This window comes from Puma concolor, chromosome D4 (assembly GCF_028749965.1).
Source record: "Puma concolor isolate L17-30 chromosome D4, mPumCon1.1.hap2, whole genome shotgun sequence".
In the NCBI taxonomy this organism is placed as follows: Eukaryota; Metazoa; Chordata; class Mammalia; order Carnivora; family Felidae; genus Puma; species Puma concolor.
In genome coordinates, this window is record NC_141679.1 from 22,101,272 (window position 1) to 22,173,360 (window position 72,089).

Consider the following 72,089-nt stretch of genomic DNA (forward strand, 5'->3'; position numbering starts at 1 on the left):
CAGTAAGGGTGTCAGAAGGATTGGCTTCCTAAATATAAAGCTGGGTGTCTGTATGCTATATTCAAAGATATACTCGAGGAGGATTAATGACCTATTGTGAAAGACAAAAAAAAAAAAAAAAGAGTTAATATGTAAATGTTGAATGACTTTATAAACCTGGGATAGGAAAACCTTTAAACAAGACCCCACAGGGATGCCTGGGTGGCTCAGCTGGTTAAGCGTCCAACTTTGGCTCAGGTCATGATCTCATGGTTCATGGTTTCTAGCCTTGCATCAGGCTCTGTGCTGACAGCTCAGAGCCTGAAGCTTGCTTTGGATTTTGTATCTCCCTCTCTCTCTCTGTCCCTCCACCATGTGCTGTTTCTCTCTTTCTCAAAAATAAATTAAAAAAAAAAAAACCCACAAACTGTCAATCGTTAATCAAAACATTGACAGATTTGATTTAATCAAAATTAATGTTTATTTCTCAAAGGACAGATACACAAAATTAATAGATAACAGAGTGACAGAAAATATTTGTAATGTCTTATAATTGACAAATAAAGCCCTATGGTATATATAAAAACTCCTATAACCAAAGCAAGAAAGCATTGGGAAACCGAATAGAAAAATGTACAAATAATTTGGGCAAATCAGAGAAAAGGAAGCCAAAAAGTCTAATGTGATAATTCATACACATAAGAATGGTAACAATTTTTAGAGTAAGTAATAAAAAATGTTGGCTAAGATGTGGGGAGAATGTCTATTAACTTTTGGTGGAAGTGTAAATTGGTGAAACCATTCAGAAAAGCAAATGGCAGTATTTAGCCAAATGTAAGATGTACATGTTTTCTGACTTAAAGAATCTACTCTTGGGTATATATCATGAGAAATATTTACATAGCTCCAAAAGAGGTCATGAATAAGTTTGTTTACTACAGTAACAATAATATTTTGCCTCCAAATTACTATTTCCACAAACACAGCATGGGAGTAAAAAGCAGGAATGCCTCTGAAGCAGTTTGAACCAACTAGATGTATAGATAGTGTCATAAAAGGACCTTGAGGGCACTGTACTGAGTATAAAGGAAAGAAATAGAATACAATTCATAGAGAAACACCATTAATGTAAGTTAAAAGCACACACACACACACAGGAAAGCATGTAATTTTAGAAGGATGCATGCATAAATAGATGCATAGTAAAGATTTTTAGAGTGGAAGCTTACAGTAGGGAGGGAAAGAGAGTAGGGATCAGCATGACAGGAGAAAAGCATCATAAAAGGGAGGGTTCTTGCAAAGACAGATGATAATGTGCTCTGAACTGGATAGTATTTTTAACTCAATCCTCTAAGTTTGACATCACCAGAAGGAAGGAGAAGAAGGATTCATTATCCCCTAGATGATCCAGTGGCTTAAATCTGTGAGTAGGACATATACTTCATTTCTCATGTCTGATTTTTTTGGTATTGACTACTTTCGTGGCAGTTTCTTTTCCTGTGATCCCATGCTGCCTACTAGGGGCTCTTGGGCTGCATGTTTCTCCTTTATATTCAGCAAAGGAGAATATTTTTTTATGCCTGAACCATCAAAGAAATTCCTTGTCTTCTGTATGGTTGGGTACTTCTTGTCTGAACCTTTGCTCTTCCATAGAGAGTGGTGTTCAGCTTTTTGCCCCATATTGATGGAGATTGATTCTCCTCCAAATTCCTAGTTAAGAAGGCCTAAATCTGTTTCATTTCTCCAGTGAACAATTCTGTTTCCTCATTGCTCCAATTTTGACATCACTCTTCCTATTCTGGAATATATGGATATCAATTTTGAGATTTCTGGGGTTTTTGTTGTTTTGTGTATGTAATATTGCATGCAGAGTTCCTATGTGTTTGTCTGGGAGTATTTTTCCCCCTGCATTAATGTATTATAATTAATTTCCTCCTTTTGATGGGAAGTTACCCTGGCTTTCAGAGCCAGCCTACAAACAAAATTTGGCATATGGGTTGTTAATGAATTGAAAACTAAAGGTATATTTAAAAAATTCAACAATGTGGTCTAATAGCTTCTGAAATATTTCTAACACCTGAAAACAAAATGTTAAAATTTCAAAAGTTTTTAAAATTCCAAGAAACCAACCTACAAAATAATTATGAATAATTATTGTTTAGGATGAAAATGCAAACTTTCTTGGAAAAGTGGCTCACAGTAGAATGTAGAAGAATGTGCCTAGAAGTGTGATCTTTCTGTATTTGGCAAGACTATTTACCTCTTTTGAGTGATTCTTGAACCAAACTTGTAAAAAATTACTGAAAGAGTGTGAGTTGCTAATATAGCCAAACATATTTATTGTCCAAAAATAAGATTTACTTTGGGAAAAATTAATCTATGCTCATAGCTTTCCTTCTTAACATTTCTAAGTTACTTCCAAATGTGATTGACAACCCCTACAGGGCAATTGATGAATTTTAGGATTAATATCTGCATTTTGTACATGATAGACCTTGTGATTGACAACCCCTAGAGGGCAGTTGATGAATTTTAGGATTAATATCTGCATTTTGTACATGATAGAGCTTAAGTGACTTGGCCAAATAGTCAAGTCAACTTTTGACCATCCATGAAGGCAATAGCCAATTTCTTGTTATTATCTATTTCATCTTCTTCCTACTACCTACATTATTAAGCCAGAAACACTAAGAACATATGCGATTGGAAATATGAGTGCTCACACATGACCGTAGCAATCACTACTCAAAGTCATATTTAACAGAAAAGGCTATTAGTATCTCTATAGACAGGAAAGGACATTTGATTTGTAAGCTGGTTTCCTAGAATAGTAGGGAATTTCAGATTTAAGGATGAATCTAGCTCAGTATATCATTTCTTTATTCATTTCCTCATTGTACTAAATGATGAGACTTATCTCTAGGTTATTTCATAAGGTGAATGGAAAAATAGTCTTCTCGTTTCAGTGTATTACTCTGAACAAAACAAAATTCACATACAATTCCTCAGGAAACCACATACACAGCTGCTTTGGGGGAAACTGCTTAAGGAGCTTTTTCAAAGGATATTTCTGGTTTATGTATTTTACCAGTTTTTAAAATTATTGTTATATTATTCACTCATAAGTCCTAATATCACTTCCTATTTTACCCTCAATTGTATTTTAACATTTCTATTTAAATTTGTTCTTCCTACTAGAGAGGATATTGGATTTTAACAAAATTCAACAGAACACTTGATATTATTAAATGACTAATGTGCATATTTCAGTGAAACTCATCGCACTTCCCAAGAAAGTAGAAACAAAAGATTCATCATGGCATCAAAAAAAATTACAAAAAGAAGGGCTAAATTTGCCTAATTCTTGATAAACGACTGAAATATTTACCAAATAGTAGACAAACAATCCAATGAGTTAATGCAGATTTGAGGCTCTTAATTTGTTCTCAAAAAAAAAAAAAAAAAGAGTTGTGTGTTGTTGTTGTTGTTTTTAAAGAGTTTTATTCTAGGAAAAATCTGGCCCAATTCATCCCATTTTCCATTTGTTCACGATGTATAGAATCACTGAAAACTACAGTGAAAGTGTAGTTATTGTTTGATATTTATTTACTTGTCTCCCATAGTGTGGTGTTCTAACTAACTAAAATAGCATCGGTCCTCATGTCTACTTTCAAACCGACAAGAGCAAATGTAATGATACAGATTCAAATAGCAAATCTCAAAACAAAGGCATTTGGTTATTTCATATATGCCAAGTAAATTGAAAATGGGACTCTGTTAGATTTTAGGAAGTGCAATTCAGCACAATGGAAACAGAAATTGGAAATGACATTATCCTACAGACTGAGCATTATTTGATCTTACATAGATGTATAGCACAGTAAATAGCTTTAGAACAGGAGTGTAAAATCTGGGATTAATGAAGGGGCTTCAAGGAGTGTTAATAAATTTCTGAAACAGTATGGAAAATTATATGCATTTTCTTTTAAGAAAAACATTCAAAGCTTTCATTGGATTCTCCAGGGTGTATACATAGCTGGAGAAAGTCAAGAACCACTAGCTTAGAAAAGAATTACAATTAATTTCCTAAGTGAAAATAAAGGGTTGTCAAGTTTATTTGTTTGTTTGTTTTCTGTGACTAATGCAAATAATTCCATTGATCCATTGTCAGGGGGCTTGATTTTTTACATTTCCTCTTTGCTTAAAAACTTTAACCCCTTTGAGCCTCACTATTGCTACTTCTACTCATAGAAACTCCAGCCTAAATGATTACTCCCTTTATCACTCTGATAGTTCATCTAGAGGTTTCTTGGAACACTATAGAGAAATGAGGACAAACTTTAGCAGGTTTTTGTTTTGTTTTGTTCTTTGAGTAGCAGAAATGTGTACAGTAAAGGACAAAGTTTTCAGTCTATAGCTATAATCTAAGATTTGTCAGGAATGATCTGCTTTTTTTTTAAGTAATTTTTTAAATTTTAAAGTAGTTTCAGATTTACAGAAAAGGTATGATGACAGTACAAAAATTTCTCATATCCTCTGCACCCAGTTTTCTGTATTGTTAACAGCTTACAGTAGTATAACAATAACCTGTATATAGTATATTGTCACAATTAACCAATATTGATACACTATTACTGACTAAAATCAATACTTTCTTCAGACATCCTTAGTTTTGATCTAATGCTCTTTTTCTTTTTTCTTTATTTTTAATTTATTTTTATTTTTTTAATTTATATCCAAGTTAGTTAGCATATTGTGCAATAATGATTTCAGGAGTAGAATCCAGTGATTCATCCCCTACATATAAAACCCAGTTCTCATCCCAACAAGTGTCTTCCCTAATTCCCCTTGCCCATTTAGCCCATCCCCCACCCACAACACCTCCAGCAGCCCTCAGTTTGTTCTCTATATTTAAGAGTTTTTTATGTTTTGTCCCCCTCCCAGTTTTTTATATTATTTTTGCTTCTCTTCCCTTATGTTCATCTGTTTTGTATCTTAAATTCCACATATGAGTGATATCATATGACCTTTGTCTTTCTATGACTGACTAATTTCACTTAACATAATACCTCCTAGTTCCATCCACGTAGTTGCAAATGGCAAGATTTCATTCTTTTTCATTGCCGAGTAATACTCCAGTGTGTGTGTGTGTGTGTGTGTGTGTGTGTGTGTGTGTGCGCGCGCGCGCGCATGTGTGTGTGTGTGTATATATACACCACATCTTCTTCATCCATTCATCTGTTGATGAACATTTGGGCTCTTTCCATACTTCGGGTCTTGTCGGTAGCCCTGCTATAAACATTGGGGTGCATGTGTCTCTTTGGAACAGCACACCTGTATCCTTTGGATAAATACCTAGTAGTGCAATTGCTGGGTCATAGGGTAGTTCTATTTTTAATTTTTTGAGGAACCTCCATACTGTTTTCCAGAGTGGCTGCACCAGTTTGCATTCCCACCAGCAGTGCAAAAGTGTTCTTCTTTCTCTGCATCCTTGACAAAATCTGTCCTTGCCTGTGTTGTTACTTTTAGCCATTCTGACTCCTGTGAGGTGGTGTCTCATTTTGGTTTTGATTTGTATTTCCCTGATGATGAGTAATGTCGAACATTTTTTCATGTGTCTATCAGCCATCTGGATGTCTTTTTTTGAAAAATGTTTATCTTTCTTCACTGAATTATTTGTTTTTTGAGTGTTGAGTTTGAGTTTGGTAAATTCTTTGTAGATCTTGGATACTAACCCTTTATCTGACATGTCATTTGCAAATATCTTCTCCCATTCCGTTAGTTGCCTTTTAGTTTTGCTGATTGTTTCCTTCACTGTACAGAAGCTCTTTGCCTTGATGAGGTCCCAAGAGTTCATTTTGTTTTTGTTTCCCTTGGCTTCAGAGACATGTTATGTAAGAAGTTGCTGAGGCAGAGGTCAAAGAGGTTTTTGCCTGCTTTCTCCTCTAGGATTTTGATGGCTTCCTGTCTTACGTTTAGATCTTTCATCCATTTTGGGTTTATTTTTGTGTAAGGTGTAAGAAAGTGGTCCAGGTTCATTCTTTTGCATGTTGCTGTCCAGTTTTCCCAATACCATTTACTGAAGAGACTGTCTTTATTCCATTGGATATTCTTCCCTGCTTTGTCAAAGATTAGTTGGCCATACGTTTGTGGGTCTAATGCTCTTTTTCTATTCCAGGATCCCATCCAGGAAACCATATTGTATTTAATTGCCATGTTTTCTTAGACTCTTCCGTGCTGTGACAGTTTCCCAGGCTTTCTTTGTTTTCCATGACCTCTATGTTTTTAAAGATTACTGGTTAAGTATTTTGTAGTAAGTCCCTCAGCTGAGACTTCTCTGACATTTTTCTCATGATTAAAGAGGGATTATAGGTTTGGGGGAGGAAAAGCACAGAAGCAAAGTGCCATTCTCATGATTTCATGTCAAAGCTGCATGATATCAAAATAGGTTTATTATTATTGATGTTAATATTGATGAACTGGCTGAAATAGTGTTTGCCAGATTTTTTCACTGTAAAGTTACTCTTTATTACTTTCTTTTATTACTGTACACTTTGGAAGGAAGTTATGGTGCCTAGCTCACACCTCAGGAGTATGGAGTTATGTTCCATTTCTTTTTGGGCAGAATATCTATGTAATTTATTTGTACATTCTTGCATGGGAGATTGATCTGTATTTTCATATTTATTATATATCAATATATATTTAAATATAATTATACAACTTATGAATATTTAAACTTTGGGTTATAATTCAATACAATCTTTCTCTTGTTGCTGTTCAGACTGTTCTAGCTTTGGCCGTGGGTAACTATTTTGTTGACTCTGGTGTCCTTTTGACTTATCTCATTATTGTGGATATTTTTTGAGCATCTTCTTACTTTTTAACAATATATAATGTTTCAGGCTCATTCTCTTCTTTTTTTTCTAATGTAGATCTGAGTTTCTTAACTGTATCATTTTCTTTCCCCTTGAAGACTTCCTTTGAACATTTCTTGTGGGGCATGTAGGCTAGCAATGAATTTACTGTTTTTGTCTGAGAAAGTCTTTAATCTTCCTTCATTTTTGAAAGATAATTTCACTTAATTTTGAATTCTAGATTGGTGTTTGTTTGTCTCTCTTTAAACACCTTAAATATTTCATTCTACTTTCTTCTTCATTGCATAATTTCTGGGAAGAAGTCTGCTGTAACTGTCATCCTGTTCTTCTCTGGCAAGTTTTTTATTTTAGGTTTTTTTGGTTTTGTTTTATTTTGTTTTGTTTTTTTCCTGTGACTTCTTTTAGGATTTTCTGTCTTTGGTTTTTGTTCAATTTGAATATGATATGCCTATGTATAGTTTTGTTGTTGCTCTCATTCTGGTTTTTTGGTGTTTTTTTGAGGGGGGTTGTTTTGTTTTATTGTTTTTGTTTGATTTGGTTTGGTTTGGTATTTATCCTGCTTAGTGTTCTCTGAATTTCTTAGATTTGTGATTTGGTGTCATTAATTTTGGAATGTTCTTAGCCATTATGAAAATATTTCTTCTCTGTTTTCTCTTCCTGCAATGCTACTCCAATTACTAATATCTCACATATTTTGAAATTGTCCCATAGTTTTTGAAAGTTCTGTTCTGTTTTATTTATTCATTTTTCTCTGTGCATTTCAGTTGGAGAAGTTTTTATTAACCTACATTTAGATTCACTAAATTTTTCCTCCATTGTGTCCAATTACGGATGAGCCCATAAAAATCATTATTCACTTCTGTTACTGTGCTTTTTAAATTTCTAGTATTTCCTTTTGATTATTTCCTAAAGTTTCCCTCTCACTGCTTCCATTACCCATCTTTTCTTTCATGTTTTGTAATTCTCAATTAGAGTCCTTAACATATTAATTATAAACTTCAAATTCTCTGATAATTTAACATCTGTGAAATATTTGAATCATATTAATGCCTGATCTAAAGACTGTATTTCTTCTTGCCTTTTTGCATGCTTTGTAAATTTGTGTGCATGTGTGTGTGTGTGTGTGTGGAAAGTTGGGCATGATATATCAGGTAATAGTAACTGAGGCAGATAAGACTTTAGTGTAAGATTATATTTCATATGGCTAGGAGTTGAACTGTACTTAATGTTTGCTATAGCTACCAGAAGCTCAAATATCTCTACTGTCCTTTAAAAAAAATTAATGCTTATTTATTTTTGAGAGAGAGTGTGTGAATGGGGGAAGGGACAGAGAGAGGGAGACACAGAATCTGAAACAGGCTCCAGCCTCTGAGCTGTCAGGACAGTGACTGATGTGGTACTCAAAACCACCAACTGTGGGATCATGACCTGAGCCAAAGTCAGATGCTTAGCCAACTGAGCCACCCAGGTGTCCCAACTACTGCCCTTGTTTTGTCTCCCCTATTGACTTTGGGGTTCCCTAAGTTCTCTCCCTAAGACTAAGTTCACCTCATGGAGCTCTTTCAGCTGTAACCTACTGCATTATACTGGAGAACTGTTGGTATTGTAGTAATCTGTGGGGCAGGAGAATTATCTGTGCCAATTTACATTCCCACCAACAATGCACAAGGATTCCCCTTTCTCTACATCGTCACTAACAATTGTTATTTCTTGTCTTTTTGATGATAGCCATTCGAACAAGTGTGAGGTGACTGTTTATTTTGGCTTTGGTTTGTATTTCCTTGATGATTAATGATATTAAGCATTTTTTCGTATACCTGTTATTCAGTTGTATATCATCTTTGGAAAAATGTCTATTCAGATCTTCTGCCCATTTTTAAAATTGGATTGCCTGGGGTTTTGTTTGTTTGTTTGCTATTGAGTTGTATCAGTTCTTTGTAAATTTTGGATAGTAACCTCTTATAAGATATATGATTTGCAATTACTCTCTCTCACTCAGGAGGTTGCCTTTTCACTTTGTTGATGGCTTACTTTGCTATACGGAAGTATAGCTTGCTTTTGTTTCTTTTGCTTTTGGTGTCAGATTCAAAAAAATCATCACCAAGACCTATGTCAAGGAGCTTACTACCTATTTTTTTTCCTAAGATTTTTATGGTTTCAGGTCTTTATTCAAGTCTTTAATCCATTTTGAATTAACTTTTGTATATGATGTAAGATAGTTTCATTCTTTTGCATGTTGCTGTCCAGTTTTCCCAACATCGTTTATAGAAGGGACTGTCCTTTCCCCATTATATATTCTTGGCTCCTTTGTCACTGTTATTGACCATATACACATGAGTTTATTTCTGGGCTCACTATTTTATTTCATTGATTTACCTTTCTGTTCTTATGCCAATATTATATTGTTTTAACTACTATGTTTTCATAATATAGTTTGAAATTAGATACTGTGATGCCTCCAGCTTTTTTCATTCTCAAAATTACTTTGGCTATTCAGGATCTTTTATGGTACCATATAAATTTTAAGATTATATGTTTTATTTCTGTGAAGAATGCCTTTGGAATTTTGATAGGGGTTACACTTAATGTGTAGATTGCTTTGTGTAGCATGGACATTTTAACAGTACCAATTTTTCCAATATATGAATAGAATACCTTTCCATTTATTTGTGTCTTCTTCAATTTCTTTCATTAAAGTTTTGTAGTTTTCAAAATATAGTCCTTTTACCTCCTTGGTTAAATTTATTTACAGTTATTTTATTCTTTTTGATGCAGTTGTAAATGGGATTTTTGTTCTTAATTTCTTTTTCTGATAGTTCATTCTTAGTATAAAGAAATGCAGCACATTTTTTATGTATTGATTTTGTATGCTACAACTTTACTTAATTTTTTTATTAATTCTAACAGTTTTTCAATGGAATCTTTAGGGCTTTTTTTCTATATAATATGTCATCTGCAAATAGTGACAGATTTCCTTCTTCCTTCCCAATTTGAATGCCTTTTATTTATTTTTCTTGCCTAATTGCTCTGGCAGAGACTTCCAAAACTATATTGAATAAAAGTGGAGAGAGTGAGAATCCTTGTCTTGTTCCTGATTGTACAAAAACCTTCCAGCTTTTCATCATTGAATATGATGTTAGCTATGGACTTGTCATATATGGCCTTTATTATGTTGAAGTATGTTCCCTCTATACCCAGTTTGTGGAGAGCTTTCATTACAAACCTTCCAGACTTTATTATGTTTATGTATAAGTCCCCAATTTAGCCAAATTCCAAAAATATTCTGGCATCACCTCACTGTTGTGATCATAAGAATATGAACACTGTAAGCATTCTCTCATTTATGCCATCTATTTATTATATTAAATGTTATGATTGAGACAAAGTCCTTTAAATCTATTTTAAATAAATGTTAAATAAATTTTAACATTTATTATGCAAATACAACATTCAGAATATTTCTAAGTATATTTTTCCATGTGATTTTACCTTTACAACCTTTCTAAACATCTATGTAAACATATACATATATAAACATATACATATATAAACATATATATATATATATAATTATTGTTTCATCAGATATATTTCCGACCCCTAGTACAACAGAGGTATCTTCTGATTAATTCTTCACATTTCTTTCAATGTACATATAGCCCAGTGGTTTAAAAGAATCAATCAGATTTTCTAGGCCACACACACACACAGAATCTTCTTTTTCTAAATCCTACTTCATAAATACACATCTGAAATCTTACCCTCTGTAGCCACACAAAATGAATGAGTATGCTATTTGTAAAATAATTGAAGTTCTTTTAAAGGCATATAATACCAGATAATGTGAAACATTGTTACTGTGTTACATGAAATCTCATCACCTAAAAAAATTTAGGATGCCAAGAAACCCAATATAAGGTTGAATGAAAAAGCATGGCTACCCACAAGTATGTCATACATTATGTATTTTATGCTCTGCATAAGAAACATCTGGAATGAATAAACTAGAATGGGCCACTGAATTAAGGTGTAAGAAGGAACTCAAGAGGAAATAGTTTCTATATAAAATATAAAGTGAGGAAAAGAGAAACAAAAGCCAAGAAAGGACTAATTCTCCAGCCAAGATCTATGAGTCTTGCCAAAGTGTGGAGGGTAAAAGGAGGCTGAAATAGGCATATATCACCCATACTTATTTCCTTAAACCCCTACTCACCAAAACAAATTAAAAGACCTACACATTTCATGTTGGCAAAAGCAAAGATATCTAATCCATTTGCACACATTACTAACTGTTTCAAATTCACATTTTCATGTTAAACTACAGAATAGGCACAGTGTGTGTGTTTAGATTATATTACATCTGGGTTTTTGAAATTTTAGCTCTTTCCACAAGTAAAGTCCCCTCCATTGCTTGATTTTGGGTTATTCTGTTTCTACAAATGGTCTAAAGAAGTATGCCTCCAAAATGTGGGGGGGGGGGGAAGTGAAGAAGATTTAGGAAACTGATAGAATTTGTCATATGTGTGGCCCATTTGTAGGCTCTGTGTGGCAGACAACTGCACTGTATTCCCTAGCGTAGAAAGTTCTCCAATTTTCCCCCATACGTTTGCCTTTATTATCCTAGAGGATAAGGCAGTGTGAACCAATACCAGGGCATTATAGGTCACACATAGTAATCATGGAATTGTGGAACTATAAAAACTTCAGGGGTGTGAATCCAGAGGGCTATATCTGGTAAAAGGAAGTAACAGGGTGTCATGGCTTCTGCAAATGTTGTGTGAGGTCGTGGAGAGGCATGAGCTGCTGCCACAGATTCAAGGAGGAATCATCCTGCCCCCAAATTAACCTGGTTTCTACCTTCGGTAGAAAAATGGAATAGAAACCATAGATCAGAGAAAGAGAGACAGAGAGAAAAGATGAGATACCTGGTGTCATGATATTGGTAACTTACCTCTAAAATTCTTCAGCATAAAATGGGATATGAAAGTGTACATTAGTGGTTTTCACTTCACTTTAAGACTGTCAGACTGTTATTCGTTCCAATAAAAAAAAATCCACACTCTATCTGTAGTCAGCCAATATTACGGCAAAAAATCCCCATTTGAGAAGCCTTTATAACATGAGCTTCATCTATCCTTATATTTAATGAAATGCCAGATGAGTGGCTAATTAGCATAATTAATTTCAGAAATGGATTTTCATTGGTGAATTTAGTGGTGTGTTAATCAGTATAATGGGGGGTAGGAATGGGTTCTCAATTGTGAAATGAATGCAAATCAAGATATGTTTTGGTTAAAGTAGTATGGAAACACACTTAAGATTTGCATGAAATCTGTCACCTGTACTGTTTGGGATGTATCTTCGTCAGCATGACCTCCTCTAACAAAATACCACACACTGAGTGGTTCAAGCAACAGACATCCCTCATAGTTCTAGAAGCTGGGAAGTCCAAGGCCAAAGTGCTGACAGATTCAGTTCTTGATGAGGGCTGTCTTCCTGGCTTATAGTCAGCTGTCTTCTTGCTGTGTCCTCAAATGGACTTTTCTCAGTGGTTGTGCATGGAGAGCTGTCTGTATTCCTCTTCTTATAAGGGCACTAACCCCATTGTGAGGGTGCCACCCTCATGACCTAATCTAAACCCATTTACCTCTCAAAGGTCTCACCTCCAAATATCACCTCTTTGGGAATTAGGGCTTCAATATATGAATTGGTGGGGAGAGACACAACCATTGAGCCCATAACAGGATGTCACCTAAGGCTAAATTGCTAAATGGATTTGAGTCTAATCTTTCAGTGACAGAATTTTGGTTTTTTTTCTTTGGCCTGATACCAATTTATAAAGGTAACAAAATCAGCCTCTGAAGTACTGTTAGGCCTGTTTCTAGCGACTTATTCATATCAGGTATTATTTGTTTTAAAAAGACAGCAAGCTGGGTCATTGTCAAACTTCAACAATAACAACATTAGAACTCTTATGCCTGCCTGCTGATACATGTTTAATTCCATATGAATACAGAATTTGGTCTGAGACTTACTTTTTAACAAGGGTAAAAAAGGTATCAAGGAACATCAAATATTCATACACATCAAAATGTTTAGCTTATTCTACGAAAGGGACCTCTGAGTTGCGTAGAACCAAATGGTGTACATTGATTCAGAACATTTTGCGATCATGTACTACAGAGGAATGGATATCTTCTGTTCCAGCATTACAGTGTCCTGTGTAGTGTTGGAGACATACTGTTTAGCAAGACTATCTGTGTTCCTTGAGAGAATTACCCTGATGGCCTAACAATATGGTGAGTTTTAAATAACTGACATGTTGCTATCCTTGTTTTATAGAGGAATAAACTGAAAGTCGGAGAGGTTAAGTAGCTTGCCCGATTCGAACAAGTAGTAAGAACTAGAGCAAGTGGTTGATTTCAAATGTCACACTTTTTAACACCATGTTCTTTTCCCTAAGTCATGGTTCTATGTCTGGGGACACGGGAAGTAGAAAGCAAGTTCCAATAAAACAACACAGTCCAAAGAGAAGTGTTGTGGAAAAAAAGACACACACACACATTTCAAAACCTCAGGTGCCTAAGAGTGTCTTCTATTTTTTTAGGGATCACAATAAAATCCTCTCTGTATAAATTCTAGTTGTTGCTTGATGTTAAGTTAAATGTTTATTAAGCACCAGAGTTCAAGCCATAGAGTGGGCTCAATCATTCTCAGCTAATCTTTTTTGTTGCTATAAAATCTTGAGTTAAAAAACCTTTTCAGGTACTGTGAAGAAAGGCAATGTGAACAGGATGGGGCTGCCTGAAAATTATACTCAAGATATGTTTCTTAGAGTTGATAAGAAGCACTTCTTAGCAAATGCACACTTAACAACAAGTCTTATTTCTAATAGGGTATAGTGTACTACACAACTGAATCACTTTTAACTAGGAATCACTTGATTTTGAAATAAAAGTCACATGTTTACACATATTACACCACACACACACACACACACACACACACACACACACACACACAGATATATTGAGCCTGTCAGCTTAACTCCATATAGCCCTAATTAAATGTTTGTTTTCAACCTTGTCAACAGCAAGATTCACGGTCACTTCCGTGAAATATGGATTTCACCAAGACTGGGAAACTGACCAAGCTTTCTCATTTCCTCCAGCTGGAATCATTTCCTTTCTTTCTGGGATCCCCTGTTCACCCTCCTTGGAGAAGCACCTTCCATAACATACTGAGAGCAAAGAGTGCAGTGCTCTTGTGAAAGCAGAATAAAAACTCGGAGGTACTTACTGAGAACGCTAGAGCTGGACCAGAGAGCTCCGTAATGCCGAATGCCTGTGACAGAGTAGGCCACTTCAAAGAGATAAAGCTGCATTAGTGCTTTTAAATTTGTCCTTGGGAATGCGCTCATCTGAAACAATGATTGCAGAGACAAATCAGATGAATGCTGCTTTCAGAACTAAATGAATACTCTAAGAGGACAGCTCTGAGAGGAATACATTTGAAGAGTCTGGAGAGTAATTTCATGGAAAACAAAGTGGGTGCCCATTTTATTTGGAAAAAAAATGAAGAAGATTGGAATAGACAAAAAAAAGAGAAGAAAATTATTTTAAAGGCTATTTTAATGTGCCACCAATTATGCATATGTAAGATGTTTTATGCATGAGGTTGACATCTGACAAAGAATTATTGATCACAGACATTTAATACAAAGGGTGTTTTCCTAAATTGGGAATCTCTACCCAATAAACCTATGCAGCTCAAATATTGTTTTCATGTCAGTCATAATTTATATGCACAAAGATTACATAATTCCAACATTAAAAATAAATTAAAAATAAAAATTCAGCCAAATGAATGACAGGAATTTAGGAAATTTATACATTAAACTTGAGAACAAATAATAATCACTTATCCTCCAAGTCACGTTTTCAGAGTGGGTCCTGTTTCCCATGTATTTAGGTCCCTGGTGGGTAGATACTTAGATGCTTAGATGACTATCTATCTCCACATTACCATTGAGACTCAGGCTCTTTCATCCCAGTGTGACCTGGAAGGAGAAACATAATCTAGGATGACCACTGGCAGAAGGGTAGGTCTGGATCATGAGTGACAATGCATTTTTTAAAAATTTCTCTTCAAAGGAGAGGACCTGGCATTGGGTCTGGGAAAATGAGATGCAGTAGTCCCTCAGAGGACATATTCCAAAACCCCCTCAGAGGAAACCTGAAACCACAGATCGTCCTAACCCTGTATATACCATGTTTGCCTTATAAATGCATGCCTATGATAAAGTGTAATTTATAAATTAGGCACTGTAAGAAATCAACAGCAATGACTAGTAATAAAATAGGATAATTATAACAATATACTGCAATAAAAGTTATGTGAATGTGGCCTCTCTCTCTCTCTTTCTAAATATGTTATTGTAGTGTACTCACCTTTTCCTTGTGATTATGTGAGATGATAAAATGCCTGTGTGATGAGATGAAGGGAGGTGAATGACGTAGGCACAGTAGCCTACTACTGTTACCTTCTGATGATACGTCAGAAGGAGGATCATCTGCTTCCAGACGCTGGTTGACCAGTTGACCGCAGGTAACAGTAACTCTAGGTAAGGGGGCAGGGATTACTGTAGTCATCCGTGGAAAAGTCAAATTGTTCTGGGTAACGGACTTGGAAGAGTTTTACATAAGGTCTGAAATTTTAAAAACAAACCACAAACGTATTTAGGATGTCTTAACTTTCCTCCTTGACAGTGTTATTTTATGCCAGGGGTATTTGGGAGCCTGTAGAGAACAAAGGCACAGGCCTTTGGTTTCTTCAACAAGGTGTAAATTGGTATTGAATTTCCTGGAGCTTGAGAGAAAGGAGTTAAAACTAGCGCATAGGTTCTGGGCTTGCTTGATATGTCTGAAGAAGGAGCATCTCACTGGTGACAGGGACCCTCTGGGCAGCTTTTTACTGCTAGGACAGTCGGTAGAAACAGTTTGTAAAGCTGTTGCTTCTTGAGATGACTTGTTTAAAATGTCATTTCACTTAATGGTATGCAACTAGGAAAAAAGAAGTGATAGCCAGAAGCTGAATCTTTCATCCAAGATATGTGCTTCCATATGTTAGTGTTGCCATACTAAATCTTTTGAGGGAAAGAGTTTTGAGGGCCTCCTGATTTGACAAATATTTCAGATAATCCTTAAAAATCCATCCTGCCTTCTCAGTGTTTTAATCCAGTGGAGCAAGATAAGTAAATATAATAGAGACGTAAATATTCTAGAGAAGTGCGTATAACTAAAACATCTTTGGGGCGCCTGGGTGGCTTAGTCGGTTAAGTGTCCAAATTCGGCTCAGGTCATGATCTCACAGTTTGTGGATTCGAGCCCCGCTTTGGGCTCTGTGCTGACAGCTCAGAGCCTGGAGCCTGCTTGGGATTCTGTGTCTCCCTCTCTCTGCCCTTCCCCTGCTTGTGTTCTGTCTGTCTGTCTCTCTCTCAGAAATAAATAAACATTAAAAAATTGTTTTTAAATAAATAAATAAAAATAAAATATCTTTGATTCCAATTCATATCTTTGGATATGACAAGCCAGTTGGAATCCCAAATCCCCAAACCAATTCCTCTCCTAGTAGAGTTCTTGATGCCTCATGTCTTCTCCTTGGCAGCTTTAAACTGTTTTTGGATGGGTTACTGGCCATTCTGTTGTGTGGTCAGTAACACGTTCAGTTAGTATCCCTCTTTCAGCACCTGACACTTGTCTTCACTGACATCAGTGTAGCTTCTCTCACAGCCACAGATGTTGCCTGAGGGTTATTGGATTCCCAAATGGAGACCATGATCAGTTTTCTTTGATTTTGTGACTTTTCTCTTGAATCTTGACGAAAGAATCTGTAGGACTACATCAGAAAATGTTCTAGTGGTCTCACCCATTGTTAGAGCCAAAAGCATTGTGTCCCATGACTTGGAATCATCCCCAGATTCTGGTCAGGTGCCTGATTTTCCTCCACCAGAGGACTGCACACTCCTGGCAGTGTTCCTCTGCTCAGTGTTGTAGCAGCTCTCAATGCCCTCTTTCTTTGCTCAAAACCAGACCAGGATTTCACTATGGTTTTCAAAAATTCTCCAGACTTCAAGCTGTATTACAAAGCTGTAAACATCAAGACAGTATGGTACTGGCACAAAAACAGACACTCATTTCAATGAAACAGAATAGAGAACTTAGAAATGGACCCACAAATGTGTGGCCAACTAATCTTTGACAAAGCAGGAAAGAATAGCCAATGGAATAAAGATAGTCTCTGCAGCCAGTGGTGCTGGGAAAAAAGGACAGCAACATGCAGAAAAATGAACCTGGACCACTTTCTTACACCATACACAAAAATAAACTTAAAATGGATGAAAGACCTAAATGTAAGACAAGAAGCCATCAAAATCCTCAAGGAGAAAGCAGGCAGAAACCTCTTTGATTTTTGCCACAGCAACTTCTTACTCAACACGTCTCCAGAGGCAAGGGAAACAAAAGCAAAAATGAACTATTGGGACCTCATTAAAATATAAAACTTCTGCACAGAGAAGGAAATGATCAGCAAAACTAAAAGGCAGCCAACGGAATAGGAGAAGATATTTGCAAATGACATATCAGATAAAGGGTTAGTATCCAAAATCTATAAAAAAAGCCTATCAGGCATGCCTGGGTGGCCCAGTCAGTTAAGTGCCCAACTTCAGCTCAGGTCATGATCTTGTGGTCAGTGAGGTCTAGCCCCATGTCAGGCTTTGTGCTGAGAGCTCAGAGCCTGGAGCCTGATTTGGATTCTGTGTCTCCCTCTCTCTGCCCTTCCCCCGCTCATGCAATGTCTCTCTCTCTTTCTGTCTCTCAAAAATGAACAAACGTTAACAAAATTTTTTTTAATTATTAAAAAGAAATAAAGAACTTATCAAACTCAGCACCCAAAATACAAATAATCTAGTGAAGAAATGGGCAAAAGACATGAATAGATACTTCTCCAAAGAAAACATCCAGATGGCCAACCGACACATGAAAAGATTCTCAACATCACTCATCATCTGGGAAATACAAATCAAAACCACAATGAGATACCACCTCACACCTGTCAGAATGGCTATCATTAACAACTCAGGCAACAACAGATGTTGGCGAGGATGTGGAGAAAGAGGATCTCTTTTGCACTGCTGGTGGGAATGCACACTGGTGCAGCAGCCACTCTGGAAAACAGTATGGAGGTTCCTCAAAAAATTGAACTACCCTACCACCCAGCAATTGCACTTCTAGGTACTTATCCAAGGGATATAGGTATGCTGTTTTGAGGGGCACATGCACCCTAATGTTTATAGCAGCACTCTCAACAATAGCCAAAGTATGGAAAGAGCCCAAATGTCCATCGATGGATGAATGGATAAAGAAGATGTGGTGTGTGTGTGTGTGTGTGTGTATATATATATGTATATATATATATATATATACACACACACACACACACAATGGCGTATTATATATATATATATATATATATATATATATATATACACACACACACAATGAAATATTACTCGGCAATCAGAAAGAATGAAATCTTGCCATTTGCAACTACATGGATGGAACTAGAGGGTATTATGCTAAGTGAAATTAGTCAGTCATAGAAAGACAAATATCATGATTTCACTCATATGAGGACTTTAAGATACCAAACAGATGAACATAAGGGAAGGGAAGCAAAAATAATATAAAAACAGGGAGGGGGACCAAACATAACAGACTCTTATATATGGAGAACAAACAGAGGGTTACTGGAAAGGTTGTGGGAGGGGGGATGGGCTAAATGGGTTAGGGGCACTAAGGAATCTACTCCTGAAATCATTGTTGCACTATATGCTAACTACCTTGGATGTAAATTTAAAAAATAAATTAAATTTAAAAAAAGTAGATGTTCAAGTAAAAAAAAAAAATTCTCACTAGGAGTTCAGTGCATTCTTGTGTAAACAGGATAAGTAGAGGTAAATCGGCCTTTCATCCAGGCTACAGAGGAGTGCTATTTCAGTTGGGATAACTAGTAAACCCTTTGAAGAATTGTACCTCCATGTGAGGAATGAAGTCCAATTCTTTTTTACTATTAGCTGACGTTTTCTTGTTTTTTTCTATGCTGAACAACGAGGAGTCTTTACAGAAATTAAGGACTGGTATTTCTCTGTATTTAAGAACATTTTCTTCAATGTCAATATTTTATAGGCCATTATGTGCTTCCCTTTTATGTAGTTTTATTTTCATCTATGATGATCCAAGATTCATCAAATAAAGAAAATATCTATAAGTAAAATTTTTAAATGATATTTCGGTCATTTACATGCTGACTTTAAATTTAATTAACTGATGCATTAAGTGGTTATTTCAAAGTCTGCAGATAATTGATGTGTAGTAAGAATTAAGCATGTAGGTTCGGATCAGCAGTAGCAGGAAGGGACTTTGAGGACACTATTATAATATCTCTACTTGAGGCTGCCTGCTGTTCCATCTAAAATGAATATGTAAAAATAAATTGTACCCAAAATGGTATATTAATTTCTTCAGGGAAAAAGATTTTTATTATTAACTGCTTCAGGACCATTTCCACAATGTCTTTGTAATTCCCATGAGGGCCAGCTTAATATGAAGGAGGCAAATGTAAGATATTGGAGTTGATTTTATTTTATTAGATCCATATACAGCTCAAGAAAATTAAGGCTGACTTCCATGATGTGTCACATTAAGTTTGAAGGATAAAGTCTAAGGCTAAGCTATTACTGAAATTATCACCAAAAAAATATTACTTGGTATATAAACCTAGTAATGTACTGATATTACAGCAAGAAACATAGATTGTTTTCTTCATTTCAATTAATAAACAGTTGTAATCACTGACAACATAAATAGGCAGCTGTTACCAAAATTATTATGTTTGCTTTTCTTTTTTCTTTTTATTTATTTATTTTAAAAACCATTGTATGTATTTTAAGTGTACAACATAATGACCAGATATACCTATATATAGTGAAATGATTACTATACTTTAGCTAATTAACATGTCTCCTCTCAGAGTTACCTTTTTGTGTATGTAATTAGAGCACCTCTCATGTTCCCAGTATTCAGTGTTGTATTATTAGCCATAGTCATCATATTGTACATTAGGCCTCTAGACTTATTCATCCCTACACAATTGCAACTTTGTACCCATTGACTGATAGACAGATCCTACCTCCTACCCATAACCGCCATTCTACTCTCTGCTTCTATGAGTTCAATTTTTTTTTTATTCCACATATAAGCGAGATCATACATTTCTTGGGCTTACCTCACTTAGCATAATGTCTTCAAGGTTTACCTATGTTGTCACAAATGGCAGGATTTCCTTCTTTTTAAAGTTGAATAAAATTCTGGGGCGTCCGGGTGGCTCAGTCAGTTAGGTGTCTGACTCCAGTTCAGGTCATGATTTCGCAGTTCATAAGTTCAAGCCCTGTGTCAGGCTCTGTGCTGACAGCTCAGAGCCTGGAGCCTGCTTGGATTCTGTCTCTCCCTCTCTCTCTGCCCCTAACCTGCTCACGCTCTGTCTCTCTCTCTGTCTCTCTCTGTCTCTGTCTCTCTCAAAAATAAATAAACATTAAAAAAATTGTTTTCTAAAGTTGAATAAAATTAAATTGTATGTTGTTGTGATTTTGTTAAATTAACATTTATATAGAGCCCTGGGGTACCAGTGATGAGCCATGGTTCAACAAAAGACTACAAGTGAAATAGTGGTATCTATTACTCACAAGTCCTGGAAGAGGTGCTCAGCACACCTTGAGGGGGGAGGTCAAGGCAGGGTGCAGGCAGAGAAAGCATGGCAGGACCTAGGGCGCATGCTTTTTATTAGGGTCTTTGGGACTTCTATGCAACCTGATTAAAAAATGGGCAAAGGACCTGAATAGACATGTTTCCAAAGAAGACATATAAATGACCAACAGGTATATGAAAAATCACTCAACATCACTAATCATCCAAAATGCAAATCAAAATCACAGCGAGACATCACTACACACCTGTTAAAATACCTCTTATCAAAAAGTTAAAAGGTAGCAAGTGTTGGTGAGGATGTGGAGAAAAGGGACCCCTTGTGCACTGTAATGTAATTGGTATGTAGATTGGCATTGTATGTAATTTTATGTAATTGGAATGTAAATTGACATAGACATTATGGGAACCAGTATGGAGTTCCTTCCAAAAAATAAAAATAGAACTACCATATGATCCAGCAATCTCACTTCTAAACTTTTCTTTTTTAATGGAAATCCAAATTGTTAGAGGGAAAGGCAGCTGCAGATTGTAGAGTTGAGGATGCTTAAAATCAATTATGTGGCTGGGTTTAGTTCTAACCCAATACTAGGTATCTATGTGAATATCTGGCTTCCAAGTCAAATTAATAAAAAGATTATGTGGACCACTTCAAAGCAGGAAAACATAATTTTAAGTGTAAGTGGCTTTGCCAAGTTACACAATTAGTGAGCAGCAAAGTGCAGGTTCCCTAATTCCTAAGACGATATTCTTTCCACTTCATCACGCAAATATATAGAGCATTTTTCTCATGTGAATAAAGCCATGGTGAGAATAGTATTGGTTCCATTACCATTAAGATAGTCCCAGGGGCGCCTGGGTGGCTCAGTCGGGTAAGCGTCAGACTTTGGCTCAGGTTATGATCTCAGGTTTCTTGAGTTCTAGGCTTGCGTCAGGTTCTGTGCTGACAGCGCAGAACCTGGAGCCTACTTCAGTTTCTGTGTCTCCCTCTGTCTCTGCCCCTGCTCTCTTTCTCTCAAGCTCTCTTTCTATCAAAAATAAATAAGTGAAAAAAATATTTTTAATTACTTAAAAAAATATTAAGATAGTTCCAAAACTCACTAAATTCTCTCTCTGTCTCTCTCTCTCTGTCTCTCTCTCTCTCTCTCTCTCTCTCACACACACACACACACACACACACACACACACACACAAACACACACTTTATAAACTATAAAGTGAAACTTCAAGGCTTTAAGAGAGGGTGTCCTTTTTTCCTTGAATTATCCATGTAATTCCCTTGATTTTCTCCTTGTCACAGTCAATGTGTCTTGCAAATTCAATTAACTGTCTTAGTTTTCTTACTCTCCTATTTCCCTCCACCCATTTGATAGTCTTGTGAAAATCCAATCTTTTCAAGATAATACATTTGATAATCCTCTGAGGCATCCTGTCATTTGCAGCACAGTTTTTTTCTTTGTCAATTATTATCAACTTTACGAACTGTTATCTATTTCTGACACAGCAGGAGATGTCCCAGCTCAGCTAACCTAGGCCATGTACAATTAGATAAGACGCAGAGCAGTACTCGTGCTCAGTAGCCAATTTCCTTCCCCTGTTTTGTTCGTGATTCTTATAGAATCAGTTCTGTTTGGCTGTGTGAATTCTAGTTGCCCAAGTGTTTAATGTGCTATTACCATGAGTGAATTCTAGAGATTTATAGCATTGTTTACCACTTTCCCATCTTACTGAATAACTGAGAAGGATACAATTCCTCATTTAAAATAAAGTACACAATAGTGGTAGGAATTATATTTGTTTCCTAGGTAACAACTATACACTCTTGATCAGCTTCAGACATGGTTTTCCTTTATAAAATGACAGGTTTTAATACACAGAACAGTAAATAAGATGCACTCTGGCATCAGACTCAGGAAGAATATACGGTGGGCTGTGGGAAATGAACTTTTCCATCGTTTTCTAATGATTCATTTACAGAAGGACAACACCATACCATTTGTGTAAGTTATTTTTTTTTTCTCCTTAACTTTAATCAGGCCTGAGTCATTGCCATTATCTTTCTCCATGACCACATCCTGACATTATGGTGTTTGTCTCACATATTCCTTTCTTCTCTCTGTCTCTGTCTCTCTCTCTGATAGACCCAGGAAATTAAAATTGTTGCCAGTAATCCAGACACACATTTTAATCATAGTTTTTTTAAGATATAAAAAGTGTCTCTTTAATTTGCCTTTTTGAGCTTTGAGCATTTTAAGCCTTCACCTCTGGGATATGTATGGTGGCCTTTGGTATATTGCAGTAAATTATCAAGACCCGACCCCCCCCCCCCCCCCCCGTGTTTCATTGTAACTTGCATCCTGCACTTGTAAGAACAGCATTAATCCAAATTGATTTGACTGATGCAGTCCCTAGGAACTACCTCGCCTTCTTTGGGGATATAATTTAATCTCTGTAAGAGGAATTTGGATTACAATTAACAATTATCACAGTAAAAGCTAGAAATAAGGAGAAGATGTAAAGAAATATCCTTGGGATAGGAAAGGAGGAGCTGCATTAAAGAGATCACAAACTGTTCTTCAAGTAGTTTCTTGTCTTTCTGTAACTCCTCTAAAATAACAACATAAAAGAAACAACAATATAAAGGAATTCTACAAGCTTTGTTGCACCTTTCAGTTCACTCATATTGCAGAATAAAATGTGCATCTTAATAATTGAACTTTTACTGAATGTCTCCAGTCTTGATTTTAAAAACTACTGGTGGGGCTAAGATATGTTTTGTGTTTTTTTTTTTTTAATTTTTTTTAACGTTTATTCCTTTTTTTTTTTTTTTTTTTGATGGAGACAGAGCGTGAGTGGGGGAGGGGCAGAGAGAGAGGGAGACACCGAATCCAAAGCAGGCTTCAGGCTCCGAACTGACAGCACAGAGCCTGACCCTGGGCTCAAACTCACGACTGAGCCACCCCGGCACCCAAGATGTGTTTTTATCTACTGTGAAGGTCATAGACTACATTGAACTGGGGATTCTTAAAGCAAGATTCCACGTGGTCAAAAGAACCACTTATCTCTTACCAGAAACTTGAGGAGGCAATAAACATTGTCTACTCTGAAATCATTCACATTCTAAATTAAGCTTTCCAAGGAATTCAGGAGTAGGATCATCGAGTGTCATAACAGGCCAGAGGTAAGGATTCAGAATTGCCACTTCAAAAAGTTGCTCCATCAGAACGAAAATGAGTAAATCTGAGGAATGTTCCAGTTCAAACTGAAATCCAGGAAATGCAATCCAGCAGGGCTTCCTGTGCCAAGGCTTAGTCACCACTTCATGGGAATCCACCAGCCAGCCTGGGCCCACCTTCTATAATGGGGCAGAGCAGGCCTCAGGATTGGGTGGATCATTTATGTCTCCATCCAGGGAAATTTGGTTTAGCAGTAGGGTGAGGTCAGGGTTGGGCAAGTAGGATCCTACATGTTATAATTAATAACAGGGTTTTCTAATTATAGCAGCATTAAAGAAAAGAGGCAGGAATGAACCTGCACTGTAGGGGGAAAGGCACATAAAGTAAAAAAAAAGGCAGATAAAATAGATGAGTTTTTTTCAGAGGTCAGTACTACAAATGACTCCTGATCAAGTGTTTACAATTGCCTGTGTCTTACCCTCTGCCTCGGCTTGACCAAACTTTGGTCAGACTTCTCTCCTCCCTAGGACTTGGTTGTCCCCCAAGTCCGAGCAAGCACTAAAATACAGAACATCTCCCTTTAACAGCGCACCCTCAGATTCAGCTGACCACGGCCAAAATGTTTCCCGTCAGATCTCCTCTATCATGTTATCCCTTTCTCTGTTCCTGCTAGTCGCTTTAAGAGTTCCCGCTAGTCCTAATGACCCCTCCTTATAAAAGAAAAGCTTTTTTTCTCCTTTTTTCTTTTTTGTTTCAACTGCTTTGTTGAGGTATGGTGAACATATGCTGATTTCTGAGACACTTGCAGATCTTGAGATTGGAATGTTTTCCCTATCGCCGTTGTCTCTTTGAATAGGATCTTTCCTTATCTAAGTACAGAAGTGTTTTTATCTGACACCCTAAAGATGGGAAATGGGTTTTCTTGGTTAGGAAACAACCCAGTTCTATCTGAGTGGCTCTGTCTCTTGCTCTTAACGTCTATGCCTGTTCCGTTTTCTCTGGTTTTCTAATGTTGAAGGCTGAGTTCTCTTTCACCTTTTCGTGTCAATCATTCCTTTTATGAATTATGACTTTCTTTTGGCTGGTTTGTCTTTCTCGAGCCATTTGTATTCCATTTGGAGAAATATCCAAACGCATCAGGATCTAAGCCTTTTCCAGGGTCTGATCATTCCCTGGGATGACAAGATTAAACTACCTAGGACTTGAGCTTTGTTTCAGAAATTTGAAGGGAGGCAAAGCAAATCAGTGAAAGAAATGCAGGGGCAAAAGGTCATTTTACAAACCATCCTCTGCATTTTCAAGTGGCGTAATGTTGGAAATGTCACTTAATCCCTCTGAACTGATCATACAAGAGGAATAACAATGCCTACATCTGGGTTTTATGCAGATTAAATGGGGGAGGGAGATTGGTATGTACCTCCCATATGCCTAGAGCTAAGATATGCTCAAGCAGTGGTAGATTATGTCCTCTCAGTCATCAAGTCCTCTTGACTCAACGTCTTAAATGTCACTCCAAACAGTCCCTTTCTCTCCATTTCCCTTCTTGCTGCCTTATTTCTCCACTCTACTAGACTGAGGTAAGCTCCTTGAGAACCTATCTTATTTGCCTTATTGTACCTTGGGGCCTGGATCAGAGGAATCACCCAACAAGTGCTTTTTGAATGAAATTGAATGCATGCTTATAACCTAAAACCAGAGAACAGATGTTAATCTTTCCAGATACCAAACAGGTTTGTCTGGAGTTCCCTTGGTTTCCTAACAGAGATACCACAAGTACATTTTGGGCAAAGTTACATTAGAGGTCCTCCAAGCCCATTTCAAGGCTATCATTCTGCAATACTTTAGAAAAAATGTGCTAATTTGTGACAATGTTTTGTATTTTCTTAGTCCTAAGCATCTACACAATGGTTTGTGTTTTATGACTCCAAACGGCCAGATGAAAAAGTGAGAAACTCTGTCAGGCATCCAGATACTTCGCTTACTTGGTGCCAAACATCTGGATGTTGAGAAACACTGACTGAATCTTTCACTTTTCACCTGGGTGTTTGGCATTGGAGAGATGGAGCAAATGGCAAGCAGATACCTTGGCAGAGCCTACACTGAGACATATGGATGTGGGTGGTAGTGTCTTAGCATTCAAGCTGTTTGCCACAGAAGGAGAAGTTCATGATGGCATTTTGAGCAACATGATATATTCCGTCATTGAAGGGACTTTTCCTCCAACAGAGGCTCTTAGTCATGATGTCGGTTATAACGATTATTTGGCATCCTGTGTATATTCTTGCGGTCCTAGATGCTGGGGCCAATTAAACTGCTCTAGAAAGAGATCTGTCCAAGATGCTGAGAATCAGGAGGAACTCACTCACTCTCCACTCACACTGAGTCAGTTTTGCTGAGTGACTTGTTCTTACCTTGTTTCCATTTCCTAGGCAATGTATTTTGACCTTGCCCGCAGTTTTATTGTAACTAAATCTCTGCAATTATTTCATTAACTCTGTTAGTCTTTGCCTTACACATTGGTTCCTAATCACTGGATTCCTGCTTTTTTGCCAGAACCCTGTGGTTCTAAAAAAAGTTTCCAAGGCCTCTGGGTTTTCTTTCATCCTATATGCTATACGTGAATCTTTATCTCTGCCCCTGTTCTACTATCTGTGCCTGTGTTGTCACCTCAGACATCCTAGCTTCAATGCTACATTAGTCAGGACGTGCTAGATGTTGCTGTTGTGATAAATACTTCCACAGTATCTGAGGGTTAAAATGAAGTTTTATCACTCACAATGTCTGTTATGAATATGGAAAGTTCTCTGGGGCAGCTGTCTTTCTTTCATATGAATAGCTCTTCTACACAAATGTATGCTTCCAAGATCACTACAGCAGAATTAGAGTAGGCGAGCAGGTCAAGTACCAGCAACGAAAAACACTTACTAATATTTCGCTTCAGCTCATGTTTCACTGGCCTCGTTTGTGGCTTACTGCCAAGATACAGAAAGCTGGAAGGAGGTTTTCTCTCAGTATTCAAATAAAAATTAGTCGGACTAACATCAAAATCATAACTTTTTTTTTTTTAATCCATTGAGAGCTGATGTTGCAGAGCAACCAACTGATCCCAAATCTGAGGAGAATTGGTGCAAATATACACTAAACTACGGTAGAAACAGCCAAAAAATTGCTAAGAGTTCAGCTACGATAGCTGACAAATTGATAAAAGTAAAATTCAAGCTGATGGGCAGTGTCAGACCCTGGAATCCATAGAAATTGGGGCAGTCTGCATCTTCCTGCAGGGTCTTCCTTCAGGAAGCACTTACAGTAAGGGCTGGAATGAGACATAAGAAACATCTGTTGTGGCACAGACTAAGGAAGGGAAACAGCAGCTGTGAAGGAAGGACACATGCTCCGACTGGATCCTTTTTCCATATTTCTACCATGGAACAAAAGTCTTAATATGTGAGATAATGACAACAAGCACTGCTGCACTTAGGATATTGGTCAAGACGTACAGCTGTGTTAAACGTACACAAGAAAAATCTGGAAAGACCACAAATACAGTGACGTTAAATAACATGCTAGTAAACAATTAATGGGTCAACCAGGAAATAAATGAAGAAATTAAAAAGTCCATGGGAACAAATTAAAATAAAACCACAACAGTCCAAAACCCCTGAGATGCAGCAAAAGCAGTTCTAAGTGGAAAGTTTACAGCAATATAGGTCTACCTCAAGGTGCAAGAAAAATCTCAAATAAACAACCTGACCTTACACCTAAAGAAGCTAGAAAAAGAACAACAAACAAAACTTAAAACCAGCAGAAGGAAGAAAATAATAAAGATTAGAGCAGAAATAAATAATATAGAAACTAAGAAAACAAAACAAACAAACAAATAAGCAAACAAACAAAACCCACAATAGAACAGACCCGTGAAATGAGGATCTGGTTCTTTGAAAAAAAATCAACAAAATTTATACATCTCTAGCAACACTTATCAAGAAAAAAAGAGAGAGAACTCACACACATACAATCACAAATGAGAGAAGAGAAATAGCAATACCATAGAAATACAATCATAAGAGATTATGAAAAACTATATGCCAACAAATTGGATAACCTAGAAGAAATGAATAAATTCCTAGAAACATGTAAAATAGCAAAACTGAAACAAGAAGAAACAGAAAATTTGAACAGACTGATAACCAGCAAAGAAATTGAATCAGTAATCAAAAAACTCGCAACAAACAAAAGTCCAGAACCAAACATTCAATTTTACCAAACATTTAAAGAAGTGTTAACACCTATTCATCTCAAACTATTCCAAAAAATAGATAAGGAAGGAAAACTTCCAGATTCATTCTATGAGGTCAGCATTACCCTGATACCAAAGGCAGATAAAAACACCACTAGAAAAGAGAACTGCAGCCAATATCCCTGATGAACATAGATACAAAATTTCTAAACAAAATACTAGCAAACTGAATCCAACAATACATTAAAAAATCATTCGCTATGATCAAGTGGGATTTATTCCTTGGTGGCAAGGGTGAATCAATATTGGCAAATCGATCAACATGATATATCACATCAATGAGAGAAAGGAGAAGAACCATATGATTATTTCAATAGATGCAGAAAAAGCATTTGATAAAGTATAACATCAATTCATGATAAAAACTCTCAAAAAAATAGGGTAAGAGGGAATAATTCTCAACATAATAAAGGCTATATACGAAAACCCCACAGCTACTACCATCCTTAATGGGAGAAAAAGAGATTTTCCTCCCAAGATCAGGAACAAGACAAAGATGTCCATGCTCACCACTTTTATCCAACATAGTACTGGAAGTCCTAGTCACAGCAATCAGACAACAGAAAATAAATAAAGGGAATCCAAATTGGTAAGGAACAAGTAAAACTTTCACTCTTTGCAGATGACATGATACTACACACACACACACAAAAACCCTGCTAGAACTGACTGATAAACAAACTGAGCAAAGTCAGTACACAAAACCAATGTACAGAACTCTGTTGAATTTCTATATACCAATAACAAAGCAGCAGAAAGAGAAATTAAGAAAAAATCCTATTTACATTTGCACCAAATATAAGATATCTAGGAAATAAACCTAACCAAAGAGGTAAAAGATCTATACTCTGAAAAGTATAAAACACTGATGAAAGAAGTTGAAGATGACACAAAGAAATGGAAAGACATTCCATGCTCATGGATTGTAAGAACAAATATTGTTAAAATATCTATACTACCCAAGAATTTAATGCAATTCCTATCAAAATGCCAACAACATTTTTCACAGAACTTGAACAAACAATCCCAAAGTTTGTATGGAACCACAAAAGACCCTGATTAACCAAAGTAATCTTGAAAAGGAAAAGCAAAGCTAGAGGCATCACAATTCTGGACTTTACATTATATCACAAAGATGTAATAATTGCAGTGCCTGGGTGGCTCAGTCAGTTAAGCATCCACCTTCTGCTCAGGTCATGATCTCACGGTTTGTGAGTTTGAGCCCCGCGTCGGGCTCTGGGTTGACAGTTCAGAGCCTGGAGCCTGCTTGAGATTCTGTGTCTCCCTCTCTTTCTGCCCCTCCCCCCACTCACATTCTGTCTCTCTGTGTCTCTCAAAAATAAATAAACGTTAAAAAAAATTTTTTTAAGATGTAATCAAAACAGTATAGTACTGGCACAAAAATAAACACACAGATTAATGGAACAGAATAGAAAAATTAGAAAAAAACCCCACAACTATCTGGTCAGTTAATCTTTGACAAAGCAGGAAAGAATATGCAATGAGAAAAGGATGGTCTCTTCAACAAATGGGGTTGGGAAAAATGGGCAGTGACATGAAAAAGAATTAAACTTATACCATACATAAAAATAAATTCAAAATGAATTAAAGGTCTAAATATGAGATCTTAATCCATAAAAATCTTAGAACAGCACAAAGGCACTAACTTCTTTGACATTGCCTGTAGCACCTTCTTTCCAAATAAATCTCCTGAGGCAAGGGAAATAAAAGCAAAAACAAACTATTGGGACTACATCAAAATAAAAAGTTTCTGTGCAGTGAAAGAAATAATCAACAAAACTAAAAGACAACCTACAGAATGGGAGGGGATATTTGCAAAATGATATATCCAATAAAGGGTTAGTGTCCAAAATATATAAAGAACTTCTAAAACTCAACGCTGAAAAAACAAATAATTCAACTTAAAACGGGCAAACACATGAACAGACATTTCTCCAAAGAAGATATACAGTTGACCAACAGACACATGAAGAGATGCTCATCATCACTTATCATCAGGGAAATGCAAATCAAAAGTGCAATGAGATATCATCTCACACCTGTCAGAATGGCCAAACAAACAACACAAGAAACAACAAGTGTTGGCAAGGATGTGGAGAAAGGGCAACCCTCTTGCCCTGTTAATGGGAATGCACACTGGTGCAGCCACTGTGGAAAACAGTATGGAGTTTCCTCAAAAAGTTAAATATAGACTACCTTATGATCCAGCAATTGCACTACTGGGTATTGACACAAAAAAATCAAAAACACTAATTCAAAGGGATACATGAATGCTTATGTTTATAGCTGCATTATTTATAATAGTAAAGATATGGAAGCAGCTCAAGTGTCCACTGATAAATGGATAAAGAAGATGTGATATATAGATAGATATAGCTATAGATACACACACACACACACACACACACACACACACACACGCAAAGGAATATTATTCAGCCATGGAAAAGAATGAAATCTTGCCATTTGGAATGACATGAATGGAGCTAGGGAATATAATACTAAGTGAAATAAGCCAGTCAGAGAAAGACAAATACAATATGATTTCACTTATATGTGGAATTTAAGAAACAAAACAAACACACAGTGCAGAGAGAGAGAGAGAGAGAGAGAGACAAATCAAGAAACAGACTTTTAGTTATAGTGAACAAACTGATGGTTACCAAAAGGAGGAGGGTGGTAAAATGGATTAAATCGGCGATGGGGATTAAGGAGTGCACTTGTCATGATAAGCACCAGGTGTTACATAGCAATGTACTATTTTGTACACCTGAAACTAATATAACACTGTATGTTAGCTAACTGGAATTAAAATAAAAAGTTAAAAAAAAAAACATATAGCTGGGAAAAAAAGAGGAGAACCCTACTTTTTGGAAGGGCAAGATTATAAGTGGATCCCATAAATAAAGATAGGGTATAGGGAGTAGAACCAAGAAGTCCACACCCTAAGACTAAGGTTTACTCAAAACAACAACAAAGACCAGGGGTGCCAGGTGGCTCAGTCGTTTGAACGTCCGACTTCAGCTCAGATCACAATTTCGCTGTCCATGAGTTCAAGCCCTGCATCAGGCTCTGTGCTGACAGCTCAGAGCCTGGAGCCTGTTTCAGATTCTGTGTCTCCCTCTCCCTCTGCCCCTCCCTCACCTATGCTCTGTCTCTCTCTGTAAAAATAAATAAACATTAAAAAAATTTTTTTAAAAGAGACTGTACTCTTCCTCTATAATTTTCATCACCAACTAAACACATCTGAATAACAAGTTTAAAAGCAGAATATTGCGGGAAGAGGGTAAGGAAACAACCAACTCCATGTTAAGAGAACTTCTCTGAAGCAGAGTGAAAAGACCTAAAAACCATAAGAAAACTACTATGGTGGTGGTAAAACAAGCCCATCATAAACACAAGATACTTCTTTAGGAATCTGAGGCCCATATGGCACTGAGGGTTATAACCACAGCTACAACCATTCTCAAATCCCACCCAATTCCTAACTATATTAATATAATCGCCTTGGAGAAAGACCTAGCAGAAAGAAGGATGTGCTCAGGCACAGAATATATTTATTGCAGGTCAATTATCTTATGTCAGAGGTCTGGCTTTCAACAAGAAAATATGAAAAGACATATAAATAGGCAAGAAAAAAAAACAATTAGAAGAGATTAAGTGATCAACAGGACTAGGACTTAGATATGGTGTAGATACTGAAGCTACGTGACTGGAAACATAACTTACTGTGATTAATATGTCAAAAACTCCTGTTGAAAACATAGATAAAATGCAAATTGGTGGGTAATTTCAGGACATAGATGAAAACTATAAGAATCGTATGAAAATGAAAATGAAATAAACATAGCAACAGGGATGAAGAATGTGTTAAATAGCCTTAAAAGAAGACTCAACACAGGTGAAGAAAGACTCGGTGAATATGAAAATAGTTCAATAGATATCATTCAAACCGCATGTCTGTATAAGCAAACTTACACATTCTAGCACATGCATGATTGGTATCCCAGAAGAAAAAGAGACAGACATATAGAAGTATTTGAAGAATACTGACCAAGAATTTTCCAAATTAAAAGACAGAACATAGAGTCAAGAAGTTTAAAGAGCACCAAGGAAGTTACATACAAAAACAACAACGCAAATCTAAGCATATTTTATACAAACAAACTGATGAATATGAAGGAGAAAAAATTTTGATGGTATCCAGAGAACAAAGAAATGTTGTTACACATAAAAGGTTAATTCAGCCAGTTTGGGTGTTAAAACCCTGAATAAGAAAAGCCTGAAAAGAAACTGTCCCTTGACCAGATCCTGGGAGATAAAATCTAAATTCTTGGGCTATCCTGCCTGATAAAGTTTTGGGTCATTCCAGATATTTTATGCCAACAGTGTGATTTATTGCAGGAGCCTTGGACCATAGTATATCAGTTTGACTATAAGCAGGTAAAAATGAGGAATCTAAATATAAAGCAAAAAAAAAAGGAAAGGAAAGGAAAGGAAAGGAAAGAAAGAAAGAAAGAAAGAAAGAAAGAAAGAAAGAAAGAGACTAAAGATAAGCATAAAATTCAATGAAGTTAAAAACAGGAAATCAGTGAAACAAGAGCTGATTCTTCATAAGAACAAAAAACAAAGCCAAAAACCATTAAGTGGATTATCTGATGAAACCGACCATGAAGAACAAAACAAAAACAGAAGACGCTAATGTTACCAATGTTACCTTTACATTACCAATGTTAGAAATGAAAAAGTCTAGAAGTGCAGACTCTAACATTAAAAAGATTTTTAAAAATGCAATGAATAATTTTATGCCCATAAATTTAACAAGCAGGTGAAATGAAATGATGTCTTGAAACACAAACTGTTAAAACCCACTCAAGATAAAATTTATAACCTGAAAAGCCCTTGTCTACTACAGGAATTGAGTTTGTAGTTTTTATTTGAAAACATCACAAAAAAATAAAACTCCCAGGCCCAATAATTTTACTTGTGAATTGTACCAAATATTTAAGGAAGAAGTAATATTACATAATCTCATTAAGAAAATAGGAGAGAAGAGAGTGCTTCCAAATTTACTTTGTGAAACTAACATTGCTGTAATACCAAAACAAGATAAAGATATTACAAGAATGAAAACTATAGTCTATCTCCTGAATATAGACAGAAAAGTTCTTAAAAAATATCAAATCTATTTCCAGGATAAAGATTATTCTATAAATAAAGATATTATCTTATAAAATAACTCATCATGATCAAATGAGGTTCATTCAAAGAATGCAAGCGAGATTCAACATTTAAAAATCGATGTAATTCACCATATTAATTAAGGAGAGAAAACCATACAATCATCTAAGTAGATGCAGAAGAAAGCATTTGTCAAAATTCCACATCCATTCATAATGAAAACTTTCAGAAAACTAGGAATAGAACATCTTTAACCTGATAAAGGCATTTATAAATGTATATGTAGATAACATCATACTTAATGGAAACACAATGTTTTCCTCTAATATTGAGATGATGGCATATACCCTCTCTTACTACTCCTGTTTAATATCATACTGGAAGTTCTAACCTGTGTAATAATGTAAGAAAAAAAGTATATAGACTGGAAAATAACAGTTTATTTAGGGGCACCTGGGGGGGCTCAGTTGGTTGAGCGACCAACTTCAGCTCAGGTCACGATCTCACGGTCTAGAGTTCGAGCCCCACATCAGGCTCTGTGCTGACAGCTTAGAGCCTAGAGCTTGCTTCAGATTCTGTATCTCCTTCTCTCTCTGCCCCTCATTCTCTGCTCTCATTCTGTCTCCATATCTCTCAAAAATAAATAAACTTAAAAAAATGGTTTTAAAGAAAACAGTTTATTCATAGAGGACTTAATTGTCTATATAAAGAATCCCTGAATATCAACAAAATTATTCCTAGAACTATCAAATTATTTGGGTAGGGCTACAGAATGCAAAATCAACATACAAAGATCAGTTATATTTCTATAGACTAGTTATAAATAATTGGAATACAAAATTCTAACTATATTCATATATCATACACATTGTATGCAATACATACACTGTTATATTACACAGTGACATATGTATCCTGTATATGTCATATAATATATAACAATATCAAGCAAAATTAAATATTTAGGTATAATTATAACAAAATATATGCAGGATATGTGTGCTGAAAACTATAAAATATTGATAAAAGTAATAAAAGATGATCTAAATAAATGGAGATATATACTATATACATAGATTGGAAGACTCAACAATCATCAAGATGTCAATTCTCCCCAATTTGATCTGCAGATTCAACATAATCTCAATCAAAATTTTAGACAATCTTTTAATGGGTATTAACAAGCTGATTCTAAGATGCATATATGGATAGGGGCACCTGGGTGGCTCAGTCAGTTAAGGGTCCAACTTTGGCTCAGTTCGTGATCTCACAATTGGTGTGTTCGAGCCCCGCATTGGGCTCTCTGCTGCAGTGCAAAGCCTGCTTCTGATCCTCTGTTTTCTCTCGCTCTGCCCCTCCCTCACTCTCAAAAATAAATAAGCATTTTTAAAAAAAAATAAAAATAAAATGTATATGGGAAGGTACAAGAATTAGAAAAGACAGAATATTTTGAAAAACAATGAGGACCACACTGCCTAATTTCAAGAACTACTATAAAACTGTGGTCATCAAGACAATATGGTGTTGGTGAAAAGAGAGATACATCAATCAATAGAGCAGAATAGAAAAGCCCAGAAGAATATTCAACAGATTTTGACAAACATTCAAAGGCAACTTAATATGGAGAACACAATCTTTCAACAAACGATGCTGTAACAGTTGTACATTAATATGCAAAAAAAGAGAGAGAGAAAGATGATTGCCCTATACCTCACACATTATACAAAATTAGTTCAAAATGACCCAAATGTAAAAATAAATCATAAACTTTGTATAAGAAAACAGGAGAAAATCTACACTTTACCCTTGAATTAGATAATACAACACCCAAAGAAATTTCATTTCCAACGTAAATGATCGGCTCAAAAGTTGCAGTGCAACAGGATGAGGCTGGAGATTGTCACCGTCTATTACACACACGTGATTCTTAGCACTGTTCTGGATTTTTTTTTCATGGTACTTGTACCTTAAGTGCTTTCTACCTCCTATGCACTCTATTAACAGATATGAGATCTGTCTTCAGGCATTCATTAAGTATGCCCTTTTAAAACAACTAAATCCATGACCTTTTCACCGTGATCGGACATTCTACTTTCTACTATTTGTCTAATTACTATATTTTTATTCATAATCTTCTGTCACACACCTCATATTTCCAAATCTTCTTCCAATACAGGCTCACAATATTCTGGGTCTTTAATTTCACCCACAATTGGCAAAAATATCCATACCCTTTTCTCCTTTCCTTTGTTTACCTCAGTGCCAAGGTAGAAAAAGTGATGATATTTTTTCTTGCTCTGACACCCAGAGAAAAAACTAGAACTTACTTTTCTCACGTATTTCCTATCTACAAAAACATAGGTTCTTTTGAGATTTCTTTATTTACGTTAGATCTTAGAAAGTTTCACAATATATCTTTATCCTTAATATATAAATGGACATAGTGAAATCATTCTATTTTATATTATATTAATTATATTATGTTATATTATTAGAAATCATGCTTATTTAGTTTTTTTAATGCTTATTTTTGAGAGAGAGAGAGAGAGAGAGAGAGAGAGAGAGAGAGAGAGAGACAGGGTGTGAACGGGGGAGGGGCAGAGAGAGGGAGATACAGAATCTGAAGCAGGCTCCAGGCTCTGAGCCATCAGCACAGAGGCTGACGCAGAGCTCAAACTCATGAACCATGAGATCATGACCTGAGCCGAAGTCAGACACTTAACTGACTGAGCCACCCAGACGCCCCTGAAATCATGCTTATTTATACTTGAGTATTTTAGTTCAACAAATTTGCAAACTTCCTTCTGTCAAAGTGTTACATAACACATTGAAGTTCTTTATTTAGCCTTGCTATTAAGGTATGCATTGTCTACTGGGCACTAGGGGATAGCCAATGTTTCTGGGGTATATAGACCCAAAGGCTGCTCAATGGGCCGGTCAATAAATTCTCTAAAATTATGTAAACATTTGTCAATTTTTGTATTCAGTGTGTGTCTCTGTTGGGCTAGGCAAGGTAGTATGGAGGGGAAAAAAGTGCCTTTATTCAATTTCTCAAAGGGATATGTGACCCATCAAATTTTGGAATACTAGTCTAGAGGGAGTTCGGGCCCACTAAACTAGCAGAATGCTTTCTTTAAAAAAATTTACAAGCTACTTTATTCATAGAAGGGAGTATTAAAAAGTACAAAAACCAATCACCAATTCTTTTCACCACCCATATTTAACAAATGCTACCATTTTGCTATATTCTTCCCAAATTTTCTTAAGAATGAAGACATTAGAGTTAGCCGTAGAAAAGCTGCACCATAACACGTTCTCATCCAATTTCATTTCAATGAGCGAAAATATAACCATTTTTCTTTCATCCCTCCATGTAACCATCTCATCCGTGTGCCAGATCTCTTTTCCTTGCTTAATAAACCAGTCTTTTTTTCTTCATCCTCCAAAGGTGGCAATGCCTTTCTAAAACTGGTCTGAAAACTTAACATTTATTTTAAAAAGTAATTTACTATGTATGTGTGATGGTTTTTCTCTTACTGCCCCCACCTTCACTCCATGCCATGTTCCTCCATTCCTGCCTGGCCTGTGCCCCAGGATGCTGTCTTATACAGATTGTATCCCCCAAGCTCCCTTGCCAACCGGCTTTTACTTGGTTTTAGACAACGTGATGTCCTGGCTGGAAATCAAACAGGTAGAAAAAGACAGAAGTTAGGATACTTCCTCCCTACTGTCTCCCTGCTTTTGACATATATCTCCAGATGAACATATCACTTTTGTCCATAACAACAATATCTGCTACATGGCCTCTTCTCCAGAGTTACAACTCTAACTAAACTACTGATACTCTATTTCCTTCTTTGGTCTCCTCAGCTATTAGGTTGCAGTGCCATTCTACTGTTGCTAATCAATTGGGTGCTTTACCATACTTGTTTGTTCACTTAACACACATCTGTAAGTAGATTCTATTTAAATATACTCATTTGAAGCATCGGGGGTGAATTCTGTTTCTTGCTAGAACCCTAACTGACATATATGTATGTAATGATAAATCATAAACATCATTGTTTCTAAAACTTTCTATGCAGCATTCTTTTCATGATTTGTGGTTTTGACTCTGAGCTCATCTTCAATGGGTATTTTCAGAGGGCATCGCATATGTACAGTATTATGGAGCTATTCTTTATAATGGAGATATACTGTTGTGACTTCCCCTTGTTAACTTCTTCAGCTGATTTTTTCCATACTGTTCTTTAACTATGCTGTATTTCAATTTCCAGAACACAGTATGATCTGTCTTTACTCAGGGCATATGCACCTATCATTCTTTCTATCTTTCTCTCTCTCTTTCTTCACTTAATTAATTTCAACTAAGACTTCAGGTCTAAACTTTAACATCAGTTCCTTCAGAAAAGCCTTCTGTGTCCCCTTCCCAGATCCAGGGACTCCCTACTATGGGCAGTCAGTGCCCCCCTTTTATAATATTTATCACATTGTGCTATAATTTTTCTTTTCTGCTATGTATTCCATATTAAAACCTAGTATCTGTGAGAATTGTGCCTTCTTTCCTCTGCCAGCATAATAGCTGGTGCATAATAAATGTTTAATAAAGAATTATTAAATAAATAATTAAGGAATGCTCCTTTGCATTACTTTAATGATAGGCAGGACTGGTAAAAGAAAAATCAGCTCCAACTTCAATGTAAAAGTGTCTAGGAAGAAATTGCTATGTTTGGGATTCAACATTTCTGTATGTGTAATGTAAATAAGCCTGTGGTTCAGTTTTGATAGGTGCTAAGGAACAGAAGAGCCCACAGGAAGGGATAGTGAGGGCTCTTAAAACTTAGCAATATACCAAGAATCAAGTTCTATGTGTGTTACTAATTTAGAGGTGGTTGTTTTACATTGGTATTTTGCTAAAGGTCTTTTAGTGGCATTCTACCTGAGGTTTGAATTATTGATTGATTATTTGCTAAACATATATTGGCTATGAAATATGCACAGTAGACTAATCGATCAAGCAGAAGTCATCAAATTCTAGGTTTTTTGAAAGTCAATTTTGTTTGTCCTTATGATAGTCAAATCCTCTTTGCCATCATACCTATTATCATTATGAAGTTAATTATATCTTCATTGTAATCTATGTTATCAGCATCATTACAGTAACTAAAATAGTTTGTGCTAAGTGCTAAACATTTTGGTAAGTATTTTTTCTTGAATGTTCTCATACAGTTAGATTCCTACAATAGTACTGTGGTGTAGGCACTATTGTCAGTAATTTAAAAATAGTGATATGGAGCCTCTGCTAGTTTATGTAGTTAATGTCAGGGATCCAATGAATGACAGAACTGAAAATCAGATCACAAAGAATCTAACTGTAGATCTTATGTGCTATGCTACAACTGAATTGTAGAAAATTCTGAAAATGCAGATCATCAAAATAAACTTTAATTCCTACCATGTTGATGTGTCTGCTATGAATATTTTGGCACACTTTAGGCTACTTTGCGTGTGTATCTGCTTGTACAGATGGATGAATTGTACATCTTTTATCCCACTTTCCAATTAAATTTCCATTGTTACCATTTTTTTGTTTTCTTCATATGAAAAAAAAAATGCATCATCTCTAATGAACACATCCTAACCCAGGAAATGAAATTATAATTGTTTTTAGAAACAAAATATGTTTACATCCTTATTACAAAAGTAATTAATGTCACTCTAAACATTTATAAATATACAGGTAAATAAAAATTCTAAAAAGTCACAGTTTTGAAAGGGATGGAAAGGACAAATCCTTTTGATTTTTTCAAAAGTTTATTTACTTATTTTTAGACAGAAAGACAGAAAGCATGAGGTGGGGAGGGGCAGAGAGACAGAGAGAGAGAATTTCCAGCAGGCTCTGCACTGTCAGGGTGGAGCCTAATGTGGGGCTCAAACCCATGAACTGTGAGATCATGACCTGAGCTGAAATCAAGAGTTGGATACTTAACTGATTTAACTAATGCCACCCAGGTGTCCCAGATACTTTTAATTTTTTTAAACTAGAAACAATGTATTGAGCATCATAACGACCCCATGCTCATAATTGTATTGCTTTTTTAAAATTTGTATCCTCTTTGGAACTGTCATTTAGACAAAGCCTTGGTCTATTTTTCTAGTAGATGGTGTTTTTTTCAGGGTCTGAGACCCTTTTTATTTATTGTGAGAAAATGTGTGTATGATATTTTCTATGTGTTAAAGTTATATTCTGTACTCATATTTTGTGAATGCCATACAGATTTTGCACTTAGACTCATAGGTAAATAGTAAAGATTTATACATAAAATATTTGAGAAATAGATAGATTAGATAGATAGATGATCGATAGATAGATGATAGAGTGTTCTTTCTTTAGATAGATAGATTTTGCTTCACATTTCACTTGGTATTTTTTGTTATTCATATGACCTTATCAATATCCTGTGTTTTAGATCTTGAACTATTAGAATGAAGTGCCTACCTCTGTCTAAATAACTTTATGTAGCACTTAACTCCATGATATGCACAGAGGCATATAAGTATTTTAAGGTAATGGTAATATTATTATAAATTATTGTAAAATATATGTTGATTCTATTAGCTTTTTCCCCCTGCTAAGTTCTGTCCAAGACAAATCAGTAAAGATTTGCCTGTGTCTGAAGCCAGTACAATTAATTGGGAAGCATCTGTTCTGTGTTAATTATATGTAGTTTAATGAAAGTCCAAATTGATCTGGTCCTTCTCCATCTCTCAAATTTTTTTCCACTTACCTCTTCAATGTGCAGAATTTGGAGACATTTGAAACCTGATTTGTAATTGAACAATTGACATTAGGTAACGATGGAGTCTTAAGGGGGCTTTCAAGAGGATTTAAGTCATAATTGACCATCTGAGGGGTTGGGGTGAGACACTTCGTCCCAGTGGAGCTGACAACATTAGGAATGCTTATGTGGCATTAGCTGTAATTCCAATTCCAAATCCATCTGGAGTTTCTTAAGGAAAATCTCATAGAAAATGTGCTCATTTTCAATAAATGTTATATCTAATTTCTTGTCTTAGGATGAAGATTTGTTTCTGAGGCAAGGTTAGCTAATGCATCTATTTCTCATGCTTGGCTCTATTCATAGATTCCTACCACAGGTATTTATCAGGAATTTATAGGCATATGTTAATATTTAAGGATTTCTTTTTTTTCCTCAGCCTCTGGAAATGGTGGTTTGAATTTGGAGCTCTGCATGCACAGTGTCCTGTCTCCTCCCCTTCACCAGTGCAGTTCCTGGGGACAAAGTTGCTCAGTAGGTCCAGTAAGGTCCAGTAGGTCCAGTGAACTGAATAGAGCTGTGCACTTGGGCCAGGTAGATAGACATGAAGAGGAGAGAAGTGCTTACTTATAAGCATGATGAGGACTTAATTATGTAGGGGGGTGGGTATTTGGAGGGAGTGGGTGGGTAAAATCATTCTAGGAAGAGAGAAGTGCCCATGTAAAGATTTGGGGATGAGTAGCATAGTGTAATTATGGAAGTAAAAGACTTGTCACAGGAATGCAAAGCCAGGGGAAGGTGGAGGTGGGGGCCAGGTTTGTCCCCCAATTAAGAGTTATCTTAGAGTCACTGAATGGCTTAAGTAGAAGAGTCCTGTTTTAGCAAGATCACTCTGATTAGTATATAGAGAATGGTTGGGAGGAAAGAGAAACTAGGGGCCAGCCCAACACTTGGGAGGCTACTGCACTAATCCTATTAGAAGATAACATGTGAGACAGAGAAATGCAAATATATCAGACAGAGAAATACGAATGCTGTATGATCTCTCTTATATGTACGATTACATATATATATATACATATATATATATATATACACATAGTATTATACATATATACATATATACAATATACATATATATAGCATATATATACATATATATAGCATATATATATATACACATATGTAACATATATATATATATGTTATAGTATTAAAGCTCATAGATATAGAGAACAGATTGGTGGTTGGAGCAAGGTAGGGTAAGGTGGGTGAAATGTTTTTCAGGTTTTTTTTTTTTTTTTTAGTTTAAATATATTGAATAAAATAAAATATGACTTCTTTCAAGGAAATTCAAATTAAAATAAAGACATAGATAAATCTGTATAGGAACTCTAGTTTTCTGATAATCTTTACAACTTTGAAATTTGCATCAAGGCATTTCTAGTCTGAGAGCAACATACTTCATCAACAGTAAAATACTCAATGGAACATTCTTCTTTTTCCAATGTTTTCCATTTATAGATATTGCCTTGGAATTGGTCTCTCTTTAGCTGAAAATAATATCTTTGAACTAATAGAAAAACAATGGCTTTGAGGAGAAGATGAATTTTTTTTTTTCTCTTAACGGGAATGGTTTTTTGTCATCCAGAAGTCTCAGTGTGACAGCTCTTTTTGTGCTAACCCCCAAGTCCAGGGATATTGACATGAGTAAGTGGTAAATCTTATTAATTTGGAGGGATATGTGAAGGCTTAATGATATTTTCTTGAAACCCTTTTCCTGGAAGAATGAGGGGAGAACTTATCAAAAAGAACTTTAAGGAGTGAATGGAAATAGACCACCTGATCCAGGCTGATCATTCAGTGGGGTCAGAGCTTATCAGTTGTTGCTCCTATGTAAATTTTCTGATAGTTTGAAGCAGATCATCACCTAAGAAATTGAAATGGAATGAGGACCTCACCAGGAATCAGAGATGTTAAAATAGGATCAGAGACTTCAAAACAGAAAAAGAAAAGGTCTTAAAAAGAAGTTTTGCCATCATGAAAGCTCTTTGGCCTCATAGCCAATAATAAGAACAAGTTTTACAAAAGAAAAGGGAAAACAGGAAAATTAGGAGAGAAGAAAATAGAACAAAGGAAAGAAATACAGTTAGGTGTCCCCCACACTGTCTGTCAATCTACACTCGTGTCAAACTTAGATTAAAATAGAATCAGAAACTTCCCTTATTGAACTACTTTATTTCTCTACATTTGCAAGTGTTTTATACCTCACTTTGAATTTAAATTTATTCTCTTTGGCTGAACTAAGTAAAGAGTTTTCCATGCTTTGGCAAGATTGATGGGGCCTCAGGTCACAGCTAGCAAGTAGGGAGATGGCCTTGAGGCTGGAATTCCACATCTGGAGAACGTCCAAATTAGACCAATTGAAGAGAGACAGAAAAAAAGGTGGTAAACAAGCAAAGGAGAAAAGATGTATTCAACTTTAGACATCAGAACTTCTTTCAACTATGGACACCAGAGCTCCTTTTTTCTGAACTACCATTCAAGTATAAAAACATTTCTAGATGAAAAGAGATTTGGTTCCATAGAATTATTGATAAAAGGAAAATTAATATTACCTGTAAGAAGTGTGTGTCACTGAGTTTTTAAATGTTAACACAGTTCTATTTCTTTAGGTCTGGATTTAATGTTGTATATGAGTTTCAAATTTACAGAAATTATTTTAGGATTGCAGCATCCTAGATAAAATTATTTTCTTCCATATTTTCGTTCATACTTTTATTCATATTTTATTGAATGGAAGGGAGTGAGAGTAACATGTGATGAGATTAGCCATTTGCCCGTGATACTTGCAAATCCTATGGATTCTCATTTATAATTGGGACTAAAATTTAACTAAAATCTTAATCTCACTAGCCCTACAAAGGCCATCTACTCTGAATCTAGGCTTTCCAGTTATACTTTTCTTAAGCTATCCTTGGCATATGAAGAGGATGTATGTTTGGTTTTATGATCTTTATGAAGATCTCAGAATTTGCTGTTGATAGCTGTTTCAGTGCCAAACAAACCTATTAGTTGTAACAAAATGCATTTAGCATTCAATTGAATCTAATAGCTTTCAAAATGACTCAGTGCAGTCATATAGCAATTATCCCTACTAATGGAGCAGGACAGTAGCATCAATAATTCCAAAATACAGGTAATATAAAGATCTATTCCATTTGGCCTACAATTACATTGTGCTAACATCTATCCTTCAGCATTAATCTTCAATACAACATTTCAGATGATGGAATACTCATCTAGGAACCAGGAAAAGTAAATGTGAATTCTACTAACATCTTTGTCCCTTGATTTCCTCATTTCTATCAAATAGTGGAATTACTAATTATTTAAAACTACGTCCCAATGTTACCTCATAAGGTAGGAGCCATCATATGGGGAAGTGAGGGGTCTCCCACTTTCTAAGGTGGATCTTAGAGTACTCTCTTTAAGGAGAGCAGTGTCTCATGACTATGTTTTACATATAGTAAAATATATAAAAATGTGTTTTTCAAAGGTCTTTTTCTTGAAAAAAGAAAATCATCATGGGTAGACAGTCCCTAAGACCCTCTTTAACTTGAAATTTTTGTTTCTATGTATTTATTGAATATCTAATATTTCTGAATACAGTATGCTTCTCTCAGCAGTTGGTACTAAGAGGAGCCTTGATTCCAGTTGCATGACAGTAGGCAAACATCTTTTATTACTCCTCTGCTCTTCTAAAATATAGATACAACACCAATCAAGAGCAACAGTACAATATTTTATGTTGTTTAATACTGATATGACACCCATTGGTTCATAAAGCAAATCAAGTAATTTTATTTCTCCTAAAGATGTGTTATCTTTGTTAGGTAAAAGGTTTGTATATTTTAAAGGCTGTCAATGGGATATAACAAATTATAACCTCTTCTGCTGCAGAAAGATAATCTAATTTTCTTGTTGACTACAAATAAAGCTACTGCTGAAATTCATCATTTTTCAGGCTTTCCGCAGTGATTAATTTACATGGGTTTTGTTGTTGTTTCTCAGTCAAATTGTCCTTAACCCATGGGCTGGCAGGAACATTCATGATAATTATAAACAAAATATTTTGCATTTCTTATATGAGTCAAAACTTTATTTTGGGGGGCACCTGGGTGGCTCAGTCAGTTGAGCATCTGACTTTGGCTCGGGTCATGATCCCCTGGCTCATGGGTTCGAACCCCGCTTCAGGCTCTGTGCTGACATCTCAGAGCCTGGAGCCTGTTTGGATTCTATGTTTCCCTTGCTCTCTGCCCCTCCCCCACCCGTGCTCTGTCTCTATGTGTCTCTCAAAAATAAATAAACATTAAAAATTTTGTAAAAACTATTTTTTATCTCCTTTCCAACAACACTGAAAAGAGTGGCCCACACTTCAATAGCTTTTTAAAATAACTTCAGTACATAAATGAATTTAAACTTTTGAAAGCTGAACAGTGTAGATTTGAGAGCTGTTACTTAACTGGTATTGTGATGGTTGATATTCCCCCTAAGAAGGTTGCTGAGCTGTCCCAAATTTCTTGGTTTACAAAAATTGGAATTTTTAGTATACATTATTAAGGCCACATCTGTACGTTTTATGGGAATGGATAATAATCAAAGCTTCATCTGACTTATGCATTCTTTGTAGCAAGGCCTTTACTTATCCTGCCAAAAGTGAACCAAAATTCAGATGGATGAGGTTAGACTAATTAAGAGACAAAATATAATTGTAAAACTTGGCAAAAAACCTAGAGCCCATGTGCTTTTCAAGGTCCTTAACTGAACCACTTAGTATGTTATAAAATTGATTTAATAACATAAACACACACAGATAAAGGTCACAAATGTCTGTACCACAAGCACATATGTAGTTTTTAAATGTTATAAGAGAAAATATCTGGGGATTTAGTGACTACAAGTTGAGTAGTTGAGTATGAAACAATCACATAATACAACTTGGCAAAAATTGCCATATGGAACCAAATTTTATTATAGAAGCATAGTGGCATAGCATGGTGTTTAAGAAGAGCATGACTCTAGAGCCAGATTGCCTAGATTCAAACACCAGAAGAACCGCTCACTAGCTATGTGACATTGGGCAAGTGCTTGTTCTCTCTGAGATTCAATTTCCTCATTTGTAAAAGGGGATATTACTACTACTTATATCTGAAACTTAAATTGAGATTAATTAGATTATTTTATGTCAGGCATCTGCTTGATGAAAGCTGCCACATCATAAGTTCTCAACAAATATTATGCCTTTTATAGTATATGTTATTTGGCATTATGCATATTATGCATTATTTAAATATATCATGTAATTATAATGCTTTGTTTTTATCATAGTGTTTAAATCAAGAGCGATAATACATTTATCAAGATATATCTGTATCATTACTGCACAACACATTTCAAAAGGACATTTAAGGAAGGGGACTGCATAAGAAAGGGGACTAGATAATTAAAAATGGGTAAATAATATTATAAAAGGAACTTCTAAAGTGTCTAGAATATTAAGAAGGCAGATTGAAAGGTAACATGCCTTCAAATATTAATAAGGGTAATCCTTCTGAAATGCTCATTTTTTAAAAATGCAGTATCTGCTGTGATGCCACTATGACAAAAGCCACAGAGTAAAAGGGAAAAAAGCATGATTCATTGATGACTTTATTTAAATCAATATAGGTGAATGGCCTCCTATTTTATTTTTGTCTGACATAATTAAGCATTCTACTTTTTTAAAGTCATTATAGTAAGGTTTTTTGTTACTGTCAGATAAACTCAATCCTAAACCACATATTATGGTGACAAGGAGAATACAGAGCAGATGAGATTATCCAAATTATGAGCCTGCCACCCAGAACTATATACACATGTTATTCCTTTCCAGGATATATCCAGGCTGTTCCAAAGTGTGTTTTGATACATAAATAGATTCTTAGGCCTATTACCACACTAAGCAACTGGCTAGTGCTTACTTGGCCATATTGCAGTCCACTTTAATATAATGAAATAGCCATCAGCAAGCAACAAAATCACCTTCCAGTGAAGAATGTGGTGAAGAAATGTGCTGTATGATATTATAAATCAGAAAATCTATGTAATCCACTGATAACTTAGTATATCCCATTGATGCAACATTGATGGTCTTGGCAATCAGGCAGGAAATCTGGATTCCGCGAAATTCTAGGAAAAGTTATAGATTGCAAATGCTTTAGTGAGAATCCAGAACAGAGGAGGGTCTAAAAGTAAAAATGGAATTTCACAGTAGCGCTTCTCAGGGCATTAGTGACACACTATCAATTTTCACTATATCCATATACTGTCCCAGTTATTCAAGTTCCCTTAGTTTTCCACCCTAGAAACTGAGTTTTGGAGTAGTAAGGAGTTTTATGGACCATCTATTTTAGGATGTTGAATGACTTTGCCTTTTCTTATCAGTGACAGATCAGAGACATGTCTTCAAATCAACCAGTGAAGATTTTTTTTTAAATCTCCCTAAATTTTAAATTTCGGAGATATGTACATGTAAAAAATATTTTAGTAGAAACTCTCAGTAACACTATTCTAGAAATGAAATTTATTTATACCAATCCTTTAAAATAATTCTCTGTGATAAAGATTATTATATAATCAGATATAAATACTAATTTATATATAAATATATATTATTTTTATCTTTATATAAATTATCTTTATATATAAATATAAAGATTATTATATAATCAGACATAAATATTAATACTTAAGTAAATAGAAATTGGAGATGGACTCGTTCATATATAAGAATTTGATATATGATAAAAAATGTTGAAGAAAGAAATGAGAAAAGAATTAGAAGACAGTATATTGTCTCACCAAGTAGAAAAATATGAAACATTTTTTCATTTAGCAACATCTAGAAACATAAGCTTCAGAAGGATTAAGGGCCAAGTATAAAAGGTAAATTATAGGGGCTCCTGAGTGGCTCAGTCAGTTAAGCGTCCATCGGTGGCTCAGGTCATGATCTCTGGGTCTGTGATTTCAAGCCCTGTGATGGGCTCTGTACTGACAGCTCAGAGCCTAGAGCCTGCTTCAGAATCGGTGTCTTCTCTCTCTGCAACCCCCACTTGCTCTCTCTCTCTCAATAGTAAATAAACATTAAAAAATTGTAATGTAAACTATAAATAATAGTTTATATATTAGAATATCTTTGGGGCGCCTGGGTGGCGCAGTCGGTTAAGCGTCCGACTTCAGCCAGGTCACGATCTCGCGGTCCGGGAGTTCGAGCCCCGCGTCAGGCTCTGGGCTAATGGCTCAGAGCCTGGAGCCTGTTTCCGATTCTGTGTCTCCCTCTCTCTCTGCCCCTCCCCTGTTCATGCTCTGTCTCTCTCTGTCCCAAAAATAAATAAATGTTGAAAAAAAAAAATTAAAAAAAAAAAAAAAAAAGAATATCTTTGTGATCTAAGTTGAGAAAGGATTTCATAAACCAACCCTCCACAGCACAAAACAAAAGGGAAAAGGTCTGTCTTGTTTTATCAATATTAAATATTCTTATTCATAAAGAATGTTACTGACAAAGTTAACAGACAGCATGTTGGAAGAAAATATTTACAATGTCTAAAAATAAGGAATTAATATCTGAAACTCTTGAAAATTGACAAGTAAATGAATAGAGAAATTGACAAAGATTACAAAGTGGTAATTCTCAACGGGAGAAATCTATATTATTAATAACTTTAACTCATTAGTACAAAACAAAAAGAAAAGAAAAAAAGAGAGAAAGAATTTTAAATCCATAGAATTACAAAAACCTAAAAGTGACTGATGCCAAGAGCTGGAAGGAATATAGAGAGATACAGGAACGCTGGCCACTGCTGGTTGAGGAGTTTGCTGTCAGACTGAGTTAATGTATAACCTGTGACCCAGCAGTCTCACTCTGGAGCATATGGTCCAGAAAAGTTTGCTTATCCCTCACTTCCACCTCAGATCTCTGCAGTTTGAGAATGTTCACTGCAGCATTACTTCCAGAAGTGGGAAATTGATGGCAACCTGTTTTTCCCACAGGAAAATGCACACTATGGAATATTTTTCAGATGTTAGAGGCGATGGTCAAGAGATTCAGTAGATCTTAAAAACACAGTGCTGGGTGAAAAAGAGTAAAACAGAATTAGATGAATATTATAAGTATGTATTTTTAAAATACACAAAAACCCCACATGTAAAAGACATATACGAATTTTGAAAAGATCTCAAACAAGTGGAATAGTAGCCTATGGGGAGGGAGGGGTGGAATGAGAAGAGAGAATAGAGATAAAGTAAAGGCATTTTTAAAAGACACCAAACAGTTTAGGAACTTTGCAGAGTGGAATGATGTTTTCATGCCATGAAAAAAGCAGTATGGTTAACCCAGCTTTCTGGATCTGGGGTTCCCCAACAAAGCAAATAAGCACAACAAACAAATACAGTGATAGGTCACAGTAACCTGAATCACAGTATTTATCATAGAAAACCAAGAATAAAAATTCACAATGCTAAGACTAAAGCCGAAAAGCAAATTGCAACATAAACTACACACACAGCCAAAGTAAAATGCATAGGATTACACCTAATGATGTAATTATTCGTCGTTAGTTCAATTAATCATTCATTAGTTCAAGGCCACATGAACCTTGGAAAAGGAGACAAAGTCCAAGGAGGCCTAATGCTATGTGTTGTATGAGAAGTAATGAAGGAAAATGGTAAGACCACAAACTTTGAATTCAGATGCACCTGTTTCCTAATTCAGATTCTTGGTTCTATTTGCGTCATTTTACGAAGATAATCTTAATTACTTCCAACCCTCAGTTTCTTCCTCTTCTAAGTGGGAACAATACTTCTTAGATTGCAAATGTGTTAGGAGTATTTAAGACAATGTAGGTCAAATATATATATACACGAGAGAAGCACCAACGAAATGCAATTGGGGAAAAAAAAAGATAATGTCTCATTTGGCCCTTCGGTGGGACCAGATTAGAGCAAAAAACAAGAGCAAACACAAGTCAGCTAGTATTGGATCATTAAATCCTTAAATAAGGATCAAAATCCACACTTCCATGGCCAAAATTTAAAGGTCTCAGAGGAGATAGTCTTACTCATCCCTTAATGGCACTTAAAAAAGAGGTGATATAAAGGAGAGCTAATGATACTTCTGGGACTTTGTACCACACTGCATTCCTGCAGGGTCCCATTTTAGTTCATCTGCTTTCCCCTCTTCATCACATTTCAGAATCAGATGTATACCCAGCGATGGAACTCAAGACTGATTTTCCTCTTAAATTACTGCTTGAATAGTTGGGTTCATGGCTTTCTTTGTATCTTTCCTTTCATACCTAGAGAAAATATGGTCAGCACTACTCACCTAGAAATTAGCTCTTACTGTAAATCCAGTCAATGAAATTGCTTTGGAACAAACCTGCAAAGCAAAACCTTGCCATTGATGTGATCCTGAACATCCATGGTTAAAACCTATCACCGGTTCATTCTAGATACTTTGCCCAATAGCTGTCTGTAAAATATCAAAGTACAAGAGATGCAATTATATATATATATATATATATATATATATATATATATATATAATTATACAAGTCAGATTAATGCTTCTTAACAAATATTCTAGCCTATCTATCAATTCTGGAATTATATATGTAGGCAGAATTCTGTGAACGACCACAATGACCTTCATCCTTGTGTAATTCTCTCCCATTTGGGTGTGGACAGAACTAGTGAATATGATAAAATACCACACTTGTCATTGTATTGTTATATGGCACAGTTGACCATAGGGATAAGAGGATTATAGGGTAAAGAGCCCAGGTGGGCCTAATCTGATCTATGAGCCCTTTAAAGGCAGAAATTTTGTTATGCTGGTAGCAGAAGTGCAGTGCAGAAAATGTAAACACGAGGAAGATTTCATGTACTGTTGATGGCTTTGAATGTGGAGGGGGTCACCTGAGAAGAAATGCGGGAAGCCTTTGTTAACGGAGAGCAGACACCTGACAGCTATCAAGAGAGTTGGGACTTCAAACCGACAATCACAAGGAACTGGATTCTGCCAACCACTTGAATAAACTTGGAAGGAAACTTTCCCCCCACGCCTTCTGATAACTGCCAAGCCTAGTCGGTACCTTGATTTCAACCTTACGAAACCCTGAACAGGGATTTACAACACTGGGAGATATGGGTGGGTGTTGTTTTAAATCACTGAATTTGTAACTCCTTACTGCAGGAATAGAAAACTAATACAAATAAGGAATTCTACAAGCAGTGATTTCTAAACCTACCATGAAACGTTCACATGCAGGTATAGAAGGGAGCGTATGTTTTAATTTCTCTTGAATAAATACCTAGGAATAGAAGTGACGAATTGTATGGTTAAGTGTAACTGTATAAAAAAATGTGCTAAACTATTTTAGCAAAATGGCTGTACCATCCACAATGGATGTGTGTTGTTCTTTTACATTCTTTTTTTTTTTTTAATGTTTATTTTTTTTTTCTTTTTTTTGAGAGAGAGAAAAAAATCCAGGGAGGGGAAGAGAGATTGAGAGAGAGAGAAAGAGAGAGAGAGAGAAATCCCAAGCAGGCTCTGCACTGTCAGAGTACAGCCCCATGTGGGGCTCAAACTCACGAGCCGAGCCGTGAGATCATGACCTGAGCTGAAACCAAGCAGAAACCTGATGCTCAACCGACTGAGCCCCCCAGATGCCCCTGTTCTTCCACATTCTTGCCAGCATTTTGTATTATATGAGTTTGGAAATGCTATTTTGTTTTCTGTTTTATGAGAGGATTTGTTCAGAATCCCTGCTAAGATTCTTTCTCTTTAAGACTATTTTGTTGAATGTTACTATAACTCTTCCATCTTTCTGGTTTCATTGCATATTTTCTTCCATCCTTTTATTTTTGTGTGTGTTTTCCTTTAACGTGGTTTTCTAGTAGACAACAAACAGCTGGGATTTGCCTTTTTGCCCAATGTCACAATTTTTGCCTTTTATATTTTCTGTTTAGAGCTTTTATATTTAATATAATTATCAATGTTACAGGATTTAAATCCACCGTCTTGCTATTTTTATTTTTTATTTTTATATTTTTGTTTTTGTAGTCTTCCCATCTATTCTCTGTTCTTTTCTGCCTCTTCTGAACTTTTTAAAATTATCTGAGTATTTCTATTATTGCATTTTACCCATACTGTTACTTAACTAGTTGTATTGGTTTCCTGATTCCCATTGCAATAAACTACCACAAACCTTAGCGGCTTAACATATCATGAATTTATTTTCCTACATACCTGGAATTCCAAAGTCTAATGTCATGGTTGGGAGGGCTGTATTCCTTCAGAAGCCATCCATTCCTTATATTTTTCAGTTTTAGAGACCACCTGCATTTCTTGTCTTGTGGCTACATACCCACTACTGACTCTGATCTGCCTTTTCTTTTAAGGACCCTTATGTTTATATTAGGCTTTCCTGGATAATCCGGAATAACCTCCCCATCTCCAGATCTTTAACATCTTCAAAATCCCTTTTGCCATATAAAGTAACAGCCACAGGTTTATGCGTCTGTGTATGTGCAAATTGTTCTAAATTTTTAATATAAATTATTATTTTTGTATTAAAAATTTTAGTGTTTATTTATTTTTGAGAGAGAGAGAGAGAGCATTAGCAGGATAAGGGGAGAGAGAGAGGGAGACACAGAATCTGAAGCAGCCTCCAGGCTCCCAGCTGTCAGCACAGAGCCTGCCGCAAGGCTCAAACTCATGAACCATGAGATCAGGACCTGAGCCAAAGTTGGACGCTTAACCAACTGAGCCACCCAGGCCCCCCTATAAATTATTTATGAAAGTCTATCTTCAATAGCATGATATCACTTCATGGTGTAAGAACTGTGTGACAGTAAGAATTTTAAATCCATTTCCTCCTTCCCACTTCTTTTGCTTCTCTTATTGTGCATTTCACTTTTCTCTATGTTATAAACCCCACAATATATTGTGACTATTTTGTATTAAAGACTCACTTATCTTTTACATTTGCCTATTTAAAAACAGGAAAAAGAATATCTTTTATATTCACCTGCATTTTTACCATTTCTGGTGCTCTTCTTTATAGAGATCCAAATTTACATTTGTGTTATAGTCTTTCTGTCTGAAGAAATTCCTTTAATATTTCTTGTAATGCAGATCTACTGGCAATGAAATTTTTCAGCTTTTCTCTGTCTAAAAATGTCTGTACTTTGCTTTCGCTTCTGTAAACGATTTCTGCTGGGCATAAAATTCTGTATCGATAGTTTTGTTATGTTTAGCCTTGTCAGTACTTTAAAGATGTCACTCTATCATCTCTGGGTAGTATAACAAGGGATGAAAAGTCTTCCATAGCTATTACCTTTGTTCTTCTGTTTATTTTTTTGTTCTTCAAGATTTTCACTTTGTATTTGGCTTTCCAAAGTTTAACTATGATATGCCTACGCTTTGTTTACATTTTTGTTTTGTTTACCTCTATAATATATATATATACACACACATACATATGCTATATAATATATATATTACAAACTATATATAAAGTATATATATAATACATATATACATAATAATATAACATATATAATTATATATATAAAATATATATGTATGTGTATATATATTATATATATAATATATATATGTATGTGTATATATATATTATATATATAATATATATGTAAAATATATATAGTTCGTAATTATCCTGCATGGTGTTCTCTTATCTTTTTGGATCTGTAGTTTGTTGTATTCATTAGTTTTGGAAAATTCTTAGCCTATATCTCTTTAAATATCTCTTCAACCTCCTAATTTTTTTCTTCTGGAACTTCACTTACCTATATGTTAAACTATTTGTGATTGTCCCATAATTCTAGCGGACTTTTTTTTCATTCTTTTCTCTTTTGCTTCATTTTCAATAATTTCCCTTTACCTCTCTTCAGACCCATGTCGATTTTTTCTTTCCTCAGCTGTGTCCAGTCTATTTATAAGGCTATCAAAGGAATTCTTGATACCCAAGAGTGTTTTTCAAATTGTACACATTTGTATTTGACATTTTTTATAGTTTCCGTCTCTGCTGAGATTCCCCATTTGTTCCTGCATAATGTCCTTTTTTTATTTGAGTCTTTGATATATTACTCATAGTTGTTTTAAAATCTCTGATTGTTTTAACATCTGAGTCATTTCTGAGTTTGCTTCTATTAGTTGCTTTCTCTTTTGAGAATGGATCTTTTTTTCACCCTTGCTTTTTTTGCATGTCCCCTAATTTCAATTGGATGCTAAACATGTTTCATGGAAATCAGTTGAAATTGAAATCAATAGTATTTATGCCTAGAATAATGCCAGGCTGTTGATGTGGAAGATGGAGCCAATCCATCCAGTAGTTGAGCAAACTGTAGATTTTGTGATTGCTTTTGTCACCTCCAACGTACCACAAGTTTCAAATTTCTTCAATGGTAAGTGTTTGTCATTTTGTGCTTAGTGTGAAGGCTGGCGTGCCAAAGGGTTTTATTTTTTTCCTGCTTTGCCTACGGTTTTCTGTAGATCCTAGATATCTTTATCACATTGAGGGTCTTTCTCTACATTCACAATTACTGCTCACACTGCTTTAAAATCCACACTGTGGTGCATCGTTACTGCTTGGTAGCCTTGCTAAGCTTGTGATTGGGGCCGTGAATCTCTATTCTCCTCGTTCAGGTTTAGTCTTAAGCAAGGTCTTTGTGTCTGAGCTTTGAGTCTCTTCATCGTTCTTGCCTGTTCTTCCCATGACAGCCAAACTGTGTCATCTATCTTTGAAAGGTCTTGAGAAGGAAAGAGTTTTCTGCTCCTCCCTCAGAAGTAGTATACCCCTGATTGGTATCAGTCAACCTTCTGAGCCTTGGGGAGATTTCCTGCCCTTTCCCCAAGGGGCAGACAGCTTTTGTTTCTACCTTTCCCCCAGAGGCAGTGAATCTTTGCCTGGTTGTTTAGGCACAAAGGAGGGTTTCCTACCCTTCCTCCAGTGGCTTTGCTTGTATCACTCTCCAGCAGGCATGGGAGCAGAAAGATTTGCTGCCTTTTTCTCAGTGGCTTAGGATTTTGCTTCTCATGGAGACAGGATCTGGGGAATAATTGTTGTGTGCTTGTCCCTCAGCGGCAGCCGGTCACCTCTTACATAGTTGTGCCATTGCAGGGAACTTACTCTGTTCTCCTGCCTTGTACCCATTTTTCTTATGATTACCTGGTGGAAGCCCATGAAGAGGATTTGGTGAGTGAGTGACAAGTACCTCTTCTCACCATTGTGAGAGGGGCTTTGTGTTATTCTAAACTGATGTGCTATCCCACAGTCTTGTAGATTTTGTTTTGTTTTGGCTGATTATATATTACTCACTTCTATGGCAGTCATCTCTTCCTCCCATACTCTGCCAAAGGTGAAATAGTCCAGGGTCTCCTCAGAGGTGCTTGTCACTGCTTGGGATTCAGTTCACTTTGCTGTCTTGCCGCCTCAGAGCTCTAATGAATTCAAGGAAGTCAAGATTTTGTAGATTATCCACCATTTTCTTGTTGTGAAGATGGGAGTGATGTTCCGTTGTGATTTCCTACATCTTAAGTAGAAATGAAAATGGCAATGGCTTTTTAAAAGGCCTTTGGTAAGCAGTGGCCCCAACACAGAGTCTGTACATAGTTTATTTTCAGACAGAATAAAAATTTTAAAGCATACATTTTCTCTTGTCCCTTTTTCTGCTGAAAACCTCTACAGTGGTTTTCAGCACACTCAAAATACAGATGTCATACAAGCCATAATTCTCTTCATAATCTGGCTGCTGTCTACCTCAGCACTCTTAACTCATAACATTCTGCCTCTAGCTCTCTCTCATGAAGCCTATAACACAGGTAGCTCCTATTTTAATTTACTAGACTTCCTCCTGTCTCTGAGTTGTTTACCTATAGCTGGAATGTTCTGTCTCAAAATTTTTGTATGGTTGGCCCCTTCTTCATTCAGTTCACATCTGAAATGCCCACTCTCCCTCAGTTATTCCCTGATCTCAAATACTCTTCATTTAATATGACAACACTTTGACATTTTTTGTCTCCTCCTATCATTCCCCAAAGAACATAAACACAAAGAAAAATGGGAAATTTACTCTAGTATTCATGTCAGTGTCCCTAACCCGGACCATTACTGGGCACACATTAGAAATTCAATAACTGCATACTGAAAGAAGGTAAGATGAATGAACATCATAACTGTGTGTGTGTGTGTGTGTGTGTGTGTGATATCAGCAGAGCCTAGAACAATGACTTGCACATAGGAAAAACTCATTGGATATTTATTCAGTAAAAAAAATAAAAATAGGAATATAGATCTTGATACGATATGGATTAAATAGGTGTTTCCCATTAAAAATTATGTATGTTACAAATTTTTTTTTCACTTTTCTAATAATTATTCTTCAGTATCCCCATCTCTTCTGGAGCCATCCTTTTCTTTCTTGTTAAAATAAACTTTTAGTTTCTTCTGTCACATGATATGTGATTAAAACAGCATAAGTGATTCCCATCCTAGGGAAAGGTATGTTTTACAAAGGAACAACAGCTTCAAGTAAAAGGATAAACTTAACAGATTGAATTTCAAGTTCTAGTCAGTGTCAAAGGTAGAGCAATTTGTGACCTGACTCACAAACACCATACATACTCAGTCTTCCTCTAGGAGCAGCAGAGTCCAGGTCTCAGACATGTCAAATTGGTGCACTTGTTTTAATGTTCTTTATTTACTGAGAGAGAGAGAGAGAGAGAGAGAGAGAGAGAGAGAGAGAGAAAGCATGAGTGTGAGCAGGGGAGGGGCAGAGAGATTGGGAGAGAGAAAGAGAAAGAATCCCTCAGGCTGATAGTGCCAAGCCTGATGCAGGGCTCGAACTCATGAGCAGTGAGATCATGACCTGAGCTGATATTGAGAGTCAGACACTTAACCGACTGAGGCACCCATGTGCCCCAAATTGGTACAGTTTTAACAATTACATTCTGTAGACCAAAGCTTTTAGAGTATCTTTAGGTTCAACTCTCGGTAAAAGAAAGAGGAAAGTGTTTTATTTCCTTGCCTGGCTGGTTGGCTTCCTTCCTTCCTCCCTTCCTAACCTTTCTTCCTTTGTGAACGTTTTAGAAAAATATTCACACACTCTAAAATTATAATTTGCTTCCTTTCCCACTTTTATTTATAAATAAAGCTGAACCACAGAGCCTCCAGCCACATTACGTAAAGGACCAACCCACTGTTTTTCACATTTACAATCAATATGGTAACAGTGCAGTCTCACATGATTTTGTGTTGCAGTTTTCCAGAGAATTCAATCAGGTTTTTTTATCCTTCTCCAGATAAACAATCAATTCTTTAAGTATAATCAAGGAGGGAGAGAAACAACTGAGTTACATTGTTTCTACTTTGCAAATTAAAAAAAAAAAATCTTGACTGATGTAACATGCAAATCTGTTATTAACTTTTTCGAGTCAAGGCAACTAATTACTTCACTATTCCTTTTTTAGGACTTGCTATTATGTAGTTTTTCTATATTTTTGCATGTTATAATCTTCTAATCTCCTTTATACCATTACTTCTCCATCTTAATTATAATCCAGTTTAAATAAACACACAAGACTTGTAAAGATGGATTTTATTAAATTATTAAGCTGCTTTACTTTACAATTTGAGGGAGGAGATTTTAGTGGAATTTTTGCACAGCTAAGAAAATTGTTTATATTGCTCTGATAAGAAACAATATAATATAAACAGCCATTTTGTATTTGCCATTGTTTCCTTTTAATTTTATTCACAGAAAAGTTGTATTGTCTTAAGTCTTAAATCTGTATTTAAGGCTCATTTAAGCCCTAGAGCACTGCTAAAATTCCCTGATTTAAAATATCCAAATTTCTGATCACATAACAAAACCTCAAATATTTGGCACCTGTACAACTGGCACCTTTCAACAAGTGGAATTCTAGCTAGAGCAAAATTACAGGCAGAAGTTAGGAGGAGCTATTGAGAAAAGCCAAAGGCACTGAGTTCAAAGAAATGCCATGGTTGGTCAGGTCTCTGTGAGATCAAAGAGTTCTGGGATTGGTTGGAAAGACAAGCATGCAACTTAGCACGCTCTGGCCGTTAGGGTCACAGTGCAAATGAGTGTTGAAACTGAGCCAAAGAGAAGAAGGAGGCAGTGATGAGAAGGCAAGAGGAAAGGCAGCAGGAGGAAGAAAAGATAACAATAAAGGAGGGGAAGGAGGACTGAGGCATGATTGGTATAAGATGGACGAGTATAAAAAATAAGGAAAAGAAACAACAAGAAGGGGAAGACAATGGTGGGGAAAAGAGGAAATAAAAATATGGAAAATTCAAATCAAGAAAATAAGGACTCCTATCCAGAAGATCTTATTATGTTACAATGCCTGAAAAGTATTTAATTTGTACTAGTCCAAGTCAGCAAAAAGAAATGCTTATTTTGACAAGAGCAGAACTCAAATTGCATACTCAATTGCAAGACGCTTTTTCTCATGGATTATCCCAGTGCTCCTTTGGGGGGCTGTGTAGTTACTGCTATGACTGTGCTTATAGATTAGAAATCTGAGCCATAGACATTTTAAGTAACTGGCCAACATGTTAGCTTGTAGAATGAGCAATTGGGTTAATATGTAACTGTCCTCAAAGACCGTGGTTCAATTATGTCATTTCGCTCCTATCTTTGTGTATATGTTATCATAGATGACATTAATATAGCTAAGCTTTCTTCCCGTTAATTCTCTCAAATTCTACATGTAAGAAAAACAACTATATTTACCGTTGGTAATACCTCACCTTTCACTCACATAGTATCAGGTCAGTAAGATCCCTTGCTTATTCACAGTCTTGGCTTTCATCCTGGGCTCACTTCCTTGATGAGGGAATGCCTGTTGATCTTGGCCAAGAAGTAAAGATTGAAGTGCTCTTTCCATTAATCCAGTCCCGTGGGTTTCCAAAACTATAGGTGAAAGTTAAAGCTCCATATCACACCTAAACACTTTGATTGCAATGGTAAATGTCATGGCTCTTTATGTCACAGAAGGTTACCTTTTAGTGCCCAAGTCATCTTACACTAAGCTAGCTCATGTCTTTTATTACAGCTGACTTAAAATTTTGTGATAACAAAATTGCTAATTGAAATCGTTAACAGATTTACAAGAACTGCTTCTCATTAGGTTAATTTGTATACATTTTAAAGGCTTAGTATATATAGCCCATATTTGTGTTTAAGGCTAGATACCTAAAATATATATATATACTTTTTGAAAATAGAAAGATAATTTTATTTTCACAGTTTCTTTTTATCTATAATGAAAGTCCTTGGTCCAGATCTCCCCTTGCATTCTGTACTAGAAAAGTACCTTGAAAGCAATGGTTGCTGGAAGTGGGAAGGGCTGAATGGGTATGGGACAAAATGTACTTAAATATTAAATAAATGGAGGATAAAACTGTTTGGTACCTTAGAGATGACATCAGATCTAAGATTTCCCCATTCCATACATAATTTCTTTGAAAGGTGTTAAGCCTGTCAAAACAATTAGAACTCTTCAATGTACAATATAATCAAACCAAACTAAATAACCATGGGGAGTGCATCATACTGTGATATCAATAGTGTGAAAATATTTATTTCATTTTATTTAACTTTTTTAGTTTTTCACAGGAAAGTAGCATGCAGGGTGGTGGGTGTAAAATATATATACTTTAGCTTTATAGTATAAGTGAGGAAATCAGTGAATCATGAACCTTGTCAAAGGCAATCAAATAATTGAGAAGACCCAAGAGCAAAACCCAGCACTTTTAATTTCTAGTTAAAGTTTTCCCATTGTTTCTATTGTTTCCGAGAGGATAAGAGAAAGTGTTTCTGTACATAAACAGGAAGTAAGTCATGTACGTTCCATTTATTTAATAAATATTTTCAAAGCAGTTGTGGATGCATGTGTCCGTGAGCCCTGGTTTTATTGCTTATTCATATCTGACATCTAAATCTTATGATGGAAGCCAACTGTCAGTGAAGTCAGAATATCTTGGCAAACTGAAAAATCTCTATAGAGTTTATCCTGATATTGACACAGATTCTCTTTAGAGATAGAAATGGTATAGTTATCTGGAATTCGAGCTTCCTAGAAGGGGTTCAATGGAGAAGAAAAAAAGTGGTATAAACTAAGGAAGCTGCAATCATGATCATGTATCACTCAAGAGTTCAGGGATGTGCAAATTTATATAGAAAAGCTTGCAATTTTATTTCCATAACATCTAATTAAATTTAGCATTTTCTTTAATCATGAATGCAGCACCAACCATAGAATATTAGTAGCACCTTGTTATTGATATTAATCAGATATTTTCATATCATATTACAGTTTGTGCAGATATTTCAAACTTTTATTTATGCTAAATTTTATTTAATGTATTGATCACATACTTTAAAATATTTATATAATTACATGTTAATATACTAGTTTTCCTTTTTTAATTCTCTACATTGTATTTTATGCATTTAAAAACATTAGCCTGGGGGTGCCTGTGTGGCTCAGTCAGTTAAGCGTCCAACTTTGGCTCAGGTCATGATCTCACAGCTCAAGTTCCAGCCTTATATCAGGCTCTGTGCTGATAGCTCAGGACATGGAGCCTGCTTTGAATTCTGGGTCTCGGCCTGTCTCTGCCCCTCCCCTGCTCATGGTCTGTGTCTCTCTCTCAAAAATAAATAAACATTAAAAAAATTTTTAAAAAACACAAAACATTCGTTTGAGAAGTCTCCACAGACTGGCAAAATGATCCATTGCCAAGAAATTGAGTATTTCTGATCTAGTCTAGCCGCCCTAATCCAAACCATCTAATCTGCTCCTGGTAGCTCATATCTTCCTAACTGGTTTTCCTGCCTCAATTCTTGCTATCCTGAGATCTAGTCGGCACTCAAACACAAGGGTTATCTATGAATGTGTAAATACCATCTCACTCTCCCCTTCAAAATTTTGAATGCTTTACCCATACATTTAGACTCAAATATTAATTCTGTACCCTGGTCTAAATACCGTATGTCTAGTTTCTTTTTTCTCTGACCTACACCACTTTTCACACTTGCCTTTACTCATCATGCTTATCATGCTGTCTTTCTTCTGGTTCTAGCATGCCTGATTCAATCCTGCATTTGGTTTGGGTTGGTTTAGGTTGGTCTGGCTCTTTGGGATTCTCTCCTCTGACTGCCCCAGACCTCTTTGCTAGGTTTTCCTCCCCCATTCGGTGACATGATCCCTGAATAAAGCAGTGCTTTCCTCCCCCAAGTAACTGTCACCTTATCATTTTATTTTATTGTTTTACTTATTTTTTTTATTTTTTTAAGAAAGCATGCATGCAAGCAGGGAAGAGGGGCAGAGAGAGAGAAAGAGAGAGAGAGAGAATCTTAAGCAGATTCCACACTCAACATGGAGACCAACTCGGTGCTAGAGCCCCCAAACCTGGGATCATGACCTGAGCCAAAATTAAGAGTCAAACACTCAACTCAACTGTCTCAGCCCCCTAGGCGCCCCCACATCATCTTTTATTATTTGTTGCAGAGTCATTACCACTATCATGTTACTGTCCATCTTCCCTTTGCCAGAGTGTAAGTTCCAAGAAGGCAAAGATTCTGTCTGACTCACCGCTTTAAATCCTGTGGCACATAGTGGGAGCACTATGAATATTTTTGACTGAATGAATGAGCCTCATCATTTTATTGATGAAGCAATTAGGGTACAGAATGCTTAATTCGTTTCTTTGTCATTCCGTACAGTGATTAGAGACACTGAAAACATCTGTAATTAAGCTTTTAATGACCTGTTGGCATTTTATTTTTGCATACAGTTAACAAACCCATCCATTATTGAAAAATGAAAATTTTCTCATATTGAATGAGTTTTTCATGATTTGTCACACTTCTTCCTAAAAAGATTAATCGTCTAAGCACAAAGTATAAGTATAGATTCCTTTTACAACCCTGAGTAACTTTCTTTCAAATTACCTGGAAGTCCTAATTTTTAAAATTTTATCTTCTTAACAACCATATTGGCCCTTGGATGGTTTTTATACAACAGTGCCCTCTGTGTTCAACCAACATAGATAGTCCACCCAATACTTCTTAGGTTACTTAAAGACAGTTCATTGTTTTATGTAGCCTATACTTAATTTTTTAATGTAATTATATATTACAATTAATAGCTTAATTTCAAGATCACTGACTCATTTGGTTGCCAGGCTTTGAGAAATGTTTCAGTGTGGGTTAAATGTCATATTCGATTTATTTAAATTTATAAAAATTAGAATTTCCTCTACATAGAAAGAATCCACTCTAGTAGATCTAGTTTGCTTATTTTCTTGAAATAGTTGAGCATCCACTGATACAAATAAACAATCTAGTTGAAAACAGGACCTTGGCTGATCTTTAAAAGCCAGCTGAACTAATAAACCAACTTGTCAGTGCTGTTCTCCCCCAGAGCATTCTTTTCCTTTGATGCTGCTAACCTGTAGGTACTCTCATTTATTATAGGATTTGCATTTGTGATCCTAGTCAAATCATCTGAAAACCTAGATGTTTTGGACAAAGCAATAAATAGATGACCTAAGTGGGATTAAACTTTTACAAAAGAGCTTTCTCTGCTTTAGTCCCAGAATCTGTTGTGTTCGGCCCCGCGGTGTGATCAAAGCCAGATATGTCTGGAACAGGGTAAAGACAAATTGTGACTGCCTCACAGAATAAGAAATAAGCAAGTTAGGCAGGTATGCAGAATTCTCATGGAAGCAGTGATGTTTATGTTTCACCTTATGAAAATAGTGAGAGTGAATCTGGATGGTAAAACACTGAGTCATGCCAGAGCACTTGAGTCAGCTATGTACATGCCTGCTAGGGAGTTTTCCTTTGTTCTTTATAGAGGCGGCACTTGGCTTATTTTAATGGCTTTTCCTTGCGTGGCATAATCACCAGCTATGTGATTAACCATGTCTAGTTAAGTTATTTCATCACATCAAAAGTAGTGTAAAATAGCTTTTCTGTTGACTGGAAAGCTGAGTTTGGTGGCTATGAAAGTACCAGACATCAAAGAGCTCTATTATCCACAGACTGCATGGAAACAGGCCAGTAACATTGAAAGGTTTCCCTCTATGGCTCCTTCCCTTCAGTGGAGTCATCACCCACTACACTAGAGGGAAGGAGGTGATTTTTATAATAATCCATTCTTGCACTCTTTAGCCAAATAGGAAAGGTGGTGACCAGCTGTTTTCCCTCCACTGAAGGCAGATAAAGGGGGGAAAAATGCTCATATTGTAGCAGGAAGACACCACTGTGTACTGGCTAGAAAAAGCACTAAAGATGCTTCTCATTTTAACTTTTACCTCTAGCCAGTTGTACAATTATGGCTAAGCTGTTTAATTTCTCCTAGGCATTTATAAAGGGCTTGGACTAATTTAGTCTGAAAAGTGCCTCGGGGCACTAAATCACAATGCCATTTTATAACCTAAACTTGAAACAAGATAATGAGAGATATCCAAATTTCAGCCCCAGAAAAACTTCAATGGAGAAAGCATTAAGCGTATTATAGTACATCTCAACAGTGTAGAAACGGAATAGGTGCCAAATAAAGTCGGGTTAAATTATTCTGATGATCAGAAGCTTTCACATTTTTATTGTATGCTTATCTCAGTTTGAGTTCCCCCAAAGCAGATCGTGAGATGATGATCCATGTGAGAATGAATGATTTTTCAGGAAGCACTGCCTGGAAAAACTCAGTGAGAGGTTGGTGGGGGGGTGTGGGAATTAAAAAGTGAGACAAGGAAGAGAAAGAAGCCAAGCAAGAGTGCAATATCAAGCTGTGTGCTACAAAATATACCTTTAGTTCCACCCTCTGGGGAATTAGAGAGTTGAGATTCAGGCTATGTTTAAGAATGAACTGGTAGGGAAATCCAATAGTGTAGTGATAAAGAAGAAAAATGTTTCCTGAAAAGAATAGTTCCTTTTCAGATTTTTCTTTCTTTTTTTCTTTTGTCTCTTTTTATATAGAGAGAAAGAGAGAGTGCATGTGCCCACAAGTTGCAGGGGAGGGTGGTGCAGAAAGAGGGAGAGAGTCCTAAGCAGGCTCCGCACCCAGCACAGACCCCGCGACGTGGGGTTTGATCCCATGACTATGAGATCATGACCTGAACCAAAATCAAAAGTTCGGTGCTTAACCGACTGAGCTACCCAGGAGCCCCACCTTCTACGATTTCTTTCAGTGAGATGATTCTGGCAAGCAAAGACCTGTTTGACTTGGGGGATGCCTAGAGATTGTATTTTCTCATGAATATCTAGTTTATCAGAAGGAGTTTACATTCTGATGGTAGACTCTAACTTGGATCACCACTATGGGATAAGAGCAAGATGTTAACATCGTTGTAGAATTTCTGAGAACTCAGTGTGCTCGTTTAGTTTTATATCGTGTTGAAATAGTATCATGCAACAAATGAAATTAGTATTTTGTATTCTATTCTTCCTTTGTTCCTGGTAGACATGAAAATATGGCATCCAAATTCCAAGGAATTTAAGATTAATTGCGTAAAAATCTAGTCTGATTCCTTGCCTTTTTTTCTTGATATATCATATAAGAATTGCTTAAATAAACCGCTCTTTACTTATTAGTACCATCTATGTACCAAAAATACACTTAAAATGATTCCTTGATTAGTTACATTGTGCTGTAAAAAGCTTTCCTGACTGTCACGGCCAAAGACAATAGAAGCAACGGAGAATAATATTGCATTTACATGCCTTCTGATGGCAACCCAAACCCCTATTCACTGAATTTATACCAAAATTGTATTTTTAACCCATAATCATCATACAGTTTTGAAAGGTTGAAAAGATCCCTCCCACCTTTGACTTCTCCTCATCTTCATTTTAAAATTCAACTCTTCATCTAGGCACTGACATGAAAATGCCCTTCTCTAAAATCCTTCAAGAATAGCATAAGCAGTTCACTTGAAAAGCAGATGTAGCAAGTCAAATGAATAAGGCTGGGTGGCAGGTGAATGCTGAGAGGAGGAAATATAAGGAGAAATTGATAGCATCTGGAATTCCTACTGTATAAACGCAGAGGAGAGGGGACATTGTTTTTGGGTAGGTGCAGCAAAAAGAGGGGATGATTCGTTGTTATTATACCTATTTTATTGTTGGTTTAATAGTATTGCATCCAAACATATATTTAAAAGGCCATTTTTAACTGGAGAGCTTTACTTATTCTCTAAGCATTAATACTTCATCCTGTAAAATGGGGCTAAAAATATTTGCCCCAAAGGGTTTTCATTAGGATTAAATAAAATAATGTGCATAAAGTACTTAGCCCATTTGAGGCATTCGATAAATGGTAGTTTCTATTTTTATCTCTCAGCCGTGGAATAAGTGCTTGGTACCTTGTTTGTCAGGATTTTGTTGCTTTTTGTAGTTCTCCTATTTAGAGTAGTGTAAGAACAAGAAAGTTACCCTATTGATCAAAAGAAAAATTGCACACTTATCATCTATAATTCAATGTTTATGAAAGTGGATGTGGCACAAATCAGGGACTTAAATTGGAAAGATATTTAAATGGAAGGTAAGTAATCCAGTGAAATCAACACCTGAGAAAATGATTATCAGACAACCAATGTGTCAGTTTTTACTTTGTCAAAGACCTGTGTCATGAGAAGAACCTGTAGGAAATGGTCATCATTCCAGAGATGCATAAATCACATTGACTAGCCATATCCCATTAATTATGGCATATAATTGTATCTAACAGTGTCCTCACAATTGCTTTACAAAGTAATCTTCCCAATTTGTTCTGCAAGTCCTATGAAATTTAAAATAATGTTCTGTTAATGAATCATGGAAGCATTATTCCTTTTTTTTTTTAATGTTTACTTATTTTTGAGAGACAGAGGGACAGAGAGAGAGAGGGAGGGAGGGAGGGAGGGAGGGAGACAGAGAATCCCTGGTGTGGGGCTTGAACTCATGAACTGTGAGATCATGACTTGAGCCAAAATCAAGAGTCAGACATTTAACTGACTGAGCCACCCAGGTGCCCCATGAAAGTGTTACTTCTTATTGAAAGGATAAAGGATTCCAATTTGAAAATGTATCCAAATAAGAATTTTAAGATGTTATTTATAGCTTTCTCTTCTCTTTGTCTTTGGTAGTTGGAGCCTCATAACCATGGGGCTTTTGCTCAGAAAGAGAGATGGTTCGGAGGGGCTGAGACAGGGCAGAATTGCTAAAGGATTTAGGGGATATTTAGGAGTAAGGTAAAAGAAGTCTTAGTTGTGGGTGAGGCCAGAGAGACTCGGGAGAAGAAATATACTGGTTGTGCTAGGAGTTCAGTTATTCTATCTCATATAATCCTCATATCTTGCAGAAGATAAAAGGGATGCCCAAGCAGCTAAGTAACTTGCTGGAGGTAAATGGCTGTCAGGATTCAATCCCAGGAGTGTCTGACTCCAAAGCCCATGTTTTTTTCCTCTAGATCATTCTCTGCACTTTCATTTTTTAAAGAATTTCTTACTTTAAATGTATTTAGCTCTGCATTTTTAGATATGTTTGTATCCCTGGAAACCAAATGACAGAGAGTTTGTCTTCTTGAGGGTACCGTTTTATTCTAAGACATCAGGGGAGCACCCTGCTCATATATTACTGTCACAAGTCTTTGGCAGGTATGCCAAGTTATCTTCCTTTTCCTGAAGCACAGGGGGGGAAACAAAAGGCTGTGGCAGGTTAAACAGAGGCAAGAGAGCCAGAAAAGAGAAGGCAACTGTCAGAAGCAGGGTAAGGCTGGCAAATGAGAAGAATTACCTCACAATTGAGCAAAAAGAGTTGAAAGAACATAAATTAATGCTAACAAGAAGTGTAGACTACAGGGGTTATTAGACCCTTGGTACTTTTTAAGAAGCCAATCATATTTTGATCATTTGGTGGACCATTGCACTTACTCTATACTAACCAAAAAAGCCAATCCAAAAAGTCTTGTCATCTGTACCAAGAATCTTTTACCCCCATATTTTTATATCACCAACCACCTCAAAACTCAGCGGTGAAAAACAATAAGCATTTTTTATTTTTTTTTTAGTTCACAAATCTGTGGGTTAATTGGATGATTTTGCTTATCTTGTGGGAATTACTCGCATATCATGGGGATGGCTGTCTTTTGACTGCACTCGGATAGCCTTGCTTGGAATGACAGCTGTAGGTTGGCTCTTTCCCTCATCTCTTGATCAACTTGTTAATGTTTCCTACGTTTTTCATCTCACGTTTGGAAGGTATACATCCTATTTACTTTCTTTTATTAATTGCCTGAAAATTTTTAGCAACCATGCTTAACTTTAATGTTTTAACCAAGATAGAATTAAACAAACCACACCATTCTCTTTAGTAAGTTCTTCTTCAACTCCCTTGTGAATTCACCCTCACAATGTTATTATTTTATTATCTAAAATTTAACACTATGTTTTTAAATTTTCAAAAGTTTTATTTTCATTTGATGCTGGCTTACCTTTATTTTTTAAACTCACCTGTTTAAAATTTCAAAGTTCCAAAAAGGTGTACAGAGAAAAAGTTTGCTCCATTCTATTCTGCCATGGAACCCAAGTCCTGTTTCAGAAACAAATGATTAGCATTTTTATATATTCTTATATATTTTATGCAAATATAAATATACATACATATTTATTTGTGTGTGTATGTATGCTTGCTTTTGATTTTGATCCAAAGTAACTATCATATACAATGTCTGACTCTTGAGCTGCCCTTTTCATAGTATTACTTTGCATTATTACTCTTTGCAACATTGCTTCCTCTCTAAATTGTGATGACAAAATTTCTGTTGGTACGTTTCAAAGTAGCATATAAATTATGTCATTCTTTTGATTGGCTCCTCAGTGTTCTATTAAAATGATACGCCATATTTTATTTAAGGAAGTACCCTATTAATGACTATTTCATTTGTTTTCCATCTTACACTCATATACTGCAATGTGTTATCTCTGCCCCTATGGTGTTTTATCAAAATTTTTATCTTTGCCACAGTGAAATTTGGAGTTTCATAGTTTTAATGTGCATTTTTAATATGGCTGATATTAACTAACTTTTAATATGCCCAAGAGCTATCTTAAATTTCCTTTATTTTTTTAAATAAATGGTCTGTTCATATTTTTTTGCCCATTTTAATATTGGGTTATTGGTCTTATTGACTATAAATGGTAACTATTGACTAACAATAAAATTAGTTAGCCATCTTTTCTAGTATAAGTAACAACAGTATTGTTCATTTTAACATTTGTCTTTGGCCTTTGCCCATACATGTTTTGTAATGGATTTTTAAATTTTAAATAGTAAAAATGATCTATACAATTCACAATAATTTCTATATTTTTGTGTCATATTTAGAAAGGCTCTATCCATTTCAAAATTACTTTTAATTTTTGTTTTTTATAACAAACTTATGATTTACCTTTTCACATTTAAATATTTGACCTGTATACATTTTTCAAGATATAAAATGTAAGACAGAGATCTAACCTTTTTCCTCCAGTTACAACAATATACTAAATAACCCAATTTTTTTCTGAATTGGTGTGAAAGCCTACCATTATTAAATACACACACAGATTTATTTATGGATTTTCTATTCTGTTCCCCTAATCTATTATCAGACAATACCTCATAGCCTCACCTTTTTTTTTTAATATTCACGTCACCTTCTTAGTCTAAGGGCATCTTGAACGCATTTCTTCCGTGGGAGCCCCGTCAAATGATGTCAGTTTTTACCACACCATCACTTCTAACTCTGGAGCAAGGACTCTCCATGCCCTCATTGCTACTCACTGCTGCCGTGCTGACTGGTTTCACACGAAATTCATGACCACTATCTTCACATTCTTTAGTGCTGCCTGGGGTTCATACCTACTTTTCTCACCTTAAGCCTCCAATAACTTCTACACTGCCCTCACTTTCACACCGTGACCTTGTTTTGTATTCCACTAAAAACAGAAGCAATCAAAAGACAACTTCTCTGCAAGTTCACCTATCTATCCATTTGAAGGCATCTATGCCCATGCTCTCCCTTCTCTTCTGCTATTATGGAAGCATTGCCTGTGTTCTTTTCCCAGGCCAACCCCTAAACTATGCATCTAACCCAGTGCCTTCCAGATGCTCACGGATGATGTTCAGACATTATCCTTCCTGTTTCCTACCTCATCTGGGTTTTCCTTCCAATGGATTATTTCCATCAATGTCAACATTCTATAAAGCCTTTAATCTTAACAAAGAAAAAAAATATATTCTTAACCCCATATCTTCTACCTCCAGCTAAAGCCACAAATGTCTTTTTTCACTGACAGCAAAGCTCCTCAAAAGGGTAGTCAGTACTTGCTAACTACAATTTCTCTTCTCCTATTCCAGATAGAATGCTTTGCAATCAAGATTTCACTCCCTTAAACTCTATGGAACATTCTCTTTTCAAAGCCATCCATAATTCCACATTGTTGAGAAGAGACATCAATTCTCAGTATGCATATAACCTGATTCACATAATCATTACCTGTCTCTGAAATACATTTTTCCATTGGCCTCTGCAATGACTTCTGACACTAGAGTTGAGCCAAACTTCACACGTTAAGGGCACAGTCCTCCACAAGACTGTCACTAATCCAGGGTTTCCCAGGCCACCCTCATTCCTGATCTGCTGTCTACAAATCTGTGGAGGACACAAATTTGTGGAGGACCTCCTGAGATTTAATAATTCACTGGAGTGACTCACAGAACTCAGGAAAAGTGCTATACCATTTTACTAACCATCTTAATAACAAAAGGATACAAACAAACCAGTCTAGGGAGGTGTGCACAGGGTGAAGTCTGGGAGGATCCTAAACATTAAGCTTCTTTGTCCTCAGGACTCATTATCCTCCAGGCACATTCATGTGCAACCACCGACAGAGTATTGCCAACCAGGAAAGTTTAGTCTAGCTTTAGTATCCAGAACTTTTATTGGGGTTTTGTTACATAGGCATACTTGATTGAGTCACTGGCCACTCTGTTGAACTCAATATCCAACTTTCCTGCCCTCATCAAAGATCAGACTGAGATCACATGACTCAGCCTTTTAACCACAGGGTTGGTGTTTCTGGCAAGGCTAGAATAGTCCCCATCCTGAGTCATCCCATTAGTGTAAACTGTCCAGTAGCATTTCATGAATAACAAAGACACTCCTATCACTCAGGAAATTCTAAGTATATACAGGTTACTTCCCAGTAACTGGGGATAAAGGCCAGTCAAATGTATCACTCAGCTTCCCACACTTAATTGTTCTACTTCACTGTCAACTCTTTCCTTCTCTGTTGCCTTTGCTAGTACTTTCTAATATCTCCAATCTCTAGCAATGTGCTGTCCCAGGATTTAATCCTTGTTTCTCTACAGTTACTTTCTGCATGAGCTCATTACTTTTATATCTTCAAATACCATCTAAATGCTGATACATACCCAAATTTATACCTGCAGCCCAGATTTCCCCTTCAAATCTAGAATCACACATGCAAGTACCTACATCATGTTTCACTTGAACATCTAATAGGCATCTCAAATTTTACAAATCCAAAATTTAACATCTGATTTTTCCCCATGACCTGATTCTACTTGCTCTCCCAACCATCACTTTTTCACATTGTCTCTATTGCTACCACCTTTATTTATATAAAATCATATTTCACCCATATTATTATCCTAACTCACCTCCTTGCTTCTGACTTTCCCCTTCAGTAGTTTATTCACAACACAGAAGCCAGAGGAGTCCATTTTATGCATGCCAGATTATGTCATTGCTTTGCTTAAAACCCTCCAGTGGACTGCCATCAAACTCAGATGAAAAACCACAATACTTATAAGGACAGACAGGACAGAACTTTAGATGACCTTGACCTCTTAATCTCTGACCTCATTGCTTAGTATTTTCATTGTGGGCTCTTAACTTCTGGTTCTCTTTCAAGTTACTACAAAACACTGAACATGCTCCGAGTCAGAACCTTTTCATTTCCTGTTTCCTGTGCTTAGAAAATCCCCCCAAGTATCTGCATGGCAAATACCATGATTTGTTGCACACCTTTGTTAAAATGTCACTTCATCATAAGCTTTTCCTTAACTATACTATTTAATATTTAACATCCCCTGTCCAGTCTTTTTTATTCTCCTTTCTGCTTTATTATTTCTCCATCCCACTTATCAGCATCTCATGTATTTGGTATTTTGCATATCAATTTTTTAAATTGTATGTCTTTCCCTATTAGAATATGAACTCCATGAAGGCAGGTAAAAATTTTTTTTCTGATTTCTTCACTACTCTATCCCAAATTCTTAGAAGAGTGTCTGACTTACTATTGGAGCACATTAAGTACTTATTGAATGAATAAATAATTCTAGATTCTATCATGCTATTTTATTTACTGTACTTTTTGTTATGATGTTTTAAAATGTGGTAGATCTTGTTAAATTAATTAATCAAAAAAAAAACCATTAGATTGATGTGGATCTAATGCTGCCATGCCTGGGTAAGCACACCCAAATCTAAGCCTGTAAATGTCTGAAGGTTATGAAATTGAAACTTGTGGATAACCAATCACAAATAGCCAGATAGATTTTAAGCTGTGTTGAATAGTATTGATGAGGGAGCATAAGGCCAGGTGACAGGCCGCAAACACCCCCATCTCCACCCCCCAGAAGGGATGTGTATGATATTCCTCAGCACTCCTGGCTGTCCAAGAACAAAGGAAAGGGGGAAAACAAAGGGTTAACTGACAGAGATCATAATCCTGCAAGACCCAAGTCTCCATCTGTTTACAAATATCCTAGTAAATTATTAGAAAAACACAGTCTTATCTCCCTCCAGGAAATCTAGCTTAATCTCCAGAAACCTATAGACTCTGTTTCCTGGAGCCCCAACATCACCCCTCCATAGTGATGTGGGAAACAAAGGCAGAAGGAAATGGCAGATAGAACTCAATTTCCTTGTAACCTGCAGCCCATTGACAAATAATTGAAGCAGGCAGAGTAAAACTTTTCTCTAGGAACTCCCTACTGTCTTAATGCTAATGATTTGCTAGAGGGAAAACAACCTTAGCTTCACACTAGCTAGGCCTCCAATGTCCTGGGAGTCTTCTTCAGCATATGAAAATCTCACTGGAAACTTCCCCTGGACTTTACCTCTCCTCAACTCCATAGTATAAAACCAGTCTCTCCTCATGGTCCCAGGGCAGCTCTTCCTGCCCACGAGTCCTGTCCCCATGCTTTAATAAAATCATCTTTTTGCACCAAAGACATCTTCAAGAATTCTTTCTTCGTCATCAGCTCAAAACCCCATGAACCCCACTGTCACCCCAAGAACCTCATCAGTAATGGTTAAAGAAAACCTTTAACTATACAAAATCAATAACTTCCTTACTCTGCTCCCGCTTTTCACTTTAAAAATCTCTCCACAGGGGCGCCTGGGTGGCGCAGTCTGTTAAGCGTCCGACTTCAGCCAGGTCACGATCTCGCGGTCCGTGAGTTCGAGCCCCGCGTCAGGCTCTGGGCTGATGGCTCGGAGCCTGGAGCCTGTTTCCGATTCTGTGTCTCCCTCTCTCTCTGCCCCTCCCCCGTTCATGCTCTGTTTCTCTCTGTCCCAAAAATAAATAAAAAATGTTGAAAAAAAATTAAAAAAAAAAAATCTCTCCACAAACTCAGGTGTTGGAGCACTGTTAACTGATGAAGTTTTGGGGCGATGGTGGGGATCCAGAGCCAAAGACCAAGAAAGAATTCTTGAAGACATCTTTGGTGCAAAAAGGTGATTTTATTAA